Raw genomic sequence first — 60948 nt, 5'->3', positions numbered from 1 at the left:
AAATAATAAATTTACATATATATCCATAAAAATACCCCAATTTAGAGTTTTATTTTTTCAATTACAAGGTAACGGTTCTTTATTTGTTTTTTATTTATTAGCATTTTGTAACTTCAGATTTAATAAAGTCTTTTATACTTCTTTACCATTTTTTTTGCAGCATCTGGAATGATTGAAAAATTGTAGTCCTAATTCTCTAAAAAACCATCTAGAAATGAGATTTTAATAATTTTTTTATAATTGTCTAAAATTATTTTATATTTAATATAGTTGGAGACGAGCATAATATAGTTAAATTTTTTTTTTAATATAATTGAGATGATTTTGTAGTGGATAGGTTTTTGAACCCGTTAAAACTAGTACATAAAAATCAAACAAATAATATTTTTTAAATACCTCAAAAATAGTTTAATTAAAAATCCATTAAAACCGGTGAAAAAAAAAAAAAAAAAAAACTCCGAAAAGACCCCAAGACTTCTACATAAATTGTTATTCAACATTGAACATACGTAGAATACGATAACGATCCTCCAACCAAAAGCTCCAAGTGGCAAGAGGCACTCCGTCAGAACAGAACTTCTTTATCTTTAAAAAAAAAATAATAATAATAAATAAAGGGGGGTTAAATTAAATGTGATATTTCTCAAAAGAGACTGTTGCATCAACACTTGAAAATGAAAGGCACCGACAGGTGAAACAGAGCTTTTCCCCTCCCTGGCCGAAACGGCGAAACGTACGCTTTTTACTCACGTGGATCACGTGAACATAAATTAAAGCCGGATTTAAATATGTCCAAACAAAATCCTTCCCGACCCTGCCTCGCATGATCTTCTCTCCACTCACCAATCCCACTACTTCTAAGAATCTTCTTCATCTACAAACGCGCTTCAATTCCAATAACAGAACGCGTCTTTTTACATACGCTTTGAAGCGCGTACAGAAAACCCATAAACAGTTCCCCAGATTCGAAATCTTAGAAAATTTGAAAGATATGCACAAGTTACCGCATGTTCATTTCAGTTCATGCTTCTCTAACAACCATCCTCATCTAGCGTTACCGTCACCGAAACCGTGTTTGGTAGCTGAGAAGATCCAAAGTAAATGAGGAATTTTTTAATCTTTGATTCTGGATTTTTTTGGGATTTTGTTCAAATATTTACTTGGGTCTCTTAAAGATTCAAATTTTAAATTTCAAAACATGAAAATTTAGACATGTACAGTTACACTTGAATTAACCTCTTATATTAAAAAAGCAAAAAGAAAAGGTAAATTAAGTATGTAATTATACAATTATAATCTCAGTTCTCATCTAAATCATTCATCATCATCATCGCCATCTTCTGATGATGATGGTAATGACGACGATGTTGAATTTCTGCAAAACTCAAACTTGTTCTCCTCCATTTTCTCGAGTACAAAATGCCCCAATAAATCCACAGTCTCCACCAAGTTCTCTGTACACAAGAACTCTTCACTGTAAACTTTCTCAACTTCCCTATCAAAGTCATGCACAAACACATGCGTCCTCTTCTCCTTTCCCCTCCTGCTTCTCGCCATTACAGCCGCCGAATATATCGGAGCCATCCTCCCTGGAGCGGCCGAGTTGTAGCCACGTGGACCATCCACTAAAATTACATCCCAATCGATGTCATATAGATGATTCGGCATGTCGTTGATTCCCAATTTGCAGTCAGAAAATAGAAGATTTTGAACTGGCCTGCACTCGTCTCTCACATGACCTCTCGCAAACGACAAAAGTTGTCTCATTTCCTTGACCTTGGTGACATATTGAACATCGTAAATCTCGACATCCGGATGGTTTTTCTCAAAAGATTGGACTAAGAACTCGCTTTCGTCGAGAAAGATCGTGTGGCCTTGGAAGTTTAGAGACTTCCAGAGGAGGGACTCGTGGGTGAGACCGAAAATGAGGAAGTTACAAGAGGGAGAACAGGTTGAGAGCGTGTTGGCAATGGAGGTAAGCTCGGCTGGAGACATGGTGGAGTTAGAGGTGGAGGTGTAGTGGAGGAGGGCGGTGGTGATGGTTGACGGAAGGCTGCCGGAGCTCGTGGCAGACGTCAATGTATTGGTGGAGGCGGCGGGGTTGATGGCGGTGGTGAAGAAAGTGAGAGTGAAGACTAAGGTGAAGAAAGCGATGAAGAAGAGAAGGTAAAAGCGGTGGTGGTGAGCGGAGGAGGGTTTATGGATGGAAGGGTGGAGGAGAATCAGCTTCGTGTTCGTGTTGCTCTTCATGATTGATCGATGTTGAAAACGAAGAAGAGTGAGAGTGATTAGTTTTTTTAATTTTGTGGAAATGAAGAGTGAGAGGACAGAGAGGAATCACGGAGGAGATTGAGAAAACTACACCAAGACCAAGGAGGAAGGGTGAAAGGGATGGAGGTGATGTTAAAGAATGGACATGTGGGGGGCCCCTGGAATTTTTGTGTAAATAGTGGGACAAATTCTTTTTTTTTTTTTTTAATTATTATTATAGATAAAATTCTATCCCATTTATTTAGGAGATTCACAAGTTATTAAATTAAATGATTATGTGAACATAAGGACAAACATATAGTATATGATTTAAAGTGAAATTATGGAGGAGGCTGGATACAATGAAAGATGTTGGAACAGTATGGAAATTAGGTGAATATTAAATTATTAATTAATGGATGGATATGGGGATATAATGAAAGATATTGGAACAGTATGGAAAGCAAGAAGATTTCAGATTACCTAAGTACTCCTTCGTGAAAGTTGGTAATGTTATCGATTAAAGGATGGAGTTTTGTTTAAACACAATAGAGTCCAAGTTATAACTTTTCCTCTAAAATAGCATAGGGTTATAATATATATATATATATGAAGAAGAGATATATGTTGTTGTGTTATCCCTTTCACCTCACTGCCATCACAATGAACCCCACATATATGTTAACTTGTAAAGTCAACGACAACATAGTCATATTTCACAAGGATGAGTGACCTTGCAACATTCACTCACTTCGACCCTTGGAGTATGTGAAAGTCTATTGTAGAATTCTTCCGTAAAATACCAATAAAAATACGTTGGCAAACAAAGCTCACATATTAATAAACTTTTTTTCACAAGTCTAACATGGCAATTGATTTTTATTTCTAATGATTTTTTCTCCCTGCTAACGTTGCCTAGGGGTGTGGTGGGAGTATTATACTTGATTTATGCGAGAAAATATGTGAAGTATTGTTCTTAGAAATAAAGTAAAATAATCTATATAAGAATAAATTCAATATAATCATAAAAAAATTTTGTCTCAATTTAGGATAATTATAAATAAGAATAAACTCTATATTGTAATAAGTTATAATTTTTCTAATTCCTGCCTTAAGGAAAGTTGTCTCTACATAGTAATAATTATTTGTATATTACAAAAAAAAAATATGTTATATTACATTAAAGGTTTAAGATGAAATAAAACATTTATTTAAAGTTGTTTCAGAAAATGATTTATACATTAGAGTTGTTACTACATCTTTTACCTTGCGAATATGTAATAACTCACTATATGAACACTTTCTTGTTGAAGCCAAAATATTTTTAGCTTCTTAAGCATGTTTAGAGCTTTATGACATAAAACTTTTTGTATTTCCATACTATCATCCTCGGGATTATTTCTTTCCTCTTCTTGTCTAATTACAGCAATTATTTCTTCTTTTGTTAAAGCATGCACGATTTATTGCTCATTTGGATGATCGAGAAAGCCATTAATATCCATTCGATTGTTGTAGTAAAGTTGTCGAATCTGACTACTCAATTCTGCAATGACTCTTTTATTTCTCCTCATCCACTTCATTTGTATCTTACAATTCATCGACATTGGGGGTCCTAATTTTGCAGTGCTTAAAACTATTGGCAATTGTCTGTAACTTCACATCAATTAACCATGCATTAACTGCATTTATAGTTCCATTAATAACACTTATCTTTATTGGTTCCAAGACACAATCTTTTATCCGTTTCAAAAGTAGGCAATTGAAGCGCTGAATTAAAAATTCTAATACTACTAAAATATGAATTGAAATCCTAATATTGTACTACTAAAACATATGAATTATAAAACAAGAAATCAAAACAATAATTCTTTGTAACTACACCTCCATTAAGTTATAACCTCCTCATAATAATAAAATTAGTTAGTCTCACTGTTATGACTATAGAGAGGTTTTACTGTAATATGCAATGTTCTGAAACTCGGACCAGACCGGGCGGTCGAACCGGTCCGACCGGGTTTCGCTGAGATTTCCGGTTTAAAAAAGTAAAAACCCGGATTTTTAAGTTAGACCGTTTTAAACCGCGGTTGGACCGTCTTACTGTAGCAAACCGACGGTCCAACCGGTTTAAGAAACAAATCCGGTCCACTAAATAAAATTTAAAAATGTGAAAAAAATTTAAAAAGTTAAAGTCAAACGGTCAAACCCCCATTTTTTTAATCCATTTTCTATTTCTTTTGCAGATTAGCTGTCTGCCACTTTACTAAATTGAANATAGAGTCCAAGTTATAACTTTTCCTCTAAAATAGCATAGGGTTATAATATATATACATGAAGACGAGATATATGTTATTGTGTTATCCCTTTCATTGCCATCACAATGAACTCCACGTATATTTTAACTTGTAAAGTCAACGACAACATAGTCATATTTCACAAGGATGAGTGACCTTGCAACATTCACTCGCTTCGACCCTTGGAGTATGTGAAAGTCTATTGTAAAATTCTTCCGTAAAATTCCAATAAAAATATGTTGAGAAACAAATCTCACATATTAATAAACTTTTTTTCATAAGTCTAACATTGCAATTGATTTTTATTTCTAATGAATTTTTCTCCCTGCTGACGTTGCCTAGGGGTGTGGTGGGAGTGTTATATTGGATTTGTGCGAGAAAATATGTGAAGTATTGTTCTTAGAAATAATAGGTTTACTTATTATAGTTTATAATAACTTTTTGAATATCTATCTCAACTTTTACATTGTAGATGATACAACATTATCTTAGAAATTAATAGGTATTATGAATAATTTAATCACTTTTCAATCTTAACCAATGGTGTATTATTTATTTAGCTTGCAAACATAGAGATATTCACTTAGGAAACATCAAATTATTCCAACTTTTTTTATAAAAATATTTTTAGAGACATTCCAAAACATGATAATAATCAAACACGAAAGTTACTCTTTTTAGCTAGCTTTAAAATTTTTAAACAGGCTCTTAATCTTCATTATGTGTAATTATCTTTTTGTAAAAGATGTGATACTCGAAAAAAATTGGATTAAGGATTGAAATAAAAAAGTTCTGGGAATTTTTGGGTGAATGTTGGTGGGAGAGGAGACCAAAAGAGGATGAGAAGATTGTTGAAAAATAATCACTATCAGCCCCGTATTTTGCGGTTTATGGATGTCACTCTTTGAGTCTTTGTCAACAATAAACTACAAATATTCTTTTTAACAAACACTTAAATTATAGCACCTTGCAAATTCCATAATAACCAAAAAGCCAAATTGTAAAACACCTTGCATATTATACATTAACCACAACCCAAAAACCAAAATTAATTTCCGGAGCTAAAGCATTATCACCAACCTTTATTAAAAGCTCAAGTGTTCCCAACTTTTCTATTATTTAAAATTTTAACACAACTTTTCCCAAGCACAAAGTGCTTTATTTTTAATCAAGGTTTCCATAATGTTATAACTACTTAAACAAATGATTAAAGTCTTTAATTAATATGGCCCAATTCCATTTTCTCCTCCTATGTATTATTATTCTCCACAACCCTCGTAACATGGGATGACAAGGCAATTAAAGGTACGCGCGGTCCACATATTTTGAATCAAATTGATTTGGATTTTGGAATTCGTCATCTCGAATTAATGATTAAGGATTTGGTTAAGAAATTAATTGTGCATAATTATGATTATATAACATGCGTTATAACTTTCCAGTTTCGAATGAGTATTATATTCATTAAGTTTGTCTTATCCAAGTGCATGCATTATCTTATTTATAAAGAATTCTATACATATACAGTAACTTACTTTCACAAATGTGGTTATATTGTCAAAAATAGATATGGTGTATTATTTATTGCCCACAGTTAATTGGCTCTTTTGACTTTTGTATGTCAATAACTCCTATTCAAAAGAGAACACATTTGAGGATAATATACACATCTGGGTTAGAGCTCGTCAATGACCGATCCCAAGCCGGCCCGGGCCTAGGCTTGTTTAGGACTAGTCTCTTTGGGATTGGTTCTATTTGGGACCAATCGCTCATAGGTTTGGACCAGTCCTATGGGTCTGTAAAATTTTATTTTCTCCCTTATCTTTTTTTATATTTTAGGGGCCAAATAAAATTCTATAAGGGGGTTTATGTAATTTTTAGGGGTAGATTAGTAATTTGCAGGGGCAGCAACCAATGGTTTTAAAAGTAAATTTTTTAAATTTTGTAAACTTTTATTTTAACCTCTACAATTTCTATCTATTTCAAAATTTATAGAGGGTTTTATATAATTGTCTAGGGGGCTAAAAAAAAATAAACCAAAAGGGTTTGGGCCTGGCCTTGGGACCGGTCCTAAGCCCAGGTCTTGGAGGAGGGCCTAGTGGAGGGACCGAGCCCTCCTCCTTAGGCCTGGTCTGGTTTTGAGACCAGGCCTACTAGGATCGGGTTTTTAGGCCAAGTTTTTGGACCTGATCCCAAATGCCCAACTCTAATCTGGGTTTCTTTATTTTTCTCCATTTTATAAATAAAAATATATTTTAAACTATAAAATATATTATATCGAATTGGTACTTCTTTTACTTGTGGATTTTCTCTCAGGCAACATAATCCTAATATTTTTTGTGTATACTTAACCCTCCCAAAAAACAATTTCTAAGTGTTGGTATCAAAGTCCCACATCAGTTAGGAGACGAGGGTCTTAGTCGCTTATATAGCATAAGGATACCCGCATCACATCGGTAAACAAACAAGGGTCTTGGTTGATTATATAGCACAAAGATACTCTCACTGTCCATAGACGCCTTTTCAGGACAAAACTGTGTAGGTCTTAGGGCCCAAAGCAGCCTTTTCAAGATAAAACCGCGCAGGCCCTAAGGTCTAAAACGGATAATACTTTTGAAAATTCACCTACTATATGTCTGGGTCTAATATACATCAATAATTGACGTTAGAAGGAGGGCCTAGGCCACTCCCAAGCCTCTTGCCCCCCGAGGGGTTGTATTGATGCCGAAGTCCCACATCCACCTTACTATTGTGTTTTAATCTCTCAAATTGTCAAATATCATGTCTATAATGTTTACAAGTGAATAAAAACAAATTTCATTAAGAGGATTGCAAAGAATGCAGATTATTGCACGCATTAACCAAAAAAAAATCCTCAGGGCTAGGGCTTTACTAAATGATTGGTTGAAAGAGACAAGAAGTTCATGGGGTGAATGCTATTTGTTCAAATTTCAAAGTGGGCTTTTCAAATAAGTAAAAAGGGCTTATTTGGACCAGAGTTGCTATGAACCAGTTTTCATTAGAATACAACATTGAACACCATTTATCTTCTCACTAAAATATCCCAAGTTTTGACCTAAATATGTGGATTTCTCATTACGTCCAATTTCTATGAACTCATTTGGGCTTCATATTGGTTGGCGAGGAGGCAAAGTGAATACGCTTGGTAATTTTCATGGCTTGAGTATCTCTTATTGGTGTAAATGATGCCAAATATTTGATTTACTAACACAAGACTTTGCTCCATGATAACCAAGAAATTTTATGAAAATGGCACATCAAGTACAAGAGTATTTTCATATTCACTCATTGTTTTGATTACAAGAGCTAAATTGAACAAGAAAATCATACATTATCGTCAGCTAATTAATCATAAACACAACAAAATCAGTTGATCATAAACATATAATTGACAATATATATGCGTTTAACAACGATAAGACCTCAATACTTGAATTAAAGCACCCTTATCATTATAGACGAACCCCCTTCTTTAACAGTTCTACTAGCCATTTCACCAAGGCCCTTGGCTCTCTTCCTCATTTCTTCTGCTCTATCACCCACCATTATCTCTCTCTCACGACCTTGTCTATACTTCATAGCTTCACTCTTCACATAATCACCCACTAACCTAATGCATTCTTGAGCAACAACGCCAACCCAATCTTTTAATGCATCTCTAATTAACTTCTCATTATTAGTCCTTTATCTCGCATTCTTTTTTCATATCCTTCTGGTAACCAATCTTCCTTTTTGCTCCTCTCATTTCTCACAACCCAAATAAAACTCTTGCCTTGAAGCCTCAAGACCAACTGCAATTTCACGTAACTAAGAATCTAAAAAGTTTGAGGCTGTTCGAAAACATACATAAACAACTGAATTGGGTTTCTAGGAATTTAGGACATTGCAGACATTCATGGTTACCGATGGGCAATTCTTTCCAATACATGATCTGGTAGTTGTTTCTTTCTGAATTTGACTTCTTGTGGTAACCAGGCAAGATAGAAAGCTCAGAATCAGAAGAAACATTCTTCTAGACTGATCATATGTTGTTACCATATCCATAGCACAGTTACAAAAGAAACTAGTACCATGAAAGGTGTGTCTTGGAATCCCATACTTGGACGCTAAATCATTCGTCCATGGAAAGAAAATGTCTGACACATGGCAGCGAAGAATTTGCAGTGAATTTCTAGGTTACTAACAAGATAAGATTTTCCAAGCCGGGAGGTAAACAAATCTGTTTAGATGGGAACTCAATAATTTTGAGGCTGATTTGACAGCTTGAGTTCTGCGTTTTTTCGGATCGATTTGGTGATTACTCACTGACGGGACCAATTTGAATTTGAACATGACTGATGACTCGTCATAAAGATTATGACTTGCACTAACAGCCTACTGGGTGACGAATGAATTCAAAAGAAGGAGAAGTAGTTCGCAATTAAAGCTTTTGTAGTGCTCTCACTTACGCAAGATTAAGAAAGAGACAATTCTACATAACATTTCAACTAGTACATTGCGTATTTTACTTGTCAACCACAAAGAACACACTGATTAACAAGAACTAAAAACAATTACATGCTATATGATATTCTAACTCTAGTTTCTTCCCTTCAAACAGCGTTGCAAACTCAGTTCTTCAATAAAAGCATTCAAATCAGAGTAAGATGAACCCCTTTCCTCAACAGCCCTCTTTGCCATCTGCCCGAGTGCCTTGGCTCTGCTCCTCATTTCAACGGCCTTATCACCCACCATCACCTCTTTCACTGCCTTCTCTATCACTTCCCTCTTGACAAAATCACCACCAACTCTAGACCATTGCTGAACACCAACTGCAGTACCAATCTTGAGAACCTGAGTCACCAGCTTTTCATTGTAAAACTGCTCCGCAAACACTGGCCATGTCACCATAGGCACCCCCGCAGTTACTCCTTCAAGAGTTGAATTCCATCCACAATGTGTCACAAATCCTCCCACTGCTTCGTGATCAAGAATCAACACTTGGGGTGCCCATCCTCTTATTATTAGTCCTCTGCCTTCCACTCTCTTTTCAAATCCTTCTGGCAACCAGTCTTCCTTTTCTTCCTGTCCGTTTTTGTTTTTCCTCACAACCCATATGAATTGCTGCCCCGAAGCTTCGAGCCCCAGTGAAATCTCCCTTAGCTGAGCAGAACATAAGTTGGCTAAACTTCCAAAGCATACATAAATAACTGAACTGGGTTTCTTTGAATTTAGCCACTTCAAGCACTCGTGTTCATCAATGGAGGCTTGCTTTCCCCTCAACGCTTTATCTTCAACATTCCTATTGCAGAGTGAAACAGGGCCTATATGCCATGCCCTTCTAGCTAAAACCTTCCTGTAATGATCAGCATAAGCCGGCTCAAGCTCGTAAAAGCTGTTGACCAGAGTACCGAAGCTCCTTCTCTCTACTTGTTGCATTTCTTTAGATAGCATGGTAAATTCAGTTTCTTCTTCTTGTTGTATAAAATCTGGAAGCTGCTTCCTTGTCAACTTAATATCACCAGGAAGGTTAGGCACCACAAATGGTTCTGAATCGGATGAAACTTTTTTGTGTGGCTGATATTGCACCAAGCATGCTGATACACACAAAGAGAAGAAACTTGTGCCATGAAACACCAGCCTGGGAATCCCAAATTTGGCTGCGGCATCAGTGGCCCAAGGGAAGAACATATCGGCCACCAAGCAGTCTGGTTTGGATTCTCCCAATAGCACCTCAAGAGGCTCTCGGAGCAAGGTTGTAGCTTTGAAAAACTTTATCGTCATTTCCATACTAGTAGCTACTGCGTCAAGATTTTCACAGCCCTCTGGCAAACCAGCCTCCACAGAAGGAAAATTGATGATCTTGAAATCAATTTCAGTAGCCAAATCATTATTCTTCCGAATGGATTTTGAGATGAGAGGCGCATTGGCTGGAGTGGTGATTATGGTGGTTTTCACGCCGCGACTTCCAAAAAGCTTGGCCATGTCCACAGTTGGTATCATGTGACCATGAGCCAAAAAAGGAAAAAGGAACATGCGAAGCTGATCAGGAATTTCACTGCCCATATTCACACAAGCGAAAAGATGAAGCAACGAAGACGATAATGGCTGAAAAAACAAAGCTTATGAACTTCTCGTTTAGTATGAATTTGATGCCTATCTTTCTTGAGATTGAGATCAATATATAGAGTACAAGAATTGAGGGTCAAGAAAACTTAGGATTATTCTAAGACGTACTGGCCCTTAGTACACAAAACCACACACGTCTTTGCCGTCGTCATCTCGTTAACGTATCGACAAATATACAGTAGTTAGTATGACAATTTGTATTGATATCGACACTCGAGAGTGACAGATCGAGTTCATCGACACTGATGGAAAGTTCTAGTTACGAAGCCTCGCATGGAGAGTAGCCAGATATAACTGAAATTTCGGTGTTGTCTAATAAATACCCGAATGGCATGACTTATCCAGTTGAAATAGATATTACATTTCCAGATTACTTTCGTAATTGCTCCTGCTGAACGTAACATATTTTAGCTCTGAAAGCTTATTTCAAATAAAATATTATCTTATTCATCTCTTTAATACTGCTAATCTAAATTTCAATCGTTAATATAAAAAAAAAAAAAAAAAAAAATCATGTTAGCATGGCTAAGGAAGGGAAATGAAACACGTATCTAACAAATAAGGTTTATATATATATATATATATAATGAACAGGATGTCCGGGTCCACTTACACACAATTCATCTAATTCTTCGGGACTTTAGAATTATTAGCCGGGTAAAAGCTACATGGTCACCCTTATTAACAACCGAGGAAGAACTCGAATTCAAAACCTCTTGAGTATTACATTTAAGAGTTCCTATTGAATCACTCGATCACTCAAGTTTGGTTTAAATAAAGGTGTGTTGTTCACTAACATGTTTTTTTATACTTATATTTTCATTTCTATTGTATGGTAGATATAATATTTCATTTTCATTTTCTAAACAGAAAAAAAAAAAAAAAAAACATGAAGTAAAAAACTCAATTACGTTAGTAACGTTACCCCCAATTAGCCAACATACGTGTAGGGCCTTATAGCCTTGAAACATGAGTTTATAACAATTTCCTCCTCAAGTTTGAGAAAAGTACAACGCATTCAAAGATTTTGAAAGAATAAATACACACCATAAAATTGATTACTTTGCCATATATATATTTAATAAAATTTATTATATATAGTTATTATTGATTGTTTAATTATAATAAATGCATATAGTATAAAGATATTTTATTTAATGATATTTGAATTACAATATTTTCCTATATTAATTGGAGAGGTTCATTACAAGTTTTATTCAAAGATACATAGATAAATCCAATCAATTTGAAACACAGAAATAGGTTAAATCTAAGATTTTTTTTTTTTTTTTTTAACATATAAGCATTTATTTATTATTATTTGTTTTTTAGGTTGTTGGTTACATTTCAAAAAAATATATCGTTATTAAAAAAAAAAAAAAAAAAAAAAAAAAAAAAAAAAAAGCTATTTTATGACTTTTGGGAAAAGCCCATAAGCTCTTTTTGACCTTATTAAAAATGTTAAAAATTTTAAAAATATCCCTAATCAATCTTTTAAATTTCTCTTGATCTATTCTTATATATTAAAACCCCCTTTTGGTAAATTAATATTAGAACAAAATTTTCGTAAAAGCACAACTCAAATAAGGCATACCAAATGTTAGGGCCAAAAATCGTCCTTGACCCAAATAGGAAAATGGGCCCGACACTGAAGAAGAAGCCAGGCCCAATCCTGATATGACTCACAGCCCTCTCAGAATACTTTCCTACTCCTGATCAATCTCCCATTCAAGGTCACCTTCCTATTCCTGATCACTTTCCTACTCGGAGTTACTCTCCTAATCAGAATCACCTTCCTATCCGGACGCTGATAAGAGAGCATACCACGGCCCTAATTCTTCTAGGTTTTGCATCAGAGTCACGTTAGGACTCTTACTCCTACTAGGATTGGGAGACCAGACAGTCACTATATAAGCAGAGGCCAACCCTCTCACAAAGGGAGATTATACTACATTACACCTTCACACCCGAAGCTCCTACTTGAGAGCTTTACATCGCCGCCGTAGTCACAGTCTCCGACTAGACTTCCGGTAACCTTTCTATTCCCTAGCCTTCACTGTACTAGCCTTTTTCAGCCTTGCTGACTTGAGCGTCGGAGTGCCTACGGCAAACACCACCCCGGTGTTTTCCATTCGCTTCACGCGTGTGTTTCTCTACGTGTGCAAGTGCAGCAGATCGCTAGTGGCCTCAACCTCACAGGATCAGACCCCCCTTCCGTACAGGTAGATTTTTACGTCTATATTTTGGCGCCCACCGTGGGGCCTCTAGCAATCATTCGGCTCGACAAACCTTGCTACGTGGAGGAACATTCCATGGCTGACAATCCCGACAACGTTAACCCTTGCCTCGAGGCCAGACTGGACGTTTTGACCTCTCTCATGCAACAAAACTCAGACAAGGTGGCCGCACTGGAAGCTGAGAATAATGCAATTCGGACCGAAAACGCATCCATTAAGACTGAAAACCAGTCTCTAAAAGAGAAGGTGAGTCAATTCTATGATCTCGAATTCTTGCCCAACCAAGTAGCCCACAATCGGTTTCGCGCCCCTATCCCATCCATGCAACCTCTTTCTACACTAGAGCATCGGCCCTCGGTCTCCGATAAAGGGCCGCATCTGTTAAGTGCACTGCTACTCGACGACTCCGTTTTGACTAATGGAGACAAAGATATGCCAGCAGAACACCATCCAGCCGACCCATCTCAACCTCGTGACCAAGGCAATCCAATAACAGAAAGCCCACATCCGCAAGACCAGCCCATCCTTACCGTCCCGCTCCACCTCCAGTCAACAACCCAAACACAAACCCCATTCGGCTCGGCTCACTCTCGCGGGTTGAATGGCCAAACCAAACCAACTCCAGCACTCGAGCTCATCCATCCTGACAGATTGAACGACTACCAGTCGACTCCCCTGACCATTCATGTAGGGCGGAATAATAGAACAGTGACAATGGGAGTCATCCAACCGGAAGGGATGAACAAAGATCCATGCTACCAAGGAATGCACGACGGAATGATCTATCAGATTGCCCCCCGAGGGATGACCTAATGGAATATGCCAAGAACGAATGCAGTAGCAGACCTAGTAAGACGGGATGACCCGGTAGTATCCCCCTCTCTTATGGAACAAGTATTGGCCAAGAGACTGGCTGATGTAGAGGCAGTGATGAGATGCATTCCAGGAATGCCGATCCCAAACAAGAAGAGCAGATCCCATTGTTACGCTGATTCACCCTTTGTGGATGAGATCACCCTGGCTGACATGCCCCAGAAATTCACCATCCCTAACATGAAACCGTACGATGGTACCAACGACCCAGATGACCACATAGCCTCGTACAAGCAGCGGATGTTCACAATCTCAATACCCAACCGCTTAGGGAAGCCTGCATGTGTGAAAGTTTCGATTCTAGTTTGTCCGGCCCGGCACTCCAATGGTACGCAAACCTCCCGAACGGATCCATCGATTCATTCACCTAGTTTACCGACACCTTCGTGGAACAGTTCGCCAATAGTAAGAAACTAGAGAAACTGTCGGCCGACCTATACCGAATATACCAGAGAAGGGGAGAGCCATTGAGAGAATATGTTGGCAGATTCAATAAAGAAAAGATCTTTATCCCCTCATGTGACCCCTAGACTGTTGTGGAAGCTTTCAGGAAAGGCCTCATTCCGGACGGAGAACTATACAAAGAACTTAGGAAGCTGGGTTGCACCACAATGAAAGACGCTCTGGCCTGGGCAGTTATCCAGATAAGATGGGAGGAAGATGAGATGAACCGAGTTGCTCATTCCAGATACGAATCAAGGCGGAGTGACAGGAAGCTAGAGCCTGGACCGGTAGAGCACCGCTACCAACCTCCAGCACGCAATATGGACAAACAAGCTACCCGGAGTCCTCTGGTCGTACCAAACCACGGCTCGCTCATCAACGGGCGAAACCCCTTTCTCCCTCACATACGGTTCTGAAGCAGTCATCCCAGCTGAAGTATCAGTTCCGTCCACCAGGCTCCAATGGGCGGACGAGGAATCAAACAGTCACAACCTCTGCCAGAACTTAGACACCGTGGACGAGCTACGGGAACGGGCAAGCATCCGCAATGCAGTTTACCGACAACAGGCCGCCCGACATTATAACCGCAACGTGATGATCCATACTTTCAAGATAGGCGACTGGGTCCTCTGTAGGGTCTTCCAAAACACCAAGGAGATAAATTCTGGCAAACTCAGTCCCACCTGGGAAGACCCCTACAAGATAATCAAAGCAGCAGGGAAGGGCGCCTACAAACTCTAGACCCCCGAGGGTAAAGACATCAACAACAGTTAAAATGTCATTCACCTCAAATGCTACTACTACTAGGTAAACTTTGCTTTTTTTCGTTTTTCTTTTTCTTCATTTTAAAAAGGATGAGTGGGCCTATCCACCTCCTCTTAGACAGTCGGCCTCATGGCCAAATATTTAACGAAGTACTATTTAGAAGTTTTTCATCTCCAAACCGACCCCAGTCGATGAATTACTTGCACCTTCGAATCGACCATGCTCGATTCACGATGACACCTTCAGATCGGCCTAGCCCAATAAACGTACTGACACCTTCAAATCGGCCCTGCCCGATAAACGTACGTATACCTTCGAATCGACCCTGCTCGATTCACGATGACACCTTCAAATCATCCCTGCCCGATAAACGTACTGACACCTTCAAATCGGCCCTGCCTGATAAATGTACGTACACCTTCGAATCGACCCTGCTCGATTCACGATGACACCTTCAGATCGGCCCTACCCGATAAACGTACTTACACCTTCGAATCGACCTTGCTCGATTCACGATGACACCTTTAGATCGGCCTGCCCGATAAACGTACTGACACCTTCAAATCGGCCTTGCCCGATAAACGTACTGAAACCTTCAAATTGACCCTGCCCGATAAACGTACGGACACCTTCGAATCGACCCTGCTCGATTCACGATAACACCTTCGGATTGGCCCTGCCCAATCCATGGATTTATACCTTCGGATCGACCCTACTCGATTCATAGATTTACACCTTCGGATTGACCTTGCTCAATCTACGGATTTACTCCTTCGGATCGACCCTGCTCAATCCACAGATTTACACCTTCGGATCGACCCGACTCGATCCACAGATTTACTCCTTCGGATCGACCCTGCTCGATCCACGAATTTACACCTTCTGATTGACCCTGCTCAATCCACAGATCCACACCTTCAGATCGGCCCTACCCGATCCACGGATTTACACCTTCAGATCGACCCTACTCAATCCATAGATTTACACATTCGGATTGACCTTGCTCAATCTATGGATTTATACCTTCGGATCAACCCTGCTTGATCCACGGATTTACACCTTCGGATTGACCTTGCTCAATCCACGGATCTCCACTCTACCCGATCGACCGACTGACTCAACTCCACCATCCTTATTCCCCAAGAACCAAGTATTGGATCTCTACTCTACCCGACCGACCGACCGACCAAGTCGACTCGACTCGACTCCACCATCCTCCCTTGGAACCAAGTATTGGATCTTCACTCCACCCGACCGACCGACCGACTCAACTCCACCATCCTCACTCCCCAGGAACCAAGTATTGGATCACCACTCCACCCGACCGACCGACCGACTCAACTCCACCATCCTTACTCCCCAGGAACCAAGTATTGGATTACCACTCTCCCTATGCCACCGATCGACCGACCGACCCGGTCTTTTCAAACTTTGATTATCACCACTCACCCCACCCCACGCCACTGATCAACACATACACTTAAACCTGTCTAAAAGATTCAATCGCCCTTCCTGCCCAACCGAGCCAGCACATTGCAACAGTCCGGCTCCCGTAACCAAACTGACACTCCCATGCTTCACAGCCAGGAGATTCTCCAAATCTGGGTGATTGGCTAGGAGCAGTCTAGCACTTGTTCACCCTCGAGGTGATCAAGCCAAGGGGCCTCACCCATTCGGTCTTCCATAGCGGACGAGTGGGCAACCATGGGTCAAATGTTTGCGCATTTTGTTTGGCCCTTTGGCATCCAGTAAAGAGCACCGTGGAATCACAAGATTAAGTCTTACGGTCCAACAAGTCGAACGAGCCGATTCCATCCCACTCGATCACCCAAGTACCCCGACCGAGCAAGCATCCAGTTTAACGCTCATGTTCATTCGACCCAGCCCGCCGAGCGGTCACCGCGACAATAGAAACACCTCAACTCTCCAGTCAGCAAGACGTACCGAACGAGCTTATGAGCCCCCAAAGCCTCGTTGTCCATTCCATCGGCCCTTCATATCGATCGGGCACACCACTCTAATGATGGCATACTCTAGATCGGTAATGGATACCGAACGACCCCGGGACAAAGATCACCTGCAGGATCAGCTACACCAATAACCGGTCATCCCGGAAGGATGACCGAGCGCCCATCTATCGCTTCTTACTCTCTGACTTAAGAAACTCTTAACTCAGAGAGTGGGGGGCAAACTGTTAGGGCCAAAAATCGTCCTTGGCCCAAATAGGAAAACGGGCCCGACACTGAAGAAGAAGCCAGGCCCAATCCCGATATGACCCACAACCCTCTCAGAATACTTTCCTACTCTTGATCAATCTCCCATTCAAGGTCACCTTCCTATTCCTGATCACTTTCCTACTCGGAGTTACTCTCCTAATTAGAATCACCTTCCTATCCGGACGCTGATAAAAGAGCATACCACAGCCCTAATTCTTCTAGGGTTTGCATCAGAGTCACGTTAGGACTCTTACTCCTACCAGGATTGGGAGACCAGACAGTCACTATATAAGCAGAGGCCAACCCTCTCACAAAGGGAGATTACACTACATTACACCTTCACACCCGAAGCTCCTACTTGAGAGCTTTACATCACTACCGTAGTCACAGTCTCCGACTAGACTTCCGGTAACCTTTCTATTCCCTAGCCCTCACTATACTAGCCTCTTTCAGCCTTGCTGACTTAAGCGTCGGAGTGCCTACGGCCTCAACCTCATGGGATCAGACCCCCCTTCCGTACAGGTAGTTTTTTACGTCTACACCAAACATACCCTAAGTGTTATTTTATTTGGCTTATATATAAGTTAAAAAGAGTTGTTTAAATATCTAAAACTCTTTTAAATAATTATTGTGTGAGTTAGTTTGAAATTCAATAAATTTATAGATGTTAAATAGGTTATTTTACATTCCATGAAAAAAAAAAAAGAAGCAGCTTAACATCTATATGTTTTTCTATGAGCTCAGATTTAATTCTTTTTTTCCCCATATTTTTTAAGGGGAAATGTTAAAAAAAAAAAAAAAGTACAAATTAACAAGAAGAAATAAACACACCATATACTCGTGGATCCATAATAGTCCAAGTCGCTGCTACATAATCTTACTTCTTCCTTTGTTTCAATGGTGGCATAAACTCAGTTCTTTAACTAAAGCATTCAAGTCAGAGTTAGATGAACCCCCTTCTTCAACAGCTCTCCCCCATCTCTCCAAGTGCCTAAACTCGCTCCTCATAACGTCCGCCTTATCGCCGCCCATCATCACCTGTTTCACTGCATTTTCTACCGCTTCCCTTTTCACTAAATCTCCACAACCTCAATTCTAGACCATTTCTGAGCACCAACACAAACACCACTCTCAAGAACTTGAGTCACCAGCTTTTCATTGTAAAACGCTCCACCCCATTGGCCAGGTCCCATTGGCACTCCATAGTTATTCCTTCAAGACTTGAATTCCATGCGCAATGTGTTAACAATCCTCCCACGCTTTATGATCAGAATCAATACCTACGTTGCCCATCCTCTTATAATAGTCCTTTGCCTTCCATTCTCTTCTCAAATCCTTCAGCAACCATTCTTCTTTTACTTCTTCAACTTTCTTGCCTTTCTCACAACCCCTATGAATTGCTGTCCTGACGCTTCAATTCCCTTGCAATCTCCATTAACTGAGCAGAAGTAAAGTTAGACATACTTCCAAACATATGTAAACAACCGAATTGGGTTTCTTTGAATTTAGCCATTTCAAGCACTCATGTTCATCAATGGAGGCTTGCTTTCCCCTCAAAGCCTTATCTTCTACATTCCTATTACATAGTGAAACGAGCCTATATGCCATGTTTATGGAACGGAAACATAAATTTTAATGCTAGCTTATTGAATATAATAATAACAAGTAGTAAAGCATAAATAAATTGCCAAAATTAAATGCAAAAATAAAGAATACCAGGAATTAACAAGGTTCGGTATTGAAACCTACGTCCTCGGGTGCTGCAAAAGAAAACTCCACTATTCCAAAACATTACAAACTTTGGGCAATACAACAAATACCCAAAACAAAGGGGAGATACAACAAAACTTACAAACTAAAGGGTACTTAAAGAAAGAACCCTAAACAAAAGAAGTATAATGGAATTACAACTTGGGATGCCTAATAACAATGATTTGGGTCCTTAAAGAATTCTCCTTATCATTTCTACCCCTATGATTTTGCTAAAAGCTATTTTTCAACAAATCTCCACCTTGGCGAATTAGCAAACCTTCAAAGTTTTGTATTCTTCTGTCAAATTTTGCACACCTTCAAATGTGCCAAAAAGCACAATCAACTCTGTAGATTGATCATTTCAAACAGTGATTGAACTTGATCATTGTCACTACTTTCGTTAACATCTGCAGGATTCTTAGCAGTGCCAATCTTCTCTAATGAGATTCTTCCTTCAAAAATAATTTCCCGCACAAAGTGGTAGCGAACATCTATGCTTGGTGCGAAAGTGGAATTGGATTCTTTGCTAAGTGAATAGCACTCTGACTGTCAGAATAGATGTGATCTTCTTCTAACTAATTTTCAATTCATCCAATAGCCCTTGTAACCAAAGCTTCCTTCACACCTCTGTAACTGCCATGTATTCTGCCTCTGTAGTAGACAAAGCAACTGTAGACTGCAAAGAAGATTTCCAACTTACTGGAGCTCTACAAGAGTAAATCATATCCAGTAGTTGACCGACGCTATCCAAATCACCAGCATAATCAGAATCAACATAGCCACAACCGAATTGACTAAATTTTCTCCCCTCAAAAACCAAACCAATGTTTACAGTACCTATATATATCGTAAAATCCACTTCACCTTGCCAATGTCCTTTACCAGATCATGCATATACCTGCTCACAATTCCAACTGCATGTGAAATGTTGGGCCTAGTACACACCATTGAATACATCAAGCTACCAACCGCATTTGAATATGGAACTTTTGACATATACTCTCGTTCTTCATGCGTACTTGGAGAATATGACGCACTAGCTTTATATGAGGAGCAAGTGGAGTACTACAGTTTTGTACTTTCAGTTATGCCAAACGTTGTAGACCTTCTTTAGATACTGCTTTTGTGTTAACAAACCTTGCCATTTCCTCTATCTCTAATTATCTCCATACCGAGAATCTTCTTAGCTTCCCCTAAATCTTTTATCTCAAATTCTTGATTTAGTTGAGCCTTTAACTTCTCAATTTCTCCTACGTTATTTGAAGCAATCAACATATCATCAACATATAGAGTAGATAAATGAGAGTATCACCTTGTAGCCTTTGAAAATACACACAGTTGTCAAATTTGCTTCTTGTGTACTCCTGAGCCATCATAAACCTATCAAATCGCTTGTACCACTGCCTCGGAGATGTTTTCAAACCATAAGCGATCTTTCAGTTTGCAACACCAATCTTCCTTCCCAATAATCCAATCCTTCTGGCTGAGTCATATAGATTTCCTCTTCCAATCACCGTGTAGAAACGCGTTTTCACATCAAGTTGAACAAGTTCAAGATTCATCTGAGCAACCGGCCAACAAAATTCTAATGGAAGAATGCTTAACAACTAGAGAAAATACCTCATTGAAATCTATTCCTTCCTTCTGAGCGTAGTCTTTCGCCACCAACCTTGCCTTGTATCGGATGTCTTTCAAATTCGGAAATCCTTCCTTCTTGCATATACCCATTTGCATCCAATTGCCTTCTTATTCTTTGGTAATTACACCCTCCCAAGTTTCATTCTTATAGAGAGACTGCATCTCTTCTTTCATGGCTTTCCCCACTTACCATTTTCGAACTGCTAGCTACTTCATTATAAGTGGAGGAACTTCACCATCTTCAATTGGGAGTGCATAGGCCACCGTATCAGCAAAACAAGCACTTGCGAATTTTTCGTCTTGGCCTATTAACGCAATGGATTCTTGTTGACGTTCTTGGAAGAATCCTTCTCTTTATCTCCAATGAACCTTTCTATGATAGGAGTCTCATTTCCATTGGGCACTGATGTTGTTTCAAACTCCACCTGCTGCTGAGTATGCTCCACCTGTTGCGAGTACTGAAAACCTTCATCTGGCTTCCTGTTTTCTGTTCTAACATAGAAGACTCTCAAATGTCACATCCCTCTAAACAGTATTTTCTTTGAACTTGGACACCAAGACGGTATCCTTTCACACCTGAGGTAATCCCATAATCTGCTTTCTTTGCTCTAGGTCTAACTTAGACTCTTTACATGATAATAAGCAATGGAACCAAAAACATAAAGATCATAATCAGAAACAGGTTTTCCAGCCATCCTCAATCGACGTCTCTTGTCCTTCAATTACAGTTGATGGTAGACGATTAATCAGATGACAGCATATATAACTGCCTCAGCCCAAAACTCTTTGCCCAACCCAATTGGACAACATACACCGAACTTTCTCCAGTATAGTTTGATTCTGCGTTCTGCTACCCCATTCTGTTGTGGTGTATTTCTTACTGTAAGTGACGTACTATTCCTTCATCTTGGCAAACTTTCAAAACGGATCACTACAATACTCCCCACCATTATGTTTAGAGTAGAGTCCCTAGAGCCATCAATTATTGTGGAATTGCTCTTTGTAATAATGTTCATTAATCAATAATAAAGGCATTTTATTCTATATCGCGTATCATTATTATTGCATATGTATTGATATATTCCTTAGAATGGTAGAACCGTGACGAGGTATCAAGTGTTTCAAATCTTGATAGTGAGAACCCTATGAGCACATTGGTGGCCATTCTAAAAACGTCCGTAGCCCATATTATTCTGAAGTAAGGGCACAGATAATACGGTAAGCGATCATAGTGTTGAACGACCCTGTCGGGCAGTACTGATCTCACTTGTCAAGGTTGTTTGGTGACACCTGGTGCAACACATGGGTGCTTGTTAGGCGATATACCGCAGCAAGTTCACTGGACTGACCCACCAGAGGATTCCATATGGATGGTAACCCCATGTCTATGGAACAAATCCTCTAACGAATGGTGTGCATGTGATCCTTAGACTTGAGATCACCGGAGCGCCTTGTGCACCGATTGGTACTTTGATACTAGCCTAACGCAGTTCTATTCAGAGCTGTCATACGGTGGTGATTGGCTATATCAAGGAGTGTATCAAGACTATGGTGATTGACAAAGGATTCATCACTCCCGGGTACGGGAGAAGTTATCTCACGGTGCAATTCAGTATATGGCATGACACTAAACTGTGGCCACATGGGATTGAGTTGTGCCTATCCAGATTGTAATACGGGTCATTGGTCCAGAAACTGAATATATAATATCAAGAGTACCGAAGGTTGACCTATTTCTATGCCTTCGTCTCGTCAAGATAACGTATGATGAAAGGATCGTATTGTACGGTACCATATCGTTGACAGGTAGTACTTTGCTGAATCCGAATCTATCGGGTGGCCTGATCCTTGCTAGGGGCCAATCTTGGTCTGTGTATTATGACGATTAATTGGTGTTAATCGCGATGCTATACACTACCGGTATGATGAGGAGCCTATGGTCACACACATAGAAGATAATTTAAGAGCCAAGAAGAAGAGGCGTTTTCATCTTTTTAGCGAAAGGGTATTTTGGTAATTTCACGTGCAATTAAATTTCTGAGGTCGTAGCCTTTTATTAATTTGTTAAAAATTAAATAAGTGAAATTACGGTTAATGTTTGTTCGCACATATTTAATTAAATCTCATTATTGTTAATGTTAATTAAATATTATTGATTTTAATTAAGATAATGATGAATTAAATTAAAATACTAATTGGGAGTGTTTGGCAACATGGGGTGTTTGGGTTGGAGCCCAAGCCCATTCCATGTGGGAATAGGGCAACTTGGTTTGCCTATAAAAGGAATAGTGTTTGTGATTTAACAATGATTTAGATTTGCTTTTGATAGAAAAAGAAAACACACATAACACATAGCAGCCTTTTGGAGACTCTCCCACATTCACTTTCACTTTTGATTGAAAAATAAAATACTCATTTTCTTCTTGTTTCTTAAGGCAAGGAGGTACCAAATCCCTCCTTGTTCTTGGTGGTTGTCTTCATGTGGACTTCTTGGTTCGATCCTACACTTGGATCGGTAGCAAACACTTCAAAGGCAATATTGGTGGAGCCTCCAACTGGGTATGGTTTCTCAAACCTTTGGATTTATTTTTCCGCAGATTCTTATATTATGCATAAACTGTAAATCTGTGCCTTGATTTTGGTTCTAAGGAACGATCCTGGTTGTAAAATTTTTGTTTTCCGCTGCGCAACCGGTCGTTCCTAACACATTATCTGTACGTAGCTGCTTGATCTTTCTGCCAGTCTGAGTTTCAATCACTTTTTCCGTTTAAGGAAACACCAAGTACGTTATCTTTAGTTTTTATCACATACACCCAAACTCTTCTGGAAAGATCATCTACAAAGTGACAAAATAGTGCATACCTCCCAAGATGTTGTTTTGGTAGGTCCCCACACATCAGAATGAACATAATCCAAAATACTCTTAGTATTATGGATTGCGGTGCCGATTTCACTCTTGTCTGTTTTCCAGAACACAATGCTCACAAAAATCCAGCTTACAGGTCTTTGCACCTTTCAATAAGCCTTGATTCACCAAACTAAGTAAGGCTTTTTCACCTGCATGCCCCAAACGCATATGCCACACTTGACATTTCTGATCTCATCATCTGCACGACTGTAGCTATCGTTTCAATAACTGTACTACCATTATAGTAATACAAGTTGTTTCTCCTCGTGCCTTTCATTACCATAAAGCACCTGAAGAAACTTTTAGAATTCCATCTCGCATATTCACTGTGAAGCTTTAGATTCCAAGGCTCCCAAAAGATGAGATTCTTTATCAACTTCGGTACATACCAAACATCTGTCAGAGTTCTAGTTAGCCATCATGATTCTTCAACCGAATTGAACCTATCCCAGTTGTTTACAAGCATCATCATGCCCATATAAACAACTCCACTATCAAGTTCTTCAAAATTAAAGAACCACTTCTTGTGGCGACACATATGATAGGTACAACCTGAATCCATAACCCACTCATGACGTCCAGAGGTGGATGGTAAGCTAACTAGACAGAAATCTGACTCATCCTCTTCACGCTCAAAACGTATGCATCAGAAGCAACTTTGCCCTCTTTCTTTTGCAACTTCGGACAATCTTTCTTCCAATGCCCTTTCTCACGACAAAAGGCACATTGATCCCTATTGAGTTTTCCCTTTGAACGAGATCTTCCTCTTCTTCTTTCTTACGACTCTGATTTTGACTCCCCCCTCTTGCTACAAGAGCTTCTGTTAACTCATATCTATTCTCCTTCTGATCCTTCTTCCGAATTTCATGATTGGACAAGACAGAACAAACTTCTTCAAAGGACATTTTTCTTTCCCATGAAGAAGTATACCGATAGTCCAACTCATCCGGAAGAGTCCAATTACAACATAGCCTTAATTCATCTTTGAATGTTTCATCCAAATTTAACAAATCAGCAATTAATCTGTTAAATGTATCAATATGGCTACTGATATTTGTACCGGTCTCAACTGAAGACGAAACATCTTTTCATCAAATAGAGCCGATTCTCATTACTTCTCTTCATGCATTTGTTTTCCAGCGCCTTCCATAACTTATTTGCAGACGTCTCTTTCATGAATGGATATTTCTGCTCTCCACAAAGACATGAGCGAATCATCCCACGTGCTTTACATTCAACCTCACCCAGTCTTTCTCATAGACATCTTCGGTTTTTCTTCCTCCAGAACATATCTAGATCCTACTGATACAAGCTATCCATTATCTCACTCTGCCACAAGCCAAAGTTATTTTGACCATCAATTTTTCAACATCAATTTTTGCATTTGAAACTTTATCATCTTTACTGGTACAAATGGTGGTGCCGCGGACGGTGATACCTCAGATGATGAATCCTCGGACGATGATGCCATTTATGCCTTACTCAATTGGCTGGTAAACAAAATTCACAATAACCAAGCTCCACAATTATTATATTCAATAGCTAACCAACAAATCAACATAGCCCTAGGTAGTAGTAAGTGCTGAATGATTAAATACGCACCAAAAATTCCCAGGAACAATGGAGGGGTCACAAATGGTCCCACTTAAAATCTAGTCTCCTTAGACTTTTATCTCTTTTTGACAGAATTTTCCTAGACATGCATATAACCACAAATAGCTACTCACTGTCCTAAACTAGGCTCTGTACCAATTGTTATGGAACGGAACATAAATTCTAATGCTAGCTTATTGAATATAATAATAACAGTAGTAAAGCATAAATAAATTGCCAAATTAATGCAAAATAAAGATACAGGAATTAACAAGGTTCGGTATTGAAACCTACGTCCTCGGGCGCTGCAAAAGAAAACTCCACTATCTCCAAACATTACAAACTTTTGGGCAATCAAACAAATACCCAAAAGGGGAGATACAACAAAACTTACAAATTAAAGGGTACTTAAAGAAAGAACCCTAAACAAAAGAAGTATAATGGAATACAACTTAGATGCCTAATAACAATGATTTGGGTCCTTAAAGAATTCTCCATTATCATTTCTACCCCATATGATTTTGCTAAAGCCATTTTTCAACACCATGCCCTCCTTCCAAACCTTCCTGTATGATCAGCATAAGCCTACTCAAGCTCGTAAAAGCTGTTGACAACAACACCGAAGCTCTTTACTTCCGATTCTTTCACTGTTTCAATAGTCTAGTGAAGTCGGTTTCAACATCTCGGGTCATAAAATCCGGCAATTGCTTTTTTGTCAACTTTATATCACCAGGAAGATTAGGCACCATAAATTGTTCCACCTGACGAAACTTTCTTGTATGGCTCATACTCCATCCACAGTCGATGCACACACAAGAGAAGAAACTAGTACCATGAAACACCAGCCGGAATCCCAAATTTGGCTGCAACATCAGTGCCCACGGAAAGAACATATCCGCCACCAGGCAGTCCGGTTTACATTCTCCCAATAGCACCTCAAGAGGCTCCCGGAGCAAAGTCTGGCCTTGAAAAACTTCATCGTCATTTCCATGCTCGCATTATCGCCAGTACTAACTGTGTCAATATTTTCACATCCCTCAGGCAAACCAGCCTCTACTAGGTGTTGGAGTTGTTGCCTACTTCAGCATTAATGGGTAACGCAGATCCTTCGGGGGTCCCCGCTGTCCGGTCAGTGGACGGGTGCTCTGCTCCTAGTGGCAGACCCAGGATTTTTGCCCGGGGGTGGGGAGGGGCCCTCGCTCCGCCATTGTTTGCCAATCAACTAGTGAAAACATAAGAAAATAACATCCAATTCACAAAGAAACACAAGAAAATTGTTACGTAGAAAAACCTCTTCAATCTGAAGAGATAAAAAGACCACGGGAACCTAACGATCAACTTAAATCCAATATAATCAAAAGAGTTTACTGATGCGTACTTTTGACAAACATGCAAATGTAACAAGTACACTAGTCGCAAAAAGTAATAAAGTGATAAGTAGAATATCGTTTCCACGAGGATAGTGTTACTAAGTACCGATTTCTCTAATTTAAATCCTAATTGAAGCAACAATAAATTGGATTGATGGAAAATTAATGAACTAAATACAATTTAAAAAAATATAAATGAATTATAATGAAATTAAAGCAAAACCCAACAACTTAACTAATTAAACAAAATGTTAAAAAAAATGCTAGGGTGTTAATTTCACCTAGATACGCTAACCCAAATCATAGAATCTATTACCCAAGTTCTAATTCCTTGATTGAAAATCGAATTCCCTAAGTTGTAAAACATACCTTCTCAGGCTATATTTTCCTACTTATCCCTACTAAGCTTCCGCATCCAAAAAAATGAAGATTAATAGTTCAAAGTCTTTTAAGCTTTATGGAATTCTATCTAGATTTCATAAATCACTAAACCTATCTCTAGTGTTTGCTTAATCTACGGTAATTATCCTAAGAGGCACAATTACAAATCACTTCTCAGTCTCATTGTGAACAACACACATTTGAATGGTGATCAAGCATCCAAAAGTCATTAAACAAAGAGATAAACACTCAATCATGAAATTAAAACTCAAAATAAATCAATTCATAAAAATTTGAATCATTGTATCAAGGTTACATCAAACCCTAGCTAAACAACTCAGTTCATACTCAAAAACAAAACAAAATAACAAAAACAAACTGAATCAAGATTCATCATTGAAAAACAAGCAAAAGATGGAGAAATCTTCTCTAATTTGAAGCCCAAATCTTCAATAATCTTCTCCTTTCAAGAGCTACCTTCCAAATGACAAACCAAGACCATTTTTCTTTCATTTTTGTGCTAATTTATACCTCTTTCACTTAAGGACCAAGCCCTAGCAAGCCAAAAAGCGTTGTTTTATTTTTCACATCTGACGCAGTTTCGCCGCGGTGAAGCTTTTTCCTTACCGCGGCGAGAATATTTTGGGCCAAATTTGAGCATGAAAGAGTCTGAATATAGAAAAGTTTTAAACATATGAATTGTAGCCCTTTAAATTATGTTTTTACTAGTTTAAGAATCAGCACAATTCGAGGTCTACAGCTCAAGTTATGGCAGAAATACTAAAGCACGTCCAAAGACGTTTTTCTTCGGTTTCCAACATACTGTTTACGATTTCAAGCCAAGTTTTCACCCTTGTCCAGTCAGAATTAGGAAAAACCCAAAACATGAAAGTTGTAGCTCTGTTTCTTAGCTTTCCAAAGCTTCTAAAATCAGGTTATTCTGAATTTCGAAGCTCAAGTTACATAATTTACGCTCAAAACTGTCATTTATGCTCAAAATCATCGTTTAGGCCTGCAAAGACAAATTAATAGAATTAGATAGCAATTATGGCTCAAATTGTATGAGAAGTATCCTAAATCCTATCGAAATTCAATGCAAAATCATAGGGAAAAATAGGATTATCATTTACAACAACCACAAATCCACCAAAAATATTATACACAAATTTAAAGTTCAATCACAACTCTAACAAAAATAAAATACTCAAAGGTTTACAAAAAGATGAATTACAATCACTCCAAATCCAGATCCGCATGTAAAAGGGAAGTTGGCAATTGGGGAAGAAAAACTTGAATATAAAAAAGACAAAACCTAACTTTTTAATTTTTAAATTTTTAAATTTTTTACTTTTTTTTTTGTTTTTTTACCCTTTAAAAAAACTTTTCAAATTTTTTTTAAAGTTGAGGGCAGGCCTGGGCCTACCCTCAAGGGGCCTGGGTCCGCTCCTACCTGCTCCCTGGTGAGCGGGCGGAGGTCGCAGGGGCAACGCCCCCGAGCCCGTTGGCGGTTTTGGGCTTTTCCATGTATAATCGTTGTAAGATTTCTTTTAAGTTATTAATTTTTTATTGGGTTGGGTTCAGGAATAGGAATCCTTGTAAAACTAGGTTTAGTCTCTTAAACTTAGTATATAAACATATTTTTCTCTTGTTATGTGAGTAATAACAAATCATAAGACAATTCATTCATTATAAACGAGAGAGGTGAGACATATTACAATAATATTGACTTAACTGGACGTAGCCCACATTGGATGAACCAAGTAAATTGCGCGTATTATTTTCTTTGTTTACTATTTGATTTGTTTTACTGTTATATTTTGTTCCTGTTGTTGCCTCTATTTCGTTCAATAGGGAAATTTGATGGTCATGATATCAATTTTGATGCTCAAATCCTTGCTTCTCTGAAAAGATTTTAAGATGTGAGGCATATTAGCTGGAGTGGTGATTTATGGTAGACTTCATCCCTCGTGTTCCGAATAGCTTCGCCATGTCCACAGTCGGTATCATGTGGCCATAAGCCAAAAATGGGAAAAGGAAAACGCGAAGCTGAGGAATTTCAGTCGCATATTCATAAGCAAAGAGAAGAAGAAACGAAAACGATAATGGCTAATTAATTAAAAAATAAAGCTTTGTTTTGGGCTAGTTGTTTTCTCCGGAATCGTCACCTCTTTATGATGAGTGACACTTGCAGAAATCTCGACTAGTATAGTGTCTTCTTATTGATACACCATACAAAGTCCACCTGAGAAAGATTAGAATTATCAACATTAATGAAAAAAAAAAAAGAAAAGGGATCTGGTTACATATAACCTTACAAGGAAATGAAGTTAATCAGTTCATGTCTGTCATGTTATCAGATACAATGTAATTTCTAATTAATTAATTACTTGCTAAGAGGATTTTATCTACCAATTACGTTGTATATAAGTTTATATAGTAATACACTAATTATATCATTCAATGTATGGGTCTGGGAAATACATTGTATTTAATATTTTATGCATTTGCTAAATATAGGGTATTGCTGTAACAGGGAAATTGGTCTTTGGACCTCATTATGATAAAATTTGTTATAAAATTCTGTTAACTTGATAGGAGCATCTTTCGTGCTCTTTATTTTAAATAGCACATTTCATATAAATAAAAAATATCTTCGTTAATTTCTAAATATAAAGAATAAAATTTTTATTCAAATCCAATGAACTCCTTAAATTAGACTTAATAAATAGGAGAGAAAATTAATAATTAAAATATATAAAAACTTATAATTTATTAATTAAAATTATGATAGAGAATGAAATGTAATTCTTTAGATGTGGAGAGTCAAACTCACTCCTTTAATTTATATTTAAAAAATAAAGAGTCTAAGTGACTTTTGTTTCTATGTATAAACTCTTTATGATAAAGAGTTTGAGTCATATAAAGAGTTATTTGGAGATGCTTTAAGTGACTTTTTTATCTTCGGTTTATAAAGAAAATATAGTATATGAAACAATCTAAAGTAATACGAAACCAAAACAAGTAAACATACACAAGTACAGAGAACAAAAATTTCGCACGATTTATCCTAGTTCATCCAATTAACAGGTTACGTTCAGCCAAGTCGATATTATTGAAATACTGTCTCACCTCTCTTATTACTGAATGTATTTGCCCTATGATTTGCTGTCACACTCATACAAGAGAAAAAAATAATAATTTTATATATTAGGTTCAAAGAGTAAAACCTAGTATTACAAAGATCTATTTTCCTAAGCCTAAACCCAGTTAGTAATTAATTATTTAGAGAAACTCTCGAATGCGTCTGCATGGCCTCTTATTGTTGAAGTGGTCGACAACTCCAACAGTATACAATATACACACACTTGTTACTAGTTATACTCGTGGACATGATCCCATCTCGTGTGTTCCTTCATCTTAATTTTGTTCGTCATAATTGAGTCTTGAAATTGTCATCTAATATAAATATCATTGATCAATTTTTTTTTTTTTTTTTTCGTGAGGTAATTAAGCTTTAAAAAGAAAAAGAAAAAGAATGTACAAAGAAGCCTATATAAGCAACCAGCCTACCATAGGACAAACCCCCAGGAGAATAAAAAACAAAAGTCTAACCAAGATAAACGAGCTACGCATGACACTATCTCTCAATGCACATCCTATCACAAGACAAACCCTAGGTTAAGACAAAACAAGCCTATACAAGACGATCTCCAAAACATACGCAAGACAGCCATCACCAAAACAAAGACAACCAACAAATATTCACCCTTTAAAAATGCACATTGGTAACCCCCAATTCTGAGCAAGACTCCTATTACTAATGGTTCTCTTCATCTTCGTAAGATCCATAGCTCTATCCCTCACAATTAACTTAATCATAGTAATGATTGAAGTTGCATCATTGTACTCCACACCAAAACACTCTATTGTTTCTTTCCCTCAAAGTCCAATGGACGAAAGCACCCAAACACAACTTCCTTAAGGCATACTTCAATTTATTCCTCTTCCAATTAAGGGACAAGCCCTTGATATAGTCACTCCAAGACACTCCCCCATAAACCATAGAGTTTATATCAAGAACCCAGCACCAAATGGACTTAGTAAAGTTACATGAGAAGAAACGATGGTACATTGAGTCACTGGCTGAATTGCAAAAACTACAACAAGAGTTTTGAGAGATACCATACAGAAGAAAAGATGGTACACTGAGTCACGGGCCGAATTGCAAAAACTATAACAAGAGTTTTGAGAGATACCATACCTCTCCAATTTGTCCTTGGTGTTGAGCTTCCCCTAGATGGCCATCCAAAGGATCAAAGCATGTCTAGGGAAAGATTTCAGAAACCACACAAGATGGCCCCAATCAACCTTAGTCTTCCTCGCCCTAATTTCATTATAAGCCGAGTTAACCAAGAAGCCTTTAGCTACAGAAGGGGCCTAAACCACTATCCTCTCCCATAGTGGGGTTGAAATTAATCATCCTTTTCATCTCCAATGTGGCACAAGAGTTTGTCTTTGGCCATTTCCACCACTACAACAAAAAAGGCTTTTAGCTACAATTTTGTTAGCGACGGTTTCAAAAATTGTCGCCAAAAGTAACTATTAGCGACGAAATATGAAATTGGTTGCCAATAGTTTCGTGGACTTTCTAATACTCCCACGATATGGCGGGGAGCAAATTGGCGACGGACTTAGCGACGACATAATTCGTCATACAATGTTTTTGTCGACGAAATAAAAAAAACGACGCCTAGTTTTTTCGCAATGTAACTATATGTCGTCGTGGATACTTTTAAGAGATGAAAATAATACAAAAAGTAGCCAAAAGTATTTAACAACGCAAATGCATGGCGCCATAAAATGTTTTTGGCGACGAACATATAAAGCGACGCCAACGAAGTTTAGCTACTCAACAAAGGTAGTCGTAATACCTTTTTGGCGACGAAAAATTAAAAAACAAAGCATAATCCATTTGGCTATGCAAGAATTGTGCATCGGGAAACGTTTTTTTGGGACGAAAATATAAAAAATGACTCAAAATCCATCGGGTACGCAACAAATTGTGGCATTGGGAAACGTGGTTGGTGACGAAAATATAAACAACGATGTAAAATCCATTTAGCTACGCAAAATTATGCGTCAAGAATGGTTTTAGCAACGAAAATATAAAATATGACGTAGAATTCATCTGGCTCGCAACAAATTGTTCGTTGGGAAACGTTTTTGGTGACGAAAATATTAAAAACGACGCAAATTCATCTGGCTACGCAACAAATGATTCGTCGAGAAACGTTTTTGGCAAAGCAAATATAAAAACAATGCTAAAACGTTTTGCAACGCAATCTATGTTTTGTCATGAAAGAAATTTGGTGTTAATTTCTTAAATCATTGCCATTAGTTTGTTGAATTAATTTTTAATATAATTTTATATTTATATGACAATAACTGAAAACGTAAAACTAATCAGTAATTAATAAAAGAAATCAAAATTATTATTATTATTATTTAGTTTGTGAAATACGAAAAGCAAATGGCTAAATGTGTTTCAAGTTCCACTATTAGCAGCTTAAGTTTGATACTTGTTTGTTGCTGTTTAGAATCATTATTATTTATTATTGTTATTATTATTAATTTATTGTTAATATTATTTTTTTATTTTGTTATAATATTATATATAAATTTATAATATTATTTAATGTTTATATTTAAATATTAAATTTAGTACATTAAATTAATAATATAAACAAACAAATCAAAATAATGCATAAGAAAAAATCAAATCACAATTATGCAAATTAAATTTGGATGACAATAATAATATTATAATCTCAATATCATCTTCAACTTATACATCTTCACTTTCATTACTCATCATTTTCACTATTATCATTTATGAAACTGGTATCTCATCACTAACTCTACCACTTGGCTCCACAAATTGAACAACCTTGGTTCCACATCCACCCTACGAAGTTCTCTTGTTCATTAACTTCAACATCAAATGAAAACCAGGCTGACGTGTATTCTGGTTTTTAGAGAGAGAACCAGACTATTAAAGGTACCGGGTTCCAATTCGATTGGGCCGACCAATAGGTACGGTTCGGTTCTTTAAAAAGTGGATGCAGGTATTCAAATCATAAGAATGTGATACATATAAAACTCGAGAAAATGGTCTATCATAAGATAACATTATCTATTTGTGGTTACAGTATTTTAATTGTCTATATATACACTAGGGTAGGAAAAATTACCACTATTTATTTACATTGAGTAAAATTATTACTTTAGGATTTCTTGGGTAATTAGGATTACTGAGGACATGCTACTAATTAAAATGAAACTAGCAATTACTTAGGATTATTTGGTGTATATAAAAAAACAAAAAAAAAAAAAAAAAAAAAAATGCCTAAAACTTTTCCCGCCCATTTTTTGCCACCAATTTTCATTCACATTTCTCACAGTTTTTTCCTTAAAACTATTCTTATCCCCTATTTCACTCATTTTTGCAAACCCTATAGTCGACCTATTTCCGACATTGAACAAAAAAGTTCTCATTGTACGACTCCCGTTTAGTAGACGCGATTGGTCAGTGACTCTGTACCTATTCCATGGAGTTTGTTAACTTCGGTGAGTTATTGTGAGGCGTATCCCCAACACCCAAATGTAGGGATGCTTAGAAAAATGTAGAAACCAATCCAAAATGGGATGAAGTGGTTTTCTAGTTATCCGAAAAACTGGTTTGGTTTGGTCGATAGAAATAGAGAAAAACCAAATTCTTGATTTTATTAAAAAAAAAGTAACAATTTTCGTTAAAATTAAAAAAGAAAAATTTAAATTAAGATTATAATCTAAAATTGAAGAGAATCTCAAAAACCCAAACCGGTTTAAAAAAAAAAAAAAAAAAAAAGAATTTGCCCCAAATGGAAAAAGTGTGAACCCTTACAAGTAAAAAAAGTTAAAAAAATATTAACTCCTAAATCTACAGTCCTCGTCACTTGGCATCGAAAATCGCCAAACCACAAAACCCTACCACCGACGACGCCGTTGCGGATCCACTTCTCCACTCCGGCCGCCATCTTCTCCAATTTCTGCCCTGAATCCGTCACTTCTCCTTTTGGGCAATTACATCACTTCTATATCGCGTCGTATTCGAAGAAGGAGCCGATTGAACTCAAGAATCGCTTGAACAGATTCGTCAATTAAAGAATTAATGATAATAGAGATGTGGCTGATGATCATTACCACCGATTCTTGGTTAATGAATGGTTAAATTTACTAATTTTTATTACCTGCAACAATTCTATTCAACATATATGAATTTCTTATTTATTTTCACAGGAAGATATTGAGATTATGCATCACTTGGTGTAAATGCATACCGGTTCTCAATTTCATGGGTTAGAATTTTACCAAGTATGTCTTTAGTAGCAATTAATGAATGTTAATGTAGTGAGATTAATATTAACTACTGATGTAATGTTCCTGAGCTGTAACAGAAGGCAGACTTGGTGAAGTTATCCAAGTGGAATCATGTCTTATAATAATATTATAGACCATCTCTTGCTCAGAGGTAATATCTTTTCAATGAATCTATAACTTAAGCACTAGGGTTTTTTTTTTTACAAATTTGAAGATGACGAATATGAATTTTGGTTAATGCAGGAATTGAGCCGTTTGTGACCATATTCCATTTGGCTTACCACAAGAACTAGGAGAGAGATATGGGTCTTGGCTCAGCCTCTAATTCATTTAACTTCTGTCACACTCTATAAGCTTTTCTTTCCCTAAAAAAAAAATGCTCGACTCTATTTTCAATAGTTCTGAATATATGCCTAGGAACTAAGTTCACCATTCTCTAAAGGGGTTTTCTTCCGTTTTGCTTTTAAGATGCAATACCTGGTTGCTCTAAGATCCTAATCCCTTTCATGTTCATTAGTGTATGAGAATCAGTTTTGTTGGTACAGTATGTGATTTCAGTGTTCTGAAGATTTCGTACTTTTGCCAAAATATGCTTTGAGAATTTTGGTGATGGAGTTAAGAGTTGGGCAACCATCAACGAGCCGAGCCTGTAGCGTAATGGGATATGTTAGGGGATGGTACCCTCCAGCTCACTGTCAGCACCATTTGGACATTGTTTGCTGGCAACTCTGATGTGAGCCCCTCAATGTTATGCACAACGTTACTGTCACATGCCAAGGCTGTTTAGCTATACCGTGAGCAGTTCAGGTAATAGAATGAGTTTGAATACTAAATTGTGAAGTGCTTATATGGCATGAAGAAGGGACATCAAATGACAGTGCCCAGCTCCCTGGCTTGTTTGAAACCGCTGGAAATGTTGAGATGGCTGAGGCAATTTTGGTTTTTGATTAATTTTTGTTTTTAATCTTTCAGATTTGTTTGTGATGTTCTTTGTTAGTTAGTGTTAGTGAAAGAAACTGACTTAGATTTGTTTGGAGCAAGAAGATTGACCTTGATGATAAAAAATGATTATGCTCGTCATTGGTAAACTGTTTTTATTTTATTAATTACTAATATATTGAATTTGTTTTTTTGGTAGACAAAGTTTGATATTGATTTGAATGATCCTTTAGTCCTTGAGTACCTGAATTAGCTTATGGGTAGGGTTATTTCGATAATCGTTTTTCACCGAACAAATAATTCAAAGGTTTGAAATATTATTTTTGAATAATTTTTTATTTAATGTATTGTTGTAATTGTATTTATTGTTTTTTTTTTAATATTAATATCTTTTATTTGTTTTTTTTTTGAATATTAGGATCTTTCTTAAGGCAACTCTAAGGGGAGGTGCATTTATTCCGACACATTTTAGCAGTAAAAGAAATACTTAAAATGACGAAGCCAAGGTTCGATATGTAAGTATTATGTAGTGTATTTCATTTTTTTTTTTCTGTATAAAAGTTGATTATATTTTTATATTATAACCTAATACCTTTTAATTTTTAATTTTAAAATTATATTATTTTAATTATATATATTGTGTGTATGTACATATATATATTTGTAGGAACAAATCGTGGATTGGGTTATGGTCAAAACCACCTACATCTTCTAAGACTTCAAGGCGAGCCAATCAAGAAGTTTAGAGGAATTCACACACTTGTGTGAGGAGGTGCAAGAAACTACGAGGCATAGGGGAAGAATTTGTCAATATAGGCAAATGATGGAGAAAATGCAGCAGTTCATCTCAGTTAATATAGGTTTTTGTTCTGATGGCTCACAAAACATTTCCAGGCCAATTTCCACCAGATCCTCCACCACCTGCAAAAATTTGAGTTTTCAGTTGTTACTTTTGTTGAATATTACAATTTAGTTAACTTTTTATTTGAAAAAAACTTATATAGTTTTATAATATATTTGGTTTGATATATTTTGTGTGATTTCAATTAATACATTTACAAATTAATGTTTATGTTTTAGAATTAAATTTTAAATGTCAAATAAATTAAAATTATTTAATCATATATTATAAAATGGGCGACGATGATTATATTTCGATGTAGAATTTTAGCTATAAAAAACATTATCGTTGAAAAGTTTTGTTGATGACTTTTACCATTTTACGTTTCATAGCTAAAGTTTCAACGAGAAATAAAAGTACTGTCGTGCTATACCTTAAATGACACATATAAAGATTACGTAGATATAACTTTAGCGACAACTCATATTTTATCACATACATGTTAGGGACAAAATGTCATATTTGTTGCTATATTCTTTAAGCGACACACACAATTATGAGTTGCTACTAACTTTATGCAACAAAAATGCACATTTCGTGCGGTATATCATAGGCGAGCAAAATTTAATTTTGTTGTGGTATACGTTAGGCGGCCACAACACACATCTCGTTGCTGTATAGTGTAGGCGACACATAGAAAGTACGTCGCTATTAACTTTAGGCGACGACATTTAATATTCACGGTAATTAGTTTTAGCGACGAAAATGGTATAGGCGACAATTTTTTGGTTTGTTGCCAAATTTAGCGACGAATTTAACAAATTGTCACCTAAATCAAGCGCGACATGCCTACCGCGACGATCGTAGCGACGATTTTTTCGTCGCTAAACGTATATCGCAACATTTCTAGGTTTTTAGCAACAAAAAATCGTAGCTAAAAACCCTTTTTGTTGTAGTGCACTCACCAAGGTTACCAATCTCACAACTAATAGATCAAATTCAATGAATGAAAATTTTACATTTCTAAATGTTCAAAATACAAGCAAACTTCTTCAATGGTGGTGAAATAATGAAGGGACAACACCTATAGCTATACTATCATATGTATCACACCCTCCAATCTTTTTCATAGTGCCATTTTAGTTGTTAATCAAGCTTCAACTGTCAACTTATTTAATGTTACAAGTATAAATACTTTTTTTTTTTTTTAATGGCTGGGGGTATCCAGACTAGCTATGTACAACTTAAACTAATCCTCCAGAACCTTGAAACTATCGGTCAATAAAAGCTTAGTGGCCACCCTTATAGCAATCGGGAAGGATTCGAACTCAAGTGCTCTTAAGTAAAACCCAACGAGTCTCTATTGAATCACCCGATCACCTAGGGGTTGGTTTACAAGTATAAATACTAAAAATTTGCAAGTGGAATTATTTTTTTAGAAATAAAATTGTTAGGTAAAATTTTAGTTTTCCAGTATAAGATAATAAATAAATCAATGAAAGAAAGAAATTCAAATATGAAGTAGTATGGATGAAGTTATATACAACAGTTTGATAATTTTAATCGATCCAAGACTATATTTAGTATTTTATTCACAAAATTTATTATACTTCTCAAATAGACAAGGTAAGATTTGTGGAAACTTGTAGGGAGAATTGAGAGTGTTTCTTGAAAATGTGGGGCGTTCAGGCTCAAGGAGAATTACCAAACAAGAAGATAGAAATGATCAATAAACATCTAAACCAGGATTCCTTGGGTTACAACATTGGTGGTTGGTTTGTTTTTATAGATGGAAGAAAGTGTGTTGTAAATTGTAGCTGCTGTTAATTTATTCCACGAAGTCCTCTATCAAATCGCCCCTCTTTTATGTTGTTGAATTTGATTGTCTCTTTTGTTGCCACCTCTTTTTCACTTTTTTTATGAAGCAATATAAAGAATAAATGAAACAAATTGAAAATAAAAACATTAATGCTCAGTAAAATATAAATGATTGACGACATTTTCAACTTAAATATATTGTAAAGTGAGTGGATATTACTCTTAAGTATATTACTTAAAAGGTCCTAAGTTTAAGTCTCTGTTAGGAGTGTATATAAGCCGAGCTGAGTCGAGCCGAGCTGAGTCGAGCCGAGCCGAGTATCTGTCGGCTCGAGCTTGGCTTGTGAGCTATAATTCTGAGTTCGAACTCGAGCTCAAGCTCAATTGAGCTTGAAACATTGAGCTCAAGACTGTTCAAGCTCATGAGCTGCTCGAATATCTAATGGAAATTGCAACCAAGAAGAAGAAGAAGCAATGTTATACTACCATTCCGGCCGCTAGAGAGAAGATAAAAAACAAATAATGTGTTATATGTGAAGCCTTATGCGACACCGTTTTGACTTAAGCCAAGAAACCTTATGCGACATCGTTTTGACTTAAGCCGAGACTTCATCCTGATCGTTAGTTTGAGAACAGATCTGACGGCTGAGGACTTAAGTTGAGTCAAACCTATAAAAGCAGAGGACCTTTCAGTTTTGCAACCAACGCGTTTTTCCTCTCTGTTGATACCTCTCTGAGTTAGAAGATTAGGGTTCAATATTAGGGCTTTATGTGGGTGTAAATCTGCAGATAATCTGTCCATTGACTTGTGTTTCTTAGTGGGGTGGGAACCTGGTGTAGAGTTCTTAGTTCAGATTGTAGGTTTATCTTTGTTATTCTAAAGCCTGTTTGATCTTGGTTGAAATCTTGTAAAGGGAAGAGAGTTTGAGAGTTGTAACCGTTCTTGATTGTAATAGTAAGTGCAGCGAGTATCCATATTCTAGAGCTCAATGTGGACGAAGCTTGTTCAATATTGAACAAGTGAACCATGGTAAATACTGTGTGTTGAATCTGTTTGATTTACGTTGATTGTGTGTTTTTGGTTGATGTTTGCTTGATTTGAGTAAAGAGTAATTACAACATAATCAAAGACAAAGAAGAAGAAGAAACTGGAGAGAAAATAAAAATGAATGAATGAAAGACGAGAAAAATGAAAAAAAAAAATATAGAAGATAATCTTGCGAAAAATGAATAAGAAAGAATGAAAGATGAAGAAGGAGAAGGAGAAGGAGAAGAAGAGACTGGAGAGAAAATAAAAAAGAAAGAATGAGAGAAGAGAAAAAAAAGAAAAGAAGAGGACCTGGAGAAAAATGAATAAGAAAGAGTGAAAGATGAAGAAGAATAGATGGGAGAGAAAATAAAAAAGAAAGAATGAAAGAGGAGAAAAAAGAAAACAAAAATGAAGAGAATATGGAGAAAAATGAAGAAGAAAAGACGAAGTAGAAGAGGAGATTTGAATTTAGAGGGGCAAAAGAGAGAAAGAAGAGATATGGGGAATTGGGGACAAAAAAGAAAAAAAAATATATTTATATATATTTTGACGGCTGGGCTTGGCTCACAAGCCGGGTGAGCCGAGTATTAAGGTGTTCGAACTTGAGTTTTTTGTTGAGCCGAGTTTGAAAGCCTTGCTCGGCTCTCATTTCTAATCTTTGCTAATATAGATAGTTATTAAAGTTCTTATCCAACTGATAATTTTAGATCTTAAAAAATTAATTGAGATGGGTATAAGTTTGATCAAACACCGTTGGTCTTTTCAAAAAAGAAGTGGGTGGGTATTTTACTACACTTCGCCACTGAGATGAGATCGGACAAAACCCATTTCTCTTTCTCTTTCTCTTTCTCTTCTATTGGTTACTTATATAACATATATATTATATTAATTACGCAGAGAAAGTTTTGGCAGCCATACACAGAGGGTATATGCATGCAATAAATGCGAAATACCAACAAATGATAAACTGACACATTGGCAAAATTTACTAAAAATATTTAAATATAATTTAAAAATTATTGACACACTTGAGACTTTATTATCTTTTTTAGGAGGGCAAACGAAATTAACCCTCTACATATAAGTGTATTAAAACATCAATTAATAGAATTATGCAAATCCTAATGGCGTTGAAGAAAAATGTCCTCCACAGTAAATACAAGCTATCAAAATGGAATATGCCTTATACCATCTAGCTAGACACTTNATTTTCAATTCATCCAATAGCCCTTGTAACCAAATAGCTTCCTTCACAGCCTCTGTAACTGCCATGTATTCTGCCTCTGTAGTAGACAAAGCAACTGTAGACTGCAAAGAAGATTTCCAACTTACTGGAGCTCTAGCAAGAGTAAATACATATCCAGTAGTTGACCGACGCTTGTCCAAATCACCAGCATAATCAGAATCAACATAGCCAACAACGAATTGACTAAGATTTTCATCCCACTCAAAAACCAAACCAATGTTTACAGTACCTATATATATCGTAAAATCCACTTCACAGCTTGCCAATGTCCTTTACCAGGATCATGCATATACCTGCTCACAATTCCAACTGCATGTGAAATGTTGGGCCTAGTACACACCATTGAATACATCAAGCTACCAACCTCATTTGAATATGGAACTTTTGACATATACTCTCGTTCTTCATGCGTACTTGGAGATAATGACGCACTAAGCTTTATATGAGGAGCAAGTGGAGTACTTACAGGTTTTGTACTTTCAGTTATGCCAAAACGTTGTAAGACCTTCTTTAGATACTACTTTTGTGTCAAACAAACCTTGCCATTTCCTCTATCTCTAATTATCTCCATACCGAGAATCTTCTTAGCTTCCCCTAAATCTTTTATCTCAAATTCTTGATTTAGTTGAGCCTTTAACTTCTCAATTTCTCCTACGTTATTTGAAGCAATCAACATATCATCAACATATAAGAGTAGATAAATGAGAGTATCACCTTGTAGCCTTTGAAAATACACACAGTTGTCAAATTTGCTTCTTGTGTACTCCTGACCCATCATAAACCTATCAAATCGCTTGTACCANTTTTAATATTAAAATTAAATTAGTGAGATTATATTTAAATATATCTATGTATATATTTAAATGAATTATTATTATTAATTGAATGTTAATATATTATTATATATTAATTGATTTTAATTATAATAATAATTAATTAATTAAAATACCATAAATGGTGTGTTTGGTTGCAAGGATGAACAAGAGTTGGAGCCCATGGCTATTCCTAAGTAGAATATGGTTTTAATTGTTGCACTATATAAGTGCAACTTAAAAAAAAAAACATAGTGGAATTATTCATTCAATTAAAACCCTAGCCACCCTATCTCTCTCTCTCTCTCAAGAAGAAAACTTTTCTTGTTCTTCTTTCTTGATTCTTGAAGCCCTTAATTGTTCTAGCAAAATAATCAAGGGTTCTGCGGATTATCTCCGTGTGGACTTCCGTGAGTGCGATCCTACTTTGGATAGATTGGCGAAAAATCACGTGAACAGTAGACGGTGAACAGTAACCATGAACGGTAACCATGAATAGTATTTCTGTCCGAAATCAGAGATATTCGAAGGAGCCTCCAAACGTACGTAAGTATTCTAATCCTTGAATGGATTTACTTTAACAGATTTTTGTTTATAAACATGTAAACGGTATAATCTATACTTGGATCTAGACAAAGAAAGGTAATTGATTTACCGATTGAATTTTTGTTTTCCACTGTGTATGATAGATCAATTACTTACAAGAAACCACCACTAGGTGGCCTAATAGTAAAAGAGCAAAAGGAGTTTCATAAGCTTCTTAGTTCAAGTCTCCCCAAGTATTAATAGGGCTCTTACCGGGCCAACAGTTCCAAGATCTCAAGGGATTAATTGAGGTGTGTACAAATTGGTCTGAATACCCCTGATGATAAAAAAAAAAAAAAAAGTAATAATAATTTGTTTGACAGAAACCTGATTTGAGAGTAATAGGCTTTTCTGCCAAATCTCAGGATTGTCACTATAAGAAACCTTAGTCGAGCCACTTTTAAGGGTTTGAAAATCTATTCCTCATCTGATCCCTTTCTAAAGTGATTGGAATCTCATAGATATAGTGTTATGTATGCCCAAGATCTATGAAAAGTGTGATGCAAAAAGGTCAAATAACAAGCGAGAAATATAAAACAAGTGACACAAAGAATTTACGTGGAAACCCAAATTGGGAAAAAACCATGGGCAGAGGATGGAGAATAATCCACTATAGTGAAAGTCTGATTACAAATCTACTCTCTCTTTCTCAATAGATTTCAGGAAGAAAAAGAATAAAGAATAGTTTCTCACCAATGACATTAGGGAGTTTATATACTAAAACCTTAAGTCCTTGAGAATACAAAAATGCCCTTACTAAACACAAAAATAGATAAGGACATTATAAAAGGAATTTGTGTCACACATCAACAATCTCCACCTTGACATTGATTTGAAACCATTAACAAGAGTGACTTGATTCTCCACCTCTTCCACAAAACCCCTTAAGGGTTATTTTCAACACTTGATGCCAACTAAGTTCAAGCAATGCTTGAACTTACTAATGGGCAAAGGCTTGGTGAGCATGTCAACTAGATTGTCTACATTACTAATCTTCTGGATGAAAATCTCTACCTTAGCAGACAAATCCCGAACAAAGTGATATCTGACATCAATATGCTTGGTTCTCTCATGATACATCTGATCCTTAATTAAGTGAATTGTACTTTGACTATCACAATGAAGTATGATAGAAATAGACTTTAAAGCGATTTCACTACCTAAATTTCTGAGCCAAATTGCCTCATTGACTGCCTCTACAATGGCCATATATTATGCCTCTATGGTAGATTGAGCAACTGTAGATTGGAGGGCAACTTTCCAACTGATAACACATCCTCCCATGGTGAACACATATCCTATCAATTATCTTCTCTTATTAAGATCTCCTGCATAGTTTGAGTCCACACAACCTGTCGCACTCCTACCATACTCCAAACATGCATATGTGGTGCCTACCAAGTATCTAAGGATCCACTTGACTGCCTCCTAATATTGTTTGCCTGGATTAGTCAAATATCTGCTTACAATACTAACAACTTGTGTAATACCTGGTCTGGTACATACCACCAAATACATAATGCTCCCAACTACACTTGCATACGGAATCCGTGACATGTGACTTATGTCCTTATTTGTGGTAGGACACAAGTCTACTGACAATTTAAAGTGAGTTGCAAGAGGAGTAGACATTGGCTTAGCCCTTTTCATGCCAAACCTACTTAATACATTTTCTGCAAAAGCCTTCTGTGAAAGATACAACGTGCCATTATGTTTGTCTATGACGATCTCCATCCCAAGAATTCTTTTGGCAGCTCCCAAGTCCTTCATATCAAACTCAGAACTCAACTATTGTTTCACCTTCTTGATTTTAGTCTTGTTAAATGCTACAACTAACATATTATCCACATAAAGCAATAGGTAAATATTAGTACCATCTGGAAGCCTCTTGAAATACACACAATTATCATAACTGGATCTCTTAAACTCAATATTCCCCATGATAGAATCAAATTGTTTATACCACTGTCTAGGTGACTGCTTAAGGCTGTACAATGACTTCTTCAGCAAACACACATGGTCTTCTTTACAAGGGACTTCATAACCTTCTAATTGCTGCATATAAATCTGTCCTTAAGATAACCATGCAAAAATGCAGTTTTCACATCTAGTTGTTCTAGCCCAAAATCATTCGTAGCAACCAAAGACAATAAAACACGAATAGAAGTATGCTTAATGATTAGTGAGAAAACATCATTAAAATCAATGCCTTATATTCGACTGTAGCCTTTAGCCACTAACTTGGCCTTGTATCTGACATATGTAGCACTTGAATTATCAATCTTTCTTTTATAGACCCACTTATAGCCAACAATCTTCTTCTTCTTTAGAGGCTTCACAAGTGTCCATGTTTGATTCTTTTGCAATAAGTGAATTTCTTCTTGCATAGCTGAGATCCAACTCGCAACATTTTCAGAAGATATGGCTTCTTTGTAGCTTTCAGGTTCACTGTATTCCACCTCTTCGACTATGGCAAGGCAATACGCAAAATCTAAATAGCCATACTTCTCTAGTGGTTTGATGGTTCTTTTGGGTCTATCTCTGGCAAGGCTATAAGACTACTCTTGTTGATCTTTCAAAATCTCCTCTTACTGTTTTGAGCTTTCTTCATCAACCTGATGATCACTCTAAGTTGAAATAGAACTATGAGATTATGTAGGCTGAGCAACAACTTCAAACTCCACCTATTCTTGATCTTTCTCCTTAACCTAAACAGGTGTCTTTATTGCTTCTCCTCTGTCTTTAAGCATGGAAGACTTATCAAATGTCACATCTTTTCTAATTGAGAACTTATTTTGATTTAGATACCATAATCTGTATCCCTTCACATTAGATGAATACCCAAGGAACACATACTTCTTTGCTCTTGGTGCAAGCTTTCCTTCATTTACATGAGCATATGCGGGACAACAAAAAACTTTCAATATAGAATAATTGATGGGCTTGCCAGACCATACCTTTTCTGCGGTCTTATACTCAATGAATGTGTTGGGAGAGCGGTTAGCTAGCCAAACTGCTGTGTTTACTGCTTCAGCCCAAAACTCCTTCCCCAACCCTACATTTGAAAGCATACATCAAGCTTTCTCAAGTAGTGTTCTATTCATCCTTTCTACAACTTCATTTTGTTGTGGAGTTCCTACAACAGTTCTATGTCTTGCAATGTCTTCCTTTCTACAAAACTTATTGAATTTTTCATTACAAAACTCAAGTCGGTTTTCTGTTCTATGCCTCTTGATGTGCTTACATGTTTGCTTTTCAACTAAAGTCTTCCACTACTTAAAGGTTGCAAACACTTGACTCTTCTCCTTCAAGAAATATGCCCAAACTCTACTAGAGAAATGATCAATGAAAATGAGCATGTACTTAGCTTTAGTACCTTTAAAAGGAACTTGAGATAGCCCCCAAAGATCTGAATGGATGTAATCTTGAGTTCCTTTTGTCTTGTGTATGGTTGTGCTAAAACTCAATCTCTTCTGTTTCCCAAATATATAATGCTCGAAGAACTCCAACGTCCCTCTTTTTTGTCCACACACCAAACCTCTCTTACTTAATACTGCCATCCCTTTTTCACTCATGTGACCAAGAGTTTGGTGTTATCTGAATCAGATAAAGAATTGACAACAGCTGCTGAATTTATAATTGTAGATCCCTATAGAAAATACAAAGTGCCAAATCTCTCTATGTTCATCACTGACAAAGCACCCTTTGAAACTTTGAGCACTCTATCTTTGCACTTGATTTTGCAACTATTCTTCTCTAGAGACCCCAAAGAAATCAAATACTTCTTCAAGTCTAGAATGTGTTTAACATCAGAAAGTGTTCTAACCACCTCATCATGCATCTTGATTTGTATTGTGCCTATACCAGCCACCTTACATACGTAATCATTACCAAGAAACACACTTCCATTGAACACTTCATAGGTTACAAACCAATCTCTATTAGGAATCAAATGTTGTGAGGCTCCTGCATCCCAACTTGTCTCAAAATCGTGTTTAGTGTCATTCACACATAGCAATTCGCCATTATCATCATCTGCAATATTTGTTTCTTTTGACTTAGACTTATTGTCATCTGTTTTCTACTTATTCTTCCATCTAAAACAATCAGCCTTAATATGTCCCTTCTTCTTGCAATAATTACATGTCAAATTCCTATGTCTAGACTTAGACGTAGACTTTCCTGAATTTGAATTTCTCATTCTTCCTCTATCCACAAACAACCCAACACTCTGATTACTCCTTTTAGTAATCGCCAAATTTTTATCAATCTTTTCTTTTGTTTCTAAATTTGACTTATCCATTTCTAGGGACAATTCATCTCTACCATAAATCATAATGTCTCTGAAATTTTTATTGGAAGTAGGCAAAGAACATAATAGTAAAAGCGCTTGATCCTCATCCTCAATTTTCACATCAATCTTACTTAAGTCTGTAATTATTGATGAAAATTTAGCTAAATGCGAATTTAAGGAACTACCATCTAACATTCACAATGTGTAAAGACGTTGCTTTAACTGTAGCCTGTTTGTGAGAGATTTTGTCAGGTACTTATTCTCCAACTTTTTCCATGCTTCTATTGTTGTCTTCACTTCTAATATCTCTCTGAGTACATCCGAAGTCAATGCTAGCTGGATTGTTGAAAGGGCCTTATTTTCCATATCCTCCCATTCAACATCTGTCATAATCTCAAGCTTCTTTGCCTACTCTTACAGTGCCTTCTTGGCACCTTCCTTTGTCAATATTGCCATCATTCTAACTTGCCATATTGCAAAGCTTGTTGTACCATCAAACTTCTCAACTTCAGCCTTACAGGATAATCTGGTTATGCCGGATCTTGAACTAGACTCCATTACACCAAGCTCTTATAATAGTTTGTTATGAAATATACCCAAGATCTATGAAAAGTGTGATGCAAAAAGGTCAAATAACAAGCAAGAAATATAAACAAGTGACACAAAGAATTTACGTGAAAACCCAAATTGGGAAAAAACCACAAGCAGAGGATGGAGAATAATCCACTATAATGAAAGTCTGATTACAAATCTGCTCTCTCTTTCTCAATAGATTTCAGGAAGGAAAAGAATAAAGAATAGTTTCTCACCAATGAAATTAGGGAGTTTATAAACTAAAACCCTAGGTCCTTGAGAATACAAAAATTCCCTCACTAAACATGTAAACAAATAAGGACAATATAAAAGGAATTTGTGTCACACATCAACATACAGGAATATGAAATGATAAATATTGATAATAAGGTAGTAATTAGCTTGCTGTTTTGTTTTATAAACCTTCAATATGCAAAATCATCATGAAATAAATGGATTAAAGTGATGGCTTTGTATTGTTACCCATTCATTGATGCTAGCAAAATCTCTCTCTCTCTAATTAACACAAATTAATACTTGATATCTAATTATCACATTATTACAAGCCAACAATGCCACTAAAAAACGTAGATTTCTTGAAGGAAGATAAGACATCGATGTGATCATTATTCATTAATATGAAATACTAGTTTGGTAAAGGGTGAAAAACTACACTTTTAGTTTGACACAGCCAGATCTAGATCCATGGCAAGCCCCAAAACCAAAAACATTCACCTAGCAAGCTTCACTTTCAACCAGTCTTAAACTGGCAACAAGCAGTGGTTATATCTTCTATGGGTCTTCAAGCTTCATTAATTTGTAGTCAAATGGTAAGCTAACAGAAATTGCTTTCAGAAATATCACTCTCGTTTTTGAAATTATGTTCAACACACTAATTACATATCCAAGACATCCAGATACAAGATGTATACAGTAGAAGAGTTGAGTCCTAGTATACAAAAAGAGAAGTTAATGAAAAGAGAGAAAGAATGTCATAGAATAATACAAGTGACAACAAAATGTGCCAACTTACTAAACTAACATAAATAATTTCTTATTAACCACAATAGATAAATTTTTAGTCTAATGTCTCAAACAATTCAACATTACAGAGACTTGAGCTGTAGAAGAACCAAATTTTACCAAAGTAATTATAGTCTCCCAAATAAGAACCTTTTCTGGTGAACAAGCAAGAATGCACCTCTGAAGAACTCCAATTTATTTTAGTAGTTAAGTTGTTGCAAGCTAACAAATTGCTATGAATCACTGGTTTTTGCAACATTCCCTATCGCCTCAATCAAAGAAAAGTATATGAATCATTTGAAATAATGAACATCCATTTATTTCATTTTTGTCGTAATATTATTAGAATGTATTGGTTTACAGGGATTGAATTATTTCTTTTTCTCCCAAGTACTAGAAATAGGGTATGGAATATATTAGAAGCTAATTTTGACCATACAAGATATTTAGAAAAGTTATTAAACTTTAAGCATGATGATAAACAATTAAACATACAAGCAAACATAAAATGAAACAACTATGCTCTATAATATATAGAATGGGTGGCATCATCAAGAGATGATGATGTTTTAGTAAAAGAATAAATTATTTATGCTACAAATATTTTAATATTAGGTAATTATATATGTAATTTATATACATTCATGAAGATTAGCTACTTGGCCAGCTGATCATTGAGGTCGCCTCTAATTTTCAACACGTGAGTGGGCTCGCGCTCATCGGCTATGACTTTGACCAATTTTTCTAATGGTCCTCTAGCAGATTCTTCTTCAAGTGTATGAGGATCAATTGTATTCTCGGAGGGACCAGGTCGTGGTTCTTTCCCCTTGAAGGTCATCATCTATGGTCGCTTACTCTTTGAAGCGATATGGACAACTTTATTGTAGCACTCTCGAGAGTCTAGTTGCAACTATTTGACCACTCTTACTCCACTAGGGGTTGAAAATTTCATCATCTAGTGGTAGATGGACGATCCTGCCTTCAGACTTCGGAGGAGAGGTCTCCCATTACTGTGTTGAAAGCATACGAGTAGTCCACGACCACGAAATATATTATTTTTGTCGCCTTGTTTTTCTCACCGGCTGTGCCAAGTAGGGTGATTATGCGTGGGGGAAAATGTGGTCCCTTGTAAATCCTTACAAATGTGTGGCAACTGGCTTTAGGTTCGCATCCTTAAGCTNATGGATGAAGGTTGTCTATTGATCGGAAAGCATACAGAAATTATGAGTTTGGTCTTCGTTACGATGAATTGAAGATGCTTCAGATTGATTCTAATATTGTAAATAAATGTGAAGTTCCTGCATTGTTTACATCTGCGCATGTTTGACAACTGCAATTGTGAGTGCTGAGTGTAGCAGTGGATGGATTTTACTCAACTAACTTCTTTTATTTTGTTGAGTTCAAGTACTGAATGCTATATACATATCCTTTTGTATCCTTTAAAATAACAATTGTACTGAATGCTAAATATATTTGAGCAGGCAGATCTCAGCAAACCAGAGACCATACCTGCAACATTGGTTGGCGTTCATATAGTCATTGACTGTGCCACAGCGCGCCCAGAAGAGCCCATAAAAACGGTAAGTTTCACGTCGAATGTTTGATTCATTTCTTTGTTTTCCTTTACTGGATCAAAAATGACTACAGGAAGAAACAGGTTTGTACAGTAAACCATTTACTTATTTGCCTCTGTACATTGCTAACTCCATACCTTTTATAGGCCTTTCATTTAGATTGTCCTTAAAGATTTGAGACATCGAAGTCATAGTCATTTCTAATTGTATGTTACTACGGCTCGTGGGCTGTATCTGATCTCTCTGTTCTATTTAGGTAGACTGGGAAGGAAAAGTTGCTCTTATACAATGTGCAAAAGCAATGGGAATACAGAAGTATGTATTTTATTCCATTCACAACTGTGACAAGCACCCTGAGGTTCCACTGATGGAAATCAAGTATTGCACAGAGAAGTTTCTGAAGGATTCAGGCCTAACTCACATCATAATCCGGTTGTGTGGTTTCATGCAAGTAAATTCACCTAAATTGAAATTCTGAACATGCTGTTAAATGTAGTTTCTGCATGCTTTAGTCTTCGGTTCTTCTGTCAGCTAGATAAATTAGATTATAGCCCTTCATCGTTGATTATTCTCCACATTACAGTCGTCCATGCCCTTTCACCCAAAATATAACAAGTGAGAACAGCTATGAATGATTTTATGTTGAATAATTCAAAAAGAACAAATCTTCANGACATATGGGCTTGTAGATCAAAAACCGATTTTTTAACTGTCACAGTACATTTCTTAGATCATAATTGGGGTTTACAACAAAAATTGATAGGTTTTAAACCATTATATGAAAAACATAGTGCTGAAACTATTTATTTTACAATTTTTGAAGTTTTGCAAGAATATTTATTAACTGGTAGAGTGGTAGCGCTAACACTTGATAATGCAGCTGCTAACACCGCGACAATCTCTTTATTTGAAAAGAGATTGGATCCGCGTGGTGAAGGAAAATTTTTTCACCAGAGATTTGCTTGAGACATCATCAATTTGATAGTTAAAGCAGGTTTAGATGTTATACATTCGAAGATAGAGACGGTGCACAGAGCTATCAGATTTATCGTCGGTGGTAGCAATAAAAGATGGTAGGAGTACGTCAAATATTGTAAGTCAGAGGACCCATCAGTTCGACCTTTGAATTTATGTACAGACATGCCTATCCGTTGGAACTCCACCTACTTGATGTTGGAAAAAGCTTTGCCAATCGCAAAATAAATTACAGATTTCATCAACCAGAAGAACCGTCCGGAGGAAGTTGTCAGCTATGATGATTNTTTTTCCTTCTCTTTCTCTTCATCTCCTCTTTTCTTTCTTCTAATCTTCTTCCTTACTCTTTCTCGTGTCTCCTCTTCTCTTTCTTCTTCCTTCCCTTCCCTTCCTCTCCCCTCCCCTTACTTCTTCTTTATAGTTGAAGATGAAAATGGAAGATAATGAAACAGTGCTGAAATTAGTTTAGGAATATGATTTTTTTTTTGAATTAGACGAACCATTTTAAGCCCCAGGCCGGTCCGTTCGACGGTTTTGTACTGTTCTGTCGGTCCATTACCGGTCCAAAACGGGTTTATTAATATTCCCGGTTTTATGTAAACCCGGACCGAAGTAAAAGATGGCTCTCGGTCGAACCGGTCAGACCGGCCGGTCCAGTCCGGGTTTTAAAATAGAGCACGCAGGCGCAAGCGTAGGCCTCCTATATGGCCATCAGTTTAGAACTAAGTATATGTTCTTTTTTTTTTTTTTTGTTTTTTATTATGACCAAGGGTGTATGAGCCAGTTTGCACGTACCTCAATTTATCTTTTAAAACCTTGGAACTATCGGTCAAATAAGAGTTCAAAATGATCATCTCTATTAACAATCGAGGTGAATCGAACAAAGCAAATGTTGAAGATGTTGAGCTTGACAACTTTATTCTTAGGTAGCACTAGCCTTACAAAGAGACAATCTACATTCTTAAAATTCATTATTACCTCTCTTTCTCTCTCTTTTTCCCTTCTTTTAAGGTTAAGGATTATCTCTTTGTATGACTTTTTGTATGCCTCTTTGTAAGGTTAGTGTTACTCTTATTCTTATATAATTTTTATAAAGAAATTGCATTTATTGAAATTCAATTCAATCTTAGTAGCATAATGAGTAACTTCAAATTGATAATATAAAAAAAAAATTGTTAACCCACCCATGACCCACTCACCCGTGTGGGTACAAGGCTATGTCTACTTGGATGTGATGGGTTGACCCTAATTTAAAAGTAACAACAAAGTGGAAGCTGATGATACAAATTACAATGACATTTGAGGTTCATTTTGAGATTGAAGGGCAAGATGGGCAGGCATTGTTTAAAAATCGGATCATTCTTGACCGGTCAAAGGGCCAGTTGCGGTTGACCGGTCCAACCGATTAACAGTCCCTCTTTAAACAATTCCATTATTGTTATAAGTTTGAAAACTAGTAATACATCCTAAAAGTTACATGTAAACCCTGTGAGTTTAAATAAAGTAAACACCCTCAAGTTTTATTTTTAATATTTTCTCCTCTCCCCGTCACTTCCATCTTTCACTTTTCTCTCTCTCCCATCACGCCCATCATTCTCCATCAATTTCTTTCTTTTTCTTTTTCTTTTTCTCTCTTTCTCCCCCATCACTCCTTGTCACTTTCTTCTTTCCTCTTCCTCTCATCTCTTCTCTCTTTCTTCTTCCTCTATTGTAATTTTTCTTCACTTTCTTCTACTAAGTTTAAAGGAAATATATCAATACCCTTTTACGTTTCTGATGGATAACTAAGAAGAAACCTAAAATAGGGAAGAAAAGGACCGGAGATGTTGTTTATGCTAAAGAACGGCCAAACTGAGAAACAATAAATGGGAATTCACATTATAATTTTAACAATGTAGCAGTTGCATTCTTCCAATGCTGCTGCTCATCAACTTTCTTTATGATTTTTCATTTTACAGTTCCGTCGTTGTTATGGCACAAATGCTAATATCTTGCATGGGACAATTGTAGGTTCTTACAAGTGATACCGTTTTCTCTATTCCGATGACTGAGACTTATAATCTTCTTGGGGTGGACTTCAAAGATATAATTACACTCGAGAAATATTTGCAGGATTACTTCACAAACATATTGAAGAAATTGAAGGACCTGAAAGCACAATCAAAGCAGAGTGATATTTTCATACGAAGGAATATCATTTTGTTATTGTAAATGAAGACACGTCATTATATCATTAAATGATCTTACTATGTTAGTAAAGTGAGATGATAAAACTATATCTTATAAACATTTACTGGAAAAAAAAAAAAAAAAAAAAAACCTCTAGTCATGTTAAATATGAAGTGGGTTGTGGGTAGCACTTGGGCTTTTACCATCTCAAGTCCTAAAGGAGTTCAAATTAGTGGTTTATGGGCCAAATTATCATGACACGCAGGCGCAAGCCTAGGCCTCCTATATGGCCTTCTTATTATGATCAAGGGTATATGAGCCAGTTTGCACATACTTAAATTTATCTTTCAAAACTTTGGAACTATCAATCAAATAAGAGTTCAAAATGATCATCTCTATTAGCAATCGAGGTGATGTTGAGTTTGACAACTTTATTCTTATATAATTTTTATAAAGAAATTGCATTTATTGAAATTCAATTCAATCTTAGTGGCATAATGAGTAACTTCAAATTGATAATATAAAAAAAAAAAATTGTTAACCCACCCATGACCCACTCACCCGTGTGGGTACAAGGCTATGTCTACTTGGATGTGATGGGTTGACCCAAATTTAAAAGTAACAACAAAGTGGAAGTTGATGATCCAAATTATAATGACATTTGAGGTTCATTTTGAGATTGAAGGGTAAGATGGGTGGACAAGGATTTTCATTTTTGCCCTACCTACCAAAGTCCAATAATAAGAGATGTAACTTCACACAAAAGTTACAAAGTTTAAGATGAGTTTTGGTTAAATTTTGGAGATTAAAAAGGCTCAAATTAAACAAACCCATTTGGCATTCTATTAACCAAATTTGGGTTTGGGATTGGGACCCTATTTGATTGATGAAATAATTTAATATTTTCACATGCCTTTGCTAATTGCTTGCTTCAGCCCATTTGCTCAAATGGATGGTGGGCAAGGGTGAGGGTGAGGGTGAGAGTGAAGTTTGATGATTAATGGTTTGAAAAATTATGATGAAAATCATTGTCTCTTGTGAAAGAAGCTTGAAGGGACCAAATCCAATGTATTTTTATTGTTATTGATTCATATTCCATAATAAAATCAAATCAAATAATTTGCACTAGAAAGGGGAATCATATAATTTTGATTGGAAACCAGCTTTCCTTTTGGGTTTCCTCTAATCTTATATTGTTTCAAAAGTTTGATATGATGGGTATGGAATGGAATAACATGTTATTTGGTCCATCTCTACATCCTCTGTCACTCCAATTTTATATTATTATGTCACGGGTTGGAAGTTTCACTTCAAATAAGCTAATCTGTTACGTGGAGGGACTCTCATTTTTTATAAGTCCAAAACTTCTCCCCTGGATTTATACTTGTTAAATTCTAGGTCAAACCAATTAACATATTTGCACGGGTTTTTTAAATTTTATGCGAACGTTTTTAACTTAAAACACGTCTATTAACTTCTAAACCGAATTCAAACTCATTCACTGAGTGATGTGAGTTGTAACAATGCTTTTGCTATTTTACTGTTCTTAAAATAGAAGAGATGTTGTGAGTGTTAATTTAAGAAAAATAATTGATCAGGAATAAAGGTGATATTGATTCATTTCATTACATTTCATATATATCAATTCTAGGCCAACCAGCTACTAACCTACAATTGATTAAAGTTTTTTCCTTCCCAAATTATATTAAACATATTCTTAAAACAATAAAATTATAAATCTTAATTAAGTGATATCACAAATTTTTTATATAAAATGTTGTGTCATCTTATATAATACAATTAATAATAAGTGTAAATGATAAACAGATGCATAGACAATAATATATCATTTGCATAATTTTTTTTTAAGGATATTATGAGATGATTAGTCTCTTTCAGAAAGATACTATGATATAAATTATCATTGGGTGGTCGAGTAGTCAACTAGGGTTCTTTAGTGTATTACTCAAGAGGTTTTGAATTCGATTCACCTCAGCCCCTAATAAGGATGGCCACTGTAAACTTACCTGGTCGTTAATTTCAGAACAAATTTATAAATTAAAATGATAATAAAATGGAGAAGGAAGTGATGAATTTGTAGAGAGGTCTCGAAATTGAAATGTATATAGTATTTGTAGAAATAAGAATTGAGTTGTGATATTGGACCACTAGCTCCTTGGTTATGTGTCCACCCACACATTCATATAATTTATGGTGCATCATATGTCCCATTCTCCTCTCTTTCCCTCCCACCAATTTTGTATATCCTCTTATCTATCACTTCCCACAATCACATGACTGTGTTATAGGAACACTCCAAATTGTCTCAAACTCAGCACGGTTTATTTTTGTATACTTGTGAACTTGATTTGTATGTATTATTCACATGCATTTTTCAACCATTTTTACTCCCAACATTTCCTCAATATCCAATAAAATTTTATTCCCCTTTTCTTTTATTATTATTAAAGGTAGTAAAAAATGTGGGTCCAAAGTGTGCATATTGAAATATGTCATAATCCACTCTCATGAAATTATTGTTATGAAAATAAATAAATAATATTCTTGTTGATTAATTTTAACTTTCCCATATTTCTAAAAGAAACAGCATTATCATTGTAATTCTGATCACTATCTACTCATTGGGGGAAGGGATGGATCCTCTTTGTCTTCATCACTCATCAATCTCCAATACTTTTGGCTTTTCACTGTGGTAGGCCATTTTTGGATATTCTCTCTTCTTTTTTATCATTTATTTATTAATTTGATTAACTATCATAACTTCATATTTATGGACGGGTTTAGAAAGAATTAAAGGACTATGTAGTCATAACTAGGGGTGAAAATGGAGTTGCGAGCGGCTCGATTTTGGCTCGGGCTCGACTTGATAATAGTCGAGTCAAGTTCGAGTTCGAGTAGCTCGAATACTTATTCAAGTCTAGTTCGATCATGGTACAACTCGATTTGAGAAACTCAAAAAGCTCAATTAAGCTCGATTAAAACTCAATTATACGAGCTTGAATTCTAATTCAAGTACCGAGCTTGAGTTTGAACTCGATTCCTCTGGTTTGGTCAGACTCGAATTCGATACTGTAACAATCGAGTCGAGTTCGAATAATCAGATACTTGACTCAACTCAATTTCACCCATAGCCCCTAGTGATAACATTCCTTTTGCCTTAATTAGATATTAATTAGTAATGAATTAGGATCAATTTCTTGATATTCCAAGCTGACAACTGGTGGGTGGACTTTTAGGGCACTGACTTGACCCACCTGACCTTTTATTTATTTATTTGATTAATTCTCTCTTTTCATGGACAAATCAAAAAGAAAACTTGTAATTTTGAAAGAAAAAGAGAGGTATAGGCATTTAACATATATAAAATTTTGAATATATTTATATATACGTATGTATGAGAAACCTTAAAAAGTGAGAAGAAAAACCTAACATTGTTTTGATAGGATTGGAGTTTTGGTTGAGTGAATAATAGTGAAAGTGATCGTCAAGATTGATAAGTGATGAAGTCCCATCACTCCAGGGCAGACTGATGGGGATTACTTTTTTTCATGAAAACAGATGGAAGCTTTTACATTACGTTAAAAGAAGAGAACTATATATATATAATTATATTTATATGAATATGAATGTAAATGTAAATTCTTGGCATATTATATACTTTACTTTGTCACATGAGATGGCAGATGAATCATCTTAGAATAGGAATACAGTGTCCTACTTCTGTCACTTTTGTTCCCCACAAGACGATTTTCTTTATTCTTCTTAATCATATATTCAATCTGTCTCAACAACAGTAGAGATAATATCATGAAAGCTAAAAACTTTTAGGTTAAATTTTATGTATATCAGATAACCGTTTAACATATATTTAGGCAGACAGGTTTCGCAGTTAGATTTGGATGGTTCTTCATATAAAAGAAAGGCATTAATGAGAGGTTAAATCATAAGATTCAATTGAAGGAAAAGGAGAGGGACAAGAAAACAAATGAAGAAGACGAGAGAGAGAGAAATACAATTATGGGAATTAGATTTGAAAATATGAGACTGGGTAGAGGCAATGTAACATTAGCTTTAGTAGTAGTGATGGGGCTGGGGTTGGGTCCCTTCATTCAACCACCTACCAGCAAACCATGTTAACTCCTCTGAGGAATTAGGGCATTCTCAACGCCCACACAATCCGACCCATTTTAAAACTTTAATATTTGAAGGTAAAAGGTTAACTTACTATGTCACGTCCCACGTTGCTAAGCGAATAAATTTTGGATTAAGTTTATAAGACTTAATCCTCTTGATTAAGTATACGTATTTTAGATGACGAACGTTTGTGTAAAGTCTAAATGTAAATCCGTGCAAGTTTGGGCATCAAACATACAATTTGTACTTGGTTGGATTCGCGATTGGATATACTATGTATAAAACTAATTTTTTGTGTTGGATTGGGTGGATGTATCATGTCTTGTACATTGAAATGACTTAATATTGAGCAGATATCTATGTATCCATCTAATTAAGCATCTTCTCTTAAACTACATGATATATTCACTTAAAAGAACTATGTTTACCTTTACCTGTTTTTCATCTAATTAATGATGAATAGATAATGAAGAAAACACCCGACCATCATAAGCATCTATATAGTAATACAATTATGTCAAATTTTGTCTAAACACATGATATTTTACTAAGATATTACTTAAGAATCAGTTTAATATAATTGTAAATTCGTTGTAGTCATAAATATATATGTTTTATATCCATCACTCGATATTATATGTACCTTAATACAACCACGATGTCGATAAAGTGGACAAAAGCGTTGAGGTAAGTCAACACCGACACTAAATTTATGCAATCACTCGTTGAAACATCATTGTGAGAAATAATATGTCCGGATGTCAATTCCGGTGTCAATGTCCTGGCGTCGGACTTGGTTTTGTGAATCTCTCTTTCCGAAAGATGATCATGTTGTACACAAAACAATTATAGATTTGGAGACCAATACGTATGGAATAAATCAAAAACTCATTGTAAATGCTCTCAAAACTTCGCAAAATTCAAACAAAGAACACGTGTAATCAGTTTCGAAAACTAAGTAAATGAGATTATTTATTATAAAGGGGTTTGATGGATATTCTCAATTTGATTCATCATTATATTCATGTTTACAACACGTGATATCCTTTGTTAGACTGTAGATGGAAAAAAATGAGATTGATTGGGTCAGTGATTCTCTAGAAATATTGATTCTAACACAAGGTGATGATCGACATGATTAGAGACAGAGAAAAACTTAAAAGAAAATCAGTTTAACTGGTCTTAGAAGCACGAATATGAACAGTGGCAATGTTGGCACTTTAATTTAGGCACATGAAATTGATTAATCTTCTCTCACCAAATCCATTATTCTTTTGAGTACAGAACCCACAGAATGGGTCCAAAAAGTTAGATATATGTCATGAGTTTAATGGTTACTGAAGTTTAATTTGGTTGGAAATTAAGGAAATAATAATTAATGACAGATGACAGGGAGTATCCAAATACTGTACCTACTTTTTGAGCCAAATGTTTGTCACAATTCACATAATGAATGGCCCAATAATGCAAAATATAGTCAGTGGTGACACATTGAATTCTTTTTTTAAGTGATGGTTTGAGTGAGAGAGAGAACAAATGGGGCAATGGTTGGTGGGTTCATCTTCAATTTCAAATCAAGTTTATAGTGAAGTAGGAGGAGATGGTGTCATAATAGATGATTGGATAATTTAACAATAATAGAGCTCTTGATTGGAAATTTTTACTAGAAACCCTATTTTATATATTTACCAATTCTTTAGTTAGAGCTTAATTATAAGGCATATGTACTGATTTAATAATGTTATCGAGTCAATAAAAATTCATATGGGTATTATTTAATTTAACTGTTCTTCAACATTATTGATCTAATAATGTATATTGAAGTGATAAAGTTTAATGACTACATACATAATTGATCTAAGACTTGTATTATATGCAAGGTTTTAAAACCTGGTCGCCACCTTTCCAGTCACCGACCCTTTCTCTTTAAAAGCTTCAACATCCCAACCTTCAATTGTCCACTGATCATTGTTCTAATTTCTAGGGTTTTTAATGAATAGTAAAATTGGTAACCCGACCTGGTGAAGGCCCTAGGTCCACCCGATATGGTAGGTTGTGATGTGATGTGCTATTTACCACTCTAATGCTCTATTATGTAGGGACTTAAGTTACATTTACTTATTGGAAACAACTCATAAAGAAAATTAATTGAACATGCTTTAAGAGTTCAATTTAAGAGTATTATTGTGCGCGTAAGCAAGACTAAGACAATGAAAAAGAATGGTCAATCTATACACTTTGAGGGATACCATAAACCCTCAACATAAACCATCACTAACAACAGAAAAATTGATTGAACCTGTCATACCCCATATCATTTAGTGAATATGAGTTTGGGATTCGGCTTATAAGACTCAAATATCTAAAAGTAAGTAGATGCATTTTAGATGATAAACACTTATGTAAAACCTAAAAACAATTCTATGAGGCCAGAACCAAAATGGACAATTAATATTTACTTAGACCTAAGATTTGATAAAAGTTGTGAAATATGAATTGGTTAAACTTTGGCAGAGGAGTTATAAGTTTTACTGTAAGAGTAAAAACAAAAATGATGGAGAAGTAACAGGGGGGGTAAGGAGTTAAGGTCTTTAAGATTTAGAAATGAAAAAGCAGACATGGTAGATAGCATTGAATTTATGAGGTGGAACTGTTTGAAATCATAGCTTTTTTGATAGAGAGATAGATGGGGACCAGAGCAGGATATATACATAGAAAGGAATTCAGAAGTGAAGTATGTGAATCACCAAAGTCACCTCAGGTGAATGTGAATGACTTATAAAAACAAAGAGGCTAACCAACCTCATAATCCAATCACATGGGGACATTACATTATTCTATCAGTCATTTCACAACTGCCCAAAATCTCTAAACAAACCCCCACTCGCCTCCCATTACTCTCCTTTCCAATTTCTCATTTCTATAATATATTATTGTTATGCCTGGAAAAGTAGGGCCAACGTAAAGCCCTGTCAGCGCAAGCGGTTAGAGCTTAGGTAGATCATGCAGCCATTCAAATGCAGCCACGTTGCGTGCTGACATGAGCAGCATGCTTCTGCCAGTGCAGTGGGTGTGTGCCAGGATGACGAAAGGCTGGAGGTGCTCCACGTGTCTAATCCCTGCACACGTCAAGTAAATCACTTGAGCAGATGAGCAACAGGACACAAGGAAGGATTTGTACGGTAGTCAGACCCACTCCCAGATTCAGTAATCATTACCTTAATTCATCCACTATAAATAAAGGGCTCCTCTCCTGTTTATGGGATTAGCTAATTTCTCTCTAGAAATAGCACATATACTCTCTCTCTCTCTCTTTCTCTTGTAATCACTTGTAAATCAGCTCGCTGAACGCTACCTGACCTCATATATTAATACAATACTAGTGGACATAGGATTCACTTACTCAAGCATCCGAACCACTTTAAACATTGTTTCTCCATCTTTTACTCACTCTAATACCCCCATACATGTGTGTCTTCTGAGCCAGCTCAACATTTCCCACATGCGATTAGTTGGTGTCAAAATCAAACATCAATAGTTTGACACTAGAAGGAGGGCCTGATTTAGTATTCGTCCTTCATCAGGAGAATCTCTGACTAATCGGTCCCACAACAGCAAATGGCTCATCGATTTGAATTTAAGCGAACTAATCATGGCGACAAAGAGATCCCCCAGGTACAAGAGGACATTTCTCCCAATGTGCCTTCAGTCCCATAAAATACCGTGGGGGATATCCCTTAGCTCGCTGCTTGACCCAGCCGTCATGAGTTACCTAAAGAGGTTTGACAATACTCTCCAAACGGTCAGTCAAAGGTTGGACCAGTTTGATCGGGTTGCGCCACCCGAATCAAATGAGGTGGTGCCACCGCCAAAAAGGCTTGCATGTTGCATGAAGGCGCAGAAAAGGGCAATAGCCCATGTCGAGGGCACTACAGCGTGTAAAAGAAAGGGAAAGCAAGTGGCGAACAGCGGGCCTAGAGGCTCTAAGGGGCTAGCGAACACCGGCTGCACCCCGAGTAGATTATCCATGGCGTTAAGGCTCGGTGACATGTTGCAACCTGAGTTGTCCCGTGCCACATCGTGCGAGCACTCCCACAAAAGTGCAAGGCGGGGAGATTCCCACTACCGCCGAAATAACAACTTCGATCGTCATGTAGGAAGTTCCCACCATCCGCGGGTCGGTTCATACCATCGCGAAGGTCAGAAAGGTTCCTTGAATAATGCAGCACCATCACACAACTCTAGCCAGCGTGTGTCGAGATTGGCTAGAACTGCTGGCAAAGGCAAGGAGGAATCTGACCTACGGTCATTCCTTAACCATAACCATGAGGGTCGAACCCACGTTGCGAAAAGTGATCTGTAGGTAGCTCTACTACCTCAGATTGAGGAGCTGCAGTGAGCTCTAGATCAGTTAAAGGCTTAGTAAAATGAGCGAGGGCAGGTCACAGAGGCGTTTCCCTTTTCTCCAGTGGTATTAGCCGCCCCTCTCCCATCAAGAATTAGAATGCCCAATATGCGGGCGTTCGATGGAAATTCTAATCCGCAGGATCATTTGTACGAATTCAACGACCTGATGGAACTTCACCAAGTTTCTGACTTGGCAAAGTGTTGTTGCCTGGCAGTAACTCTAACTTCACATGTCAAGCGA

The 60948-nt window shown here is 36.5% G+C and overlaps 3 protein-coding genes, 1 long non-coding RNA gene and 1 pseudogene across 4 annotated transcripts; 2 read left to right on the top strand and 3 right to left on the bottom strand.

The window, feature by feature from the left end:
- Positions 1–1209: 1209 nt before the first annotated feature.
- LOC116106220 (protein IRX15-LIKE-like) lies at positions 1210–2381 on the bottom strand. Its single transcript, XM_031392567.1, has one exon. It carries the CDS (start codon positions 2248–2250, stop codon positions 1315–1317), a length of 936 nt encoding a protein of 311 aa, XP_031248427.1. The 5' UTR covers positions 2251–2381; the 3' UTR covers positions 1210–1314.
- Positions 2382–9016: 6635 nt separating this feature from the next.
- On the bottom strand, positions 9017–10736 carry LOC116106186 (scopoletin glucosyltransferase-like). The gene has a single exon (XM_031392527.1). The coding sequence runs from the start codon at positions 10605–10607 to the stop codon at positions 9141–9143; it is 1467 nt and encodes a 488-aa protein (XP_031248387.1). The 5' UTR covers positions 10608–10736; the 3' UTR covers positions 9017–9140.
- Positions 10737–18099: 7363 nt separating this feature from the next.
- On the bottom strand, positions 18100–30246 carry LOC116106108 (annotated as a pseudogene).
- Positions 30247–33910: 3664 nt separating this feature from the next.
- On the top strand, positions 33911–34586 carry LOC116106173. Its single transcript, XR_004124285.1, has 4 exons — positions 33911–34101; positions 34186–34260; positions 34344–34417; positions 34510–34586. It is a non-coding gene; the product is annotated as an uncharacterized LOC116106173 (long non-coding RNA).
- A 14175-nt stretch (positions 34587–48761) lies between these two features.
- Positions 48762–52272, top strand: LOC116106107 (protein HIGH CHLOROPHYLL FLUORESCENCE PHENOTYPE 244, chloroplastic). Its single transcript, XM_031392460.1, has 3 exons — positions 48762–49007; positions 49258–49473; positions 51987–52272. The coding sequence occupies exons 1-3, from the start codon at positions 48888–48890 to the stop codon at positions 52185–52187; spliced, it is 537 nt and encodes a 178-aa protein (XP_031248320.1). The 5' UTR covers positions 48762–48887; the 3' UTR covers positions 52188–52272.
- Positions 52273–60948: the final 8676 nt, after the last annotated feature.

Source organism: Pistacia vera, unplaced genomic scaffold (genome assembly GCF_008641045.1).
Source record: "Pistacia vera cultivar Batoury unplaced genomic scaffold, PisVer_v2 Contig51, whole genome shotgun sequence".
NCBI lineage: Eukaryota > Viridiplantae > Streptophyta > Magnoliopsida > Sapindales > Anacardiaceae > Pistacia > Pistacia vera.
This window is presented reverse-complemented; position numbering and strand designations above follow the sequence as displayed.

Bases quoted from the DNA above. Each gene is read 5' to 3' on its own strand.
- LOC116106107 (XM_031392460.1), top strand. From the start codon at position 48,888: ATGCTAAATATATTTGAGCAGGCAGATCTCAGCAAACCAGAGACCATA. The intron at 49,008-49,257 runs GTAAGTTTCACG...TGTTCTATTTAG, and splicing joins CAGAAGAGCCCATAAAAACG to GTAGACTGGGAAGGAAAAGT. The intron at 49,474-51,986 runs TTCTGAACATGC...GGACAATTGTAG, and splicing joins TAAATTCACCTAAATTGAAA to GTTCTTACAAGTGATACCGT.
- LOC116106220 (XM_031392567.1), bottom strand. From the start codon at position 2,250: ATGAAGAGCAACACGAACACGAAGCTGATTCTCCTCCACCCTTCCATC.
- LOC116106186 (XM_031392527.1), bottom strand. From the start codon at position 10,607: ATGGGCAGTGAAATTCCTGATCAGCTTCGCATGTTCCTTTTTCCTTTT.